Source organism: Gymnogyps californianus, chromosome 2 (assembly GCF_018139145.2).
Source record: "Gymnogyps californianus isolate 813 chromosome 2, ASM1813914v2, whole genome shotgun sequence".
NCBI classification, from domain to species: Eukaryota; Metazoa; Chordata; class Aves; order Accipitriformes; family Cathartidae; genus Gymnogyps; species Gymnogyps californianus.
The window spans coordinates 145,382,267-145,443,214 of record NC_059472.1 but is presented as its reverse complement, the minus strand read 5'-3'; the positions used below and the strand labels follow the sequence as shown (position 1 = coordinate 145,443,214).

Below are 60,948 nucleotides of genomic sequence, written 5' to 3'. Positions count from 1 at the left end.
AAACTAGACAAAACTATAAAACATGGTTGTCAGTTCATGATTAAAATAAAATAGTAAAGCAAATTATTTTTAAACATTGTGTTAAATATATTCACATGATCACCATAGCTATACGAAATGGCCACTATTGCAATCACACACTATATGTACATAACATATATGCCACAACAGTTTGCAAGTGTTGAGTTTTCACAGACTAGCCAATTTTACCAGACATAAATAATCTTGTACCAATTTTTAGGCATTTTAAAAGGAATTAAATGTCCTAAATATATCCGTTCCTCTGCGAAATTAAAAAAAAAAAAAAAAAAAAAAAATCCTAAAAAGTCAGTGCAAATTGAACTTGTTCACCAAGATAGATTCTTATTAAGCTGAGGATAAACAAAGTTTAAGAGATTAAAGGAAGAAACTCATAGAATTGCCAACTGCCTTTAGCAGAGGTTAAAGAAGATTAGGAATCAGCAGTCCTGGATCCTATAGCAGAGCCTTCTGTGAGTAACTATGCTGTGGTTGTTGAGGTGGCGGAGGCTGTGGTTGTTGTGGAGGTGCTTGTTGACTGCCTGCTGTCTGTGGCAGAGGTGTAGATGCTAAGTTATAGTTTGGCACCTGGGACATATTAGTTCCAGCGTTCTGATAAGCAGCAACATCAACAGTAGCAGGTGGTGGACTATACACTGAAGCCTGGTTAGAATAAGTATTTCCAGCAACAGAGCCAACCATTGCACTGGGAAAAAAAATAAAAAAAATAAAAATCGAAAGTTGAATTAACAAACAATTTACCAACAGAACAGCAACACTTTATTGCTTCTTCAGCTGTTCTATATATACACACACAAAAATCTCCTAACTCTGGACACCTTCCATATTTAAAACTGTAGCCAATGAATATTCCAATTAAAAAATCAACACACTCCTCTGATTTAAACACATCTAACACACCTTCCATGGATTTAACACTAGACTGTGAATCTATACTTTGGTTTATTTTAATGTGCAACATGGAATCCCATCTATCTTCCATTCTGCTCATGAAAAACAACAAAACCCAACCAACTGTTTTAAATAGCAAAACAAGTCAGGTGAACTATGCAGAAACTCACTTTATCAATATATGGCTTACCACCCCAAATAAGTAACTTTGAGGGACAGAGATTAACAAATACATTAATAACTCAAGACTGATGTCTCTCCCAACTTCATAAAATAAAATTACCTTATACAGAGAGTAAAAAAAAAAAAAAAAAAAAAAAAGCCACCACCAAAGCATCTAATCTTTTCCTAAGATCAATTCAAAACTTTTTCCCAATATAGGTAGCTTAGCCAAAGCTTAGCATCTTTGGGCATCTACCCAAAATAGAAAGCCACTTGTAGCTCCTTTGTACGGGGAAGCAGTATAAGCTTTAGTAAGTATTCATAGCCCATTCACTTCTTTCCCAAAAGGAGCAGAATTCTCCCCAGGCTTTCAGAGTAAGATATTTGAAAAAAGAACAATACAATATACACTGTCTTAGAAATTATGGAAAGCCAGCCAGAGCAGCAGATAATCTTCATCATTAAATGTTTATTAAAAGTTAACTTAAAAAAATAATAATAATTAAAAAACCCATCAGTCATGTCTATATCATTTTCTCTAATTTTTCTTTTATAAGAAAGAAATATATAGGTATAAATTATATATTTCTTACATATAAAATTAAAAACTAGAGAAAATTATAAAACCAACACAAAAGCTTGAAGTTTGTCAGGAATTTTTACCAAATACACGACACCAATAAAAAGCACACAGGAAATAATTGCACTGAAGTATCCTTCAGTTGTGTTTAAAATTATACTTCTGTAAGAAAAAAATAATCTCCTTTAAATATTATCTGTAGTCCTTTATGTTTAAATTGATTTAAACTTGAATAGGAAAATATTTAAAATTACTTTGTGTAAGATGTCTGTGCAGGCTGACCAGGCAGTACTGAGCTGGCAGATGGAGTAACTGTGCCTTGGCTGAGAGAAGAGAGTTGTTCAGGAGGAAGATTATAGCCTTGAACATGGCCCATCTGTGCACTCCCTGCCACCAAATATGCATTACTTTGAGGTTGCCCTGGAAAAACCTAGGAAGTTAAATAAAGGAATATTAAAAATAAAATACAAGAAAATTTGGTATTTAATATCTGACTTTAGAACTTAAAGACAACCTCTCAAACCTTTTATTACAGATGTTTTAATAGAAAGCAACTGATTGTCTTCTACTAAGTGTTGCAGTACGAAAAAATTACCAGATTTTCAAAGGACACTACATTTCTAACCTCAGGCTCCAGTACTAAAAAAGTCAAATAGTTTACTGGAAAACTTGTATTCCAAATTTTATTTTAATGACTATCACTCATGCTAATTAAGAGCTTCTACTTTTGAATGAAAATACTGAAGGATTTAAATCATGTAACAAATAGCAGTCCAAAGCAGAATACTTTTTGATGCCCAGATAACTTTCACTAAGTAGAATCGTTAAAATGGAAAGCCAGTCATGTATTATTTTTGTGTTGTTAGTTAACCTATCATTTCATGTAACTGTTGAGACTACCACTGTAAAGCTGTTTGAGTGAGGCAGAAGGGAAAAAGGGGTCTTAAGAAAACTTCACTTAAAAATAAGGCAATGTTTTACAACTAACTAGAGGAAAAGCTTGCTAGTAGATGTGTCAACTGTATTCTAAATCAAGACTAAATTTCTAAACCCTATGCTTTTGTTCAATCATTAATTATTTGGCTTAACACAAATTACTAGAAGAAATTATCAAGTCTCATGCACAACTGAGTTCATGTAAGTTTATGATATACAGCTCTTCTATCTTAAGATCCATGAATCTCAGATGACATATTCATAGAAGGCATATGAATATCGCAAAAGAATTTTAGAAGGCAGCAAAGGCACGAGATCTCCTAACTTTTCAGAACTTTATACTGGCTCATCTTCACCCCAAAGTCCAGTTTTTCCCTTTAAGAATCCCCAGAAACATGCCCATTTATAAAACATTAAAATTATTTGATAGGGTCACAACATGATTGCTTATCACATATGAACAGAAGACAATGTGCCTCTTAATGACACCACAAAAACATACATCCTCTTCTTTAAAAGACACTGAAAGAAAGTACATACTTGTAGGAAGCTAACAGAAATAAATCTGCTTCAGTGTTTATATAATACTGCATAGGTATGAATAAGCTGGCTTGAATTTTTTTTACTCACTCAAAAAGCAAGTAAATTATTGAAAAAACAGTTTGAAGTGATACATATTCCTATAAACAGGAAAAGAATACAGCAAGTGTGCATTAGGCTATGGAATTAAACACTTAAATGTTTAAAAGACCTTTTAAAAATACCATAGTACATGAATAAGCCAAAAGACCTACTCAGAGATAAATCAATTACATGGAAATGCTGCTGTGAAAGAATTATAATTTTTAACTTCATTAATTTAAATGCTAAATGCTCTCTACTGATATTTCAAAAAAAAGGCAACTAAAAGAAGAGATTGATTTTAGGGTGGGGAGGGCATAATCTTAAACAGGAATTGTACTCCTTTGGTTCTTTACTTTCTTTGACCCACTATGCAAAGACCTGGCAGCTTTAATTTTTAATTTTATGTGCAACTCAAAGCACAAGATGGGCTTTTTTCTTGATCAAAAAGAACTGAACAGAAAAGAATTAAAAGTGTTAGAACCTGCAAAAGGAGAATATCCAAAGCTTGCAGCTGAAAAACAAACAATATTTTTTTTTTTTTTTTTACATACTGTGTTGAGAGAAAACACTGCTCTTTCATTTGAGATTATCTCTGATGGAGAAAGATGATTTTAACCTAGCATTTAAGGTAACAAAGATCATAAAAAGAGGTTACCAACTCAGGGGGTGAGGGGAGTGGGAACAGAAGGGCAGAAATAGGAAATAAATTATTGCTTGCAATAGTAATGTAGAGAAGTATACTGTAAAAAAATATTTGAGCAAGTTTTGTAAAAAAGTTAGCTCATGTGAAAACTGCTTATCACTAATAATTTGTAAGAAATCAACCATAGCTCAGTATGTACTTGATAACGTCAATGGCTATTAAAGGTTACATACATACCTGAGAGCCAGAAACACCAGATGACTGCATATAATACTGTTGGTTTTGTAGTTTTGCATACATGGAATACATTGGGTCTTCATTCATCAATTTGTTATACAAGGAAAGAGCCTCCATTGCTTTAACATTGAGCTCTGAAAGTTCTGAATGTTTCCTAGAAAATATATTTTACAGCTTATTCTACTATTTAGATAACTTCAGTACAGAACAGACAATACAGGGAAACTTTCATGAGGTGTGATAAGCAACATATTCTTACTGCCTGTGAAGTGATGCCTGACAAGTGCCAGAATGTCAAACGGTACAATGCTATAAAATATTATGTGACTAGGGAAAAAACCCTTCAGACCTCCTCCCAGATGAGAAGCTACTAATAAATACACCTATTTTCTTTGCCAGTATTCACAGAAATGATTAAGATATCATGAAGTAACAACACTGGTATTTCTAAGAATGAATCTTAATTTGAGTCAAAACATTTGACTTTTTTTACCTGTCTATATCTTCCAACTTTTCATCTATGAGAGGTCCCATCTGGTGGCACATTGCTAGAATAGAAAGACATTAAAATATATCAGAGTAATAAAGATTTCCATACTGCAAGTCAGAAAGCAGCTTTAAAAAAAATTATCAGATAGAAATGTGTAGACGCTAGTCCAATTTTTTTTTTTAAATCATTACTATCATCTGTATGCCAAAAAAGTTATAGTAACAGAGGTAGTGTCATGAACAATTTAAGAATGAGATCCAGCTGAAGTTTTCAGTAGTGATACAGTTTTAAAAGTACATTTTAAAAAGAAAATAAAAATACAACGAAACAAAGCACATTTAACATCCAGGGAGTGTAAAGCTGAAACTATTTTGCATAAAAACGTTCAGGTAAATCTGAAAGGTGATCTCTTCTTCCAGGAAGAAAATTTGCCACTGCAACCTAGATCGTGTGCTCAACTAACATTACTACAAAAAGACTATCTATGAAGACAACGAAGGGGAAAACAGGTTGCAATGATTCAAATCATCTGCACATCAAAGACACTAATAGCACATTGCTACCTCACTAGAACCCTAATTGGGGGAAGGGGGCTTTTTCAAACAACTAACATGTGCAAAAACCAACACAAAAACTTATCAGAAGTAGAAAGGAAAAGCATTAAAATAAACAAAGATGCACTCTCCACTAACTTTCAGCACAATGGCACGGGGTTCATGTTAACTGCCAAGCAAACCAGTTAACTAACAGAAAGACGGAGTTTGTCAAATGTAAAATAAACAGACAAGGAAGCTGAAAGGGGACACTACAGTCTAACCCTACTCCAGAATGCAAAATGTGCCCACTTATCTGAGCAATGAACTATTTACTAATCAAGAGATGTGTTTAATCCCAAGAGCCACTCAACATTCAAACTGAGAGATGAGAGAAAAAGATTCAGGCATCAAAGATGACCTAAATGCATTATAAGCAGCTCTGGAACACTGTCTTCACTCCCAGTTTTCCCAAATTAGAGATGCAGGTCCTGAAAGCCTCTGGGCCATGATGGGTTAAAGGGCATCACTGATGTGTTCCTTGAAGGGAACTGCAAGTGAAAGAGGAGTTGCATGAAAGGCACCCATCTGCTTCTTTGAACCTGGGATCAGTAACACATTGGCAAAAATGCTGGGAAAAGATGTAAAACCTGGTGTAAGTTCTGCCTATTTTTATGTATAACACAAAGTGTGGTAAAAAGGCATGACAAGGATTGCTTAGATGTCTGTATGCTAACATGATGACTGCACTGCTGCCAACCACAAACCCTGGGCTCCTGAAAGTGTTGGGTTGAGCTCTCCAATTTAAAGACATTTGTGACTGGACATCTGGATAGCAGAAGAAAATGACGTGGTTTTTTGTCAAATGTTGATCAGCACCTGCCACCACTGGTAGGAACCCAAGATCCAACACACATCTATAACAAAATTCCCAGAACCTATGCCAAAAATAGTAGCTACCCAAGGCCTATCTGAGTGTAGAACAAGTACAGTCTTGAATATGGCATTGCGGAACTATAAGCAGCCATATGTTTGGCAAGCGCTTTTGTAGGTAGCTGGGGAGTGATCATCTGACTACGCTACAGCTTTCAAATTCTAGGAGCAGTCCCACGGTTTAATATAAAATTCAGCATTGTTCTAATGATCTCACAATGCATTTTGAAAGGAGATCCTAATGTAAGCCATATCTGGAGATTGGTTGACAAGCATACCTTTAATTTCTTTGCCTCTGCCCTGGACCAGATATAGGCAATCTGCTTCTTAGACAACAGCCTCTATAACTATATTTGGTACTTGAAAGAATAAAACCATTCATGTTTCTTTTTACCCCTCTTTAGCTTTAGTGGAACTAGAATACATGCAGACACGTCACTGATGTGCAGTTCCTAAAACAGGATTCATTTACAGGTATGATGAACCAGACGGGTGTGGAAAGATGGGAGATATCCAAAAGCTTACAAGCTTATGGGCTTTTTCCTGGTTAATGTCTAGATAGATCTGGAATCTGCTGTTTTCTTCAAGTCTGGTCCTATCCGAATTGTCAGTTTAAGCCAATGTTCTGTCTCGTAATGGTTAAGTTTCTTTACTTCCTTCTCCAAAGTTCCCTTCCAAAAATTTTGCTGCATCTATCAACCCAGGTAGAATGGTCTATAATGCCTCTTTGAAGAGGTAGTCTAAATAATTTGAGTCTGAAAGACTAGTCTAATTCGTAGCACTCTATAAGGTATTTGTTAATATTAAAGTCCTATAGAAATACACATGCAAGTGAAAAGCATGTGGGATACCCACAGGTCTATTCTAAGCCTCAGTAGTATTTCTGCTTCCTCTCATGGAATCTTCCTTACACTCCTTTTGCAACTCATGCTGTGCTACTCTATGAAGGAAAAAAATACGGATGAAGAAGATTGAATTAAGTATTCCTGGGTCTTGAAAAGGAAAAGAATATGGAATATAGTTTTCTTGAGAGAGGAGTGGGCTTGTTTTAAGTTAAAAATTTGCACTTTGGTCTCTTAGATGTGGGAAAGAGGAAGTGAAAAGATAATTACAGCTCAGGCACTTTCCTCAGGCATGCTTGTGGTGTGCACATGAAGCTGAAGTAGTTTCAGCTTAGTTTCAATTTGTTTTGATATAGGTAATTACTAGAGAGGAAAACAACAACAAAAATCCCATGAGATTTTCTTACCCTCAAGATGAAGCAATTCTGGGAGGTCTGGCTGGTCATCAGATGGATCTGCACTTTGTAACATCTGCAAGAGTTGGTCCATTTTATCCTAGAACATAAATTGTATAATTAGGGCATATGTGGGGGGGAGAATTAACACTTTCAGGATAGTAAATTAAAGCAGCTATTTACAACAGCCAGTTTGATCTCTTGGGACTTGGACATCATCTAGACTAACTTTAAGAAAATACAAATCATACATGCTACTTCAGAGGAATGAAGATGCTTGAATAAAGAAAAGCAAAATGATAAAAATTATTAGTAGTAAGAAGTGGAACGTGCAGAATAGTCCTTTATTCCTAAAAGTCCTTCTAAACAGTATTTTTTGAGCAGTTTCTATTTTTCAATTCTAGTTATTACATACGCAATACTACCACCTAGTGGGATTAGTGCAAATGTTTTGACAGAATACATTGAGACAGTACTTTAAAAAGAAATGGGTATTTAAAAACTAAATTCACTGAAAAACTACCCTGCATTTTGTAAGTGTATGAGGCCTGCCAGCACATAAGCAATGTCATTACTAACATATATGAAAGGGTTTTTTTAAGATGATGTTTGGACGGGTTGCATGGTTGACTTCAGAATAAACTGGTTAATCAAGGATGACTTACGTGTAACCCATTTATAAAAATACCAAAGGGTAGAAAATTAACAGGCATGTGTTGGAGTAAACTATATTGCTTAACCAAACATTACACGTAAATGATTAAAACCCACTCTTTAGCTGAGTGCTATCAAATAAATAGCCTTTAACAGGCTAGAGTTATATAGGTTGTATCAAAGTGGAAACCAAAACCATGTTTCTTCCTCCTTAATCCCAGGAAAGGCAGGAAGAAGCCAAATGAACGACTTCCTTAAAAACTATACTATAGTAATTTTAAAAACAAAACAACACACTAGAACATAAACCAACGTGGAATCACAGAAGACAAAAGCTGGAAAGCACCTCAACACAGGTCTGAGATAAACTAATTCGGCAGATTACAAACTAGTATCTCTTGGGAGGAAGAGTATTTGAGGCAGGAGTTAAATAGGACTTTAGGAAGGCAGTAACTGATTTTTCATTTCAAAAAACAATGACAGAACCCTAGTTGAGAAAGAAATGGAAGGTCATGAGAGAGAAAGGGAAAAATTCTGAAGAGAGCAATTCTAAGCCCCCTGGGAGGGAGAGAGGAAGGAAAGGGAGGGAAAAAAAAAAAAAAAAAAAAAAAAGAGGCAGGGGAAAAACATACTGGGCTGAGAGTTCCCGGGAACCTTGCAGAATCACTGTGGTGAGATTGTGCAAATCTCACTAAATATTACTTATAGAGCAACAAAAAGCTCACAGTTTTCAGAGAAGGAAAGAGATCTTTCACACTGGGGGAAGACAGTGGTGGTTATACTGGAAATAAATCTAAGACAGCATCCAAGACAGATATCTCTGAGGTATCCTGAAGTACTTAAAGCAAAACTTAAAAGCAAATGCATCACTCCACACCAAGCTTCTAGTCTGGAGGTGAACAGCTGTACAATCCTGGAGTAGGGCCCTAAATGGAACGCAGTTTCCAAATTCAGTTTCAGAAATTCCTAAGAACTTCAAAACACATGAACAAATTAGAATACTGCAGTGTTTGGTTTTTTTTAAAGTAAATCAACTTTCCCTTCCCATTCTCTTTTGATTATGTTCTCCTGATATTTCAAATTGTTTTTGAAGTACAGGATGAAAGGGTTAAACATCACATATTTAAATGTACCAGCAGTTGAAAATCAGTACTTTTATCATGCTTACTTCATCAATATAAACTGGTTCAGGCTCAGGTTCTATTGTCTCTACTTGAACTTCATCACTGAACTGCACTGTTTTCTTCTCAGCTTTCACTGCAAGATAAACAGGCAGATTTTATTTTGTAAAATAAAAATAAACAAAACAATTACATAAATGTTATACAGCTAGCATGTTGCCTAAGTTCTTTGCATGTGAAACATCTACTGTGAAAATTTAAAAAATTAATATTTTGGTTTTGGCCTTCAAATGTCAACATCTCCACAGACTTAAACAATTTTCTTAAAGCTGTAAATTGCGTAAAAAGAGACATCAGTTTACACAAGGTCAACAGAAACACATTTTAGCAAGTAAATGTCTTTAACGTAGTCTCCCTGCACATAACATACTTATTAATAAGTCATCAGGAAAACAGACGAAGAGAGAGTGATTGGAAGAAATAGGGCTAATGAGTCAGGTTTAAGAGAAAATTGGTAAAATCGTCTATGACAAACCAGAGCCTTCTTTTGTCCAGAGCAAAAGTATAGAACTGAAAGTTCTCAAATTTTGCTATTCCTTCTCCATCAAATAGTACCTGCAAAAGCATCTCACTCCTCTGTAGTGGAGGCCACAACAAAAAAGCTGCCAAATACTACTCTTATCATACTACTCTTACCAGTTAGTCTTAACATAGAACAGATGACTCCTACAGCATGTAATTCTGCTGACCTGCTCATACCTTTGGCACGCTCATATTGAGACCACGGGAGATTAATCTTGCAAACCCAGATTTACAGAAATCAGTTTTAGAATCTTAAAACCTTGTCTAATATTTAATATTTTTATTAAACATTTAGAGTAGGTTAGACTGATATAAATAGATACAAGAAGATAACCAGTATGCAGAAAAAAAACCTCCTTCCGTTATGCACACATACATACCTACAGTATGTAGGTTTCTTGAATTGTTTGAATAGTGGTAATCTGTCTCCAACTCCTATCTGCCCAGGGGCCTTCAGTTTTTCCTTGATTAGATATGTACCATTGCAACCAGGCAAAAAGACAATTTGCAAAAAAACTGCTGTTGCCACATAGGTGTCAATGGAGTTGTTAAATGAGTCTCAAGGAAGCTACTGACAAATCCAGCAGTAGACAGCATCATATTTTTCAGCAGATGCTAGCTTGGGCAACCTTGGTCTGACATATAAAGATATGACTGTTGTTTGTGAGAGCACAGCAAGGGCTCCTCAGTTTTACTTCGAGTATCACATTAACTTGCAACTGAACTCTATCATAAGGGAAAGGAAATAGGGAAAGTAAATCAATACAGAAATATCCCTTGGGCCATAGCAAGGCTTAACATATATACATAAATGTAACGTTACTTACTCATTTCTGGCTCAGCAGAAAGATCAGCTGTTACAAAATTAGATGGAAACAATCCTATACCCTGATGAGTTTCACCTTTCCACCAATTTGGATCACTAAAGATAAAAAAATAATTTTAAAACCCACACATTAAAAAACACACTCACATGGAATTTTCCTAAGAATTGCACTGTACAAGGCATTTATATTACTTGTACATAAATACAATTTGTATATACGCAGAAATCTTTATACAAGAATCTTTATGCAATTACATTTTTATGTAAAAAATCTAGGAGATAACTAAATACAGTATTTAATATGTAAATATATTTTATTGCAATTGTATTCCAATGTATGCTTCTACATAGAAGATATGATTATTCCCAACTGATTTTTACAGTCTAATACACTTCTAGTAGGCATTCTATATAAATTACCTGTCATCAAGGATAGTTATAAGTTCTCCAGCTTTAAAAGTTAATTCGTTGTCTTCAGCAGCCTCAAAATCATAGATTGCACGAACCTTTCGGCCCTCATGTTTGTGATTTGTTAAAAGGCTTGAGGTGCTCGGATACAAACTGGAAAGTGTTGTTTGCTGTTGCCTTTGTTCTTTCAGTGACAGTTCAATAGCTACAAAAGAAGAGTTATTCACATGAAAATTCACTGTAAAAATGGGTTGAATTATATGAAAATTTAACTCTGTGAAAACTTTTAGTATAATTCCATTCCTGTTGCATCATAATCTATTTCTGCCTTTCACTTAGAAATAATGGTAAAAAACAAAAAGATGTTTTACAACTAGGGAGCACAATTCTGCCCACAGATTTACTGAGGCTTTTGACATGGACAGGATGAATAGATAAGCACTTAAGCACAAACGGGATAACTCAGTGAAGTCATCCATTTTTTATTATTATATTATTATCTCAGACTGATGTAAAGTATTTACATTCTTACTAGCATATACACAATGTTCAACTTTTCCAGATGACTTGAAACATTAAAAAGACACAGCTGTTCAGGTACACATTGTTTCTCTGTTAGATCAGGAGTCTTTAGCCTGAACTCACAGAATGAGAGAATCACACAGATTGGTTGAGGTTGGAAGACACCTCTGGAGGTCATCTTGTCCAATCCCCTGCTCAAGCAGAGTCACCTAGAGCTGGCTGCCCAGGACTATGTCCAGGCAGCTTTTGAATATCTCCAAGGATGGAGACTCCACAACCTCCCTGGGCAACCTGTGCTAGTGCTCAGTCACGCTCACAGTGAAAAAAATGCCTCCTTAATTCACAATCAAGAAAAAGATTTTTGCTTAGACAAGCAAAATTTTGTCCATTCCTGTTCTCTCCCTATCGTTCCTTGAATAATTTTACATTTCTTGGTCATTTTCAATTAAATTTCAGCAGAAAGGTTTCACTCATATTCAACTCCTCCAAGTTTGTGAAAAAAAAGATGATGTTTAAGAAGGGACAGAGTGGGACACAAAAAACAAGAGAACAAACATTAGAGAACCCATGCAGAATCTGAACCTTTGAGACACAAATCCCTTGAAAAGCAGACTTTGGCAGGTCAACTGTTGAACAAACCATTAGTAACATATACAGATAGGCTAATGGCGATTTAAATAAATCAATGTTATATTAGATAATAGCTAAACAAAAAAATTTTCTATCAAAGATGAGAAACTGCAAACATCCACCAACTACTAGCGCAAGAACTTCACTCATTTAGTGAATAGCCATTGTTACAACTTTAAGCCCAAAACCATGCTATGTAAAAGGGCTAACATTTGATGCCTTTACATTGCTGAAGTTTGACCTCAAAAAACAGTATTTAGACCATAAAGATCAAACCACTCTAAGAATAACTCTTCACATGTCTGGTATAGGATCATTAAATGACCTTTAAATATACTTTAGTACAACAGTAAATCAAAAGAAACCATCCTAGTTTTGTGTACTGGGTCTGCAGTGAGACATTTAACAGCCACTTATGCTTACAGCAATCAAAACCTTAAAGTATACTACAGAAGCAGTATTCAAAGGAATAAAAGTTAAAGTAGTATACCCAAAATACTGAATCCAACTTTGTATACAACTTATACTGTAACCCGTGTTTACTCCTTCCATCAAATGTTTAAATTGCAAATGAACATGCTTCACTTGCCCCAGGAAGATGTAAAATCCAAGTGCAGAACTGTATCAAACATGTCCATAGTGGAGCATGTCCTTAACATGAGATTTTGCAGATTTTTTACCATGTTGTTTCAGTTTGGCAAGGGAAAAAAAGTAAAAATCAGGATTTTTTCACATTTTCTACCCATAGAATAGTTTTAATCTCTAACCCTCCAGGTTATCATAACCACAATCTATAAATAAACTATTGACGTAGAGGAAGGAAGAAAAACATTTGTTCCTGCTTTATTTGATATTTACCAATATATTCATCAGGTCAGCAAGTAAATGCACTCACCTTTAGCTAAATCCTCCTCTTCCTTTTTGTTGGCTACTGTACCAGGATCTTTGGCAACCAGAGCCGGACTTGCTTTTGCCTGTTCAGCAGCCTGGCCAAAAGTGAAAGATGTAAAAATGAATTCAACAAAAAACTGACAGTCTATTGAGTTCACTGTTTTGATTTGTATTCATCTGCAATATAAAAATCTAAAGTAAATCAGAGCATTTCACTCCTCAAAGGAATGTTTTATTAAGACAAGAGAGATATCATTTTGTTTGCCAAACACATTATAGAATTCAAGACTACAAACTAAGAAATACAGAACTGACGATAAAAAGAAATTGTGATACCCTTTAAGAACAACTACAAAATTTAATATACCTGTGAACCAATAGCTGGGAAAGTAACTCCTTGCTCCTTAAGATTTTTTATCATAGCAGATATTAAACTAAGCTGTGGGTCATTCTTGAATTCATCAGTCCATTCCACCATAAGAGCTTTCAGCTTTTCACAAACTTTTGGATGACCCTGCAAGAACAGTAGAAACTAGTTAAATAATGTAGGAATCTCTTCTTATTTCCTTAATTTCAAATAATTTCATGTTACTGTCAATATAAACTATATAGACATTTTATTTTGAAGTCAAGTGTACTGCTAAGAGATATCTTTATTAGAAAGGGAGAATAATACACCAGCATTGTGTTTGTACTAGTACAACACATATTAGGCCCAAAATAGAGTAAAACAAGGTTATATAAAAGCCCTGTATTATCTCCATTTCACCACATCTGTATTTAGCATTTCATTGCTGTTATTTAACATGAAAATGAATTTATATATTTATAAATTAACACACCACACCCCACCTCCCCCGAACAGAATACATAAGTAACTGTAGTGTGAAGTGGCATTCAGGAAGTTCTTTCTCATAGCCACAGTCTTCCTAGTAATCTCGTATCCTTCCCCCCTCCCCCAAATTTCCAGTCTTCCAAAAGTAGATTCCATTCCACTTTCAGATTACCCCAACTATCTGTCTGATTTAGCTTTTCTATGAATTGTATAAATCAATGCAATACATTACCTTATTCAACACATTGCTTACTTCACTGGCAAAATCTCTTGAACAGACTTCTAAATGAAAGATTTTACCGCAGTTTGATACACATGCTCCTAGAAGCTAAAGAAAGCAAGATTAAAACTCAGAGAAGATTTTTTGCAATATAACTTTTCAGGAAGGAAAAGCACTACATTAAAAAGAACCTACTGTTAATGCCTGCATAGCAACATGGGGATCTTTATGGTTCACTCTCTTCATAATAGAACGGAGACAGTCCTTAGGCCTAAAAAACACAAGACATTTAAAAAAATGTAATGGAATGAACATTTCCTATTGCACACATGACAATGCATGACAACGCTAACAGACAGCAAGCTCTCCCAAACATCATCAGTAAATTATTTAGTGGCTTATAAGTGCAACATTAAAAAAAATAAATTAACATCATTAACAGTTGTAGCCATTTCTATCTGTAGGATTGCTAGCTTTCTTAGTTATCAAAACCTCTCAGGAAGTTACATTACCTTTTGTAGTTAGAGAGAATTACTGTAAATACTCCAGAAACGCATAAAATCCCTTACAATTAGAGAACTGTAATTCTCTATAGTCCATGCACCTACTCCTCTGTATTTCACATATATATCTAAGAACATTTGCTTACATACTGATTACCAACACCCTTTTGCTACTTTTTTTTTAAATTACCACCACCATGTTCCTCAGAGTCTCTTTTAATCTACAGAATAACATTTATAAAGAAGATATGCAAAGAACCAACAAGTGCTAAAAAAAATTGTTAGACAGTCTACATCAAAGTTTCAAAACCGTTAAATACAGAATTCAGGTCTTACCTCTGTTGTGGTAGATAGAAATAATGAGAAAAGGAAATTTAAGAAAGAATTTGAATGGGAGTTCCAGACACAGTTTAGCATATTAAAATCTGTGTGACTTTCTGTTATTTTGTTCTGTCTTTAAAGGTGGTGGAAGGCTGAGCAAGGCTGGGGTAGGAATTATCATGGGTGTACAGAATAGCCCTGAAAATATAACCCTGAAAGAGGGTAAGTAGGAAAAGAGGAAAAGAGAAGGTAAATTTAAACTAAGAGATTTTATACATTTCTGGAGTATTTATATTAATTTTTTCTTTGAAGCAAAATTATTTTTCTATTGAACTGATATCCAAGAACTAACATGAAACTTAGGTATAAGTTACACCACTGCTTGGCTATACTATATTTGACAGTGTCTACATTTTACAGAAATGTCCACCTCATATTTAGTAGTACTAATTATAGAAAATGCTGTCACACAGCAAGACTACATATCACTCAGTGTATACCTTCATATAACCAATTATTACAAATGAAGGCTATAAGGCAAGTACTGCCTTTTATCTATTAATTATCCAAGAGTTCTCATATGTTCACTTTAATTGAGAGAGAATACATGCTAAAATTTTCAGAAATAACTGCTTTTTTTAACCATTAATTTATGAGTAGGACTATCAATGTGATATGAGTGCAAGCACAAAAAAGTACGTGTCCATTAATTGTTAAACCAGTATTTATAAAGGTAGGGTGCAGGATTAAGAGCTTAGGAGTTCAGGAACAGGACCATTAGCCTAAGATTTTTTTATTAAGGAATCCAAAGTCTTATTAAAAAGTAAGAAAGTAACAACAAAGCCTCAAAACCAAATGATCTTCCACATGTGTCAAGTACAATTTTGAAAAGGTAAAAAAAACAAGAAACCCCTCAGTAATTCACAAAAACGCCTTAAAAAAAAAAAAAAAATCTATTTGCTCATATATTTAACAGAAACGATCAATATTTGAGTGTTAATGTTTTAACATGCTCAAATGTTTAAAAAAAAAAAAATCTTTTCATTACATCTACACCAAAAAAAATAATCCACGTTTACCAATGGTTAGTCACACAGACTAAGGATCCCTGTTCTAGACAGAACTGTAATCCTTATTTTTACTTCCAATTAATTCATCATACAATTTAGTTTGTAAATTATGAGAAGCACTATGCAGAAATCAGAGGGAAGGCATGCACCCTGCAAGAACAGAATTCTATCTATTTATTAGGCATCTCTCCAGACGATGCTATACAAATATTGGGCCATAGTTCTGCTCCAATGATTCTACAATCAAAATTTCAGAGGCAGCACAGTGAGTGGGAATAACAAATCAGTAGGGGGACAACAGGGCAAGATACAATAGAAGCTATGGTATTATATACTAATATATCCAGAAAACATTCACAATAAATTTCAGTTTTAATTTTAGAGAGTAAAAAATAATGTATTTGATTATATTTTATTTAAGAAAGACAAAATTAACAGCAATTGAAATCTAAAATAATACTCTGCACAAAACATTTCATATATTTTCAGGAATTTATTGTTCATTTACAGTTTAAGGTAACTGACTGTGGGGCTCAAGACTACACAGGTGACTCAATTTTCCTCCTTCCTCCTTTAGAAAAAAGTTAGTCAAAGAGCTTCCTGGTCAGCCTGTTAGACATACACTGCAACGACTACGTAAAATGCTACTGAGATTGGGTAACTTGAGGGGGAAAAAAAAAAAAAAAATAGATGGTAGTTTGGAAGACTATCAAGTAAGCAATTTTACTGTTCTCTCTTGTGTGAACAGGCACAAAAACAACAAAAGAAGAATCAGCTAACCAGAATACTGACTCACTGAGGCAGTGATTAATCCATAAGGAATCAGGACAAAGTTACGCAAGCAGCAATATAGACAAACCATTTCTCAATGACAATTTTTCAATACCCACCCCCTGCCCCCAATAGAGAGTGCTGCAATGAACATTTCTATTTTCTCAGCCATTGGTGTATTCTCCCAGTCGCTGACTTCATTTTTTTTTTTTTCAGCCATCATTTTTATTAAGTAACTTTTCTGGAGAAAAACTGAAGTTGTGATAGTTTCCAACATAAAAACTGACATGTCTCATTAAGTTAATACAAAAGGTACAACCATCTCAAAGCCAAATGCAAACAATTAGACTTAGGAACCGGCTAGCACTGAACTGACTGAGGAAGGGGGAATGCTTCATGCTAAAATATACTATATGTGGCCTTTAATTTTCCCTTTTATTCTGCTTAATGAATCATTCAAATTTTATAACGTTATTTTACTCAGAGCTGATAAACTATAGATTCAGTTGTGTAAGCATTTTCATTGCAGAAAACCAACACTATGCAAAAATCTATAGCTTTCCTGTAGTCAGATGATTTAAAATGCCAGTCAAATGATAATTTTTTTTAAAAATAAACACATTTTCAACAATGCTGTATAAAGACAGACAAAAAGATTGCCTCTAATGGTAAAACCTTTGTTTTAATCATGTTTCCATGTTGAAAAGGTAACTTGCTCACTGAACTACCAATATTCCCAAAAAATCGGATGCAAACAATGCAATATGCAACTGCTGAGCTGTATGAGTTCCTAAAACAAATTCAGAGATTAATAAAATGTGTTGATTGTCTCATAGACAAATTTTAGATCATCTTAAGAACTTGATACTCAAAACACAGAAAGTATCAAGTTAATTCCACACTACATATGGCAATACTTTATATATGCTATTGTAAAGAAGGCATATGATTAAAAATATTACTGAATTTACTGTCTTTCCAGTGTTTTCTATGAAAATTCTGGCATCAACTCTAATCAATTAGATTTTGAAATTTACAAAAAATAGAGAAAATAGTCAAAGAGAGAGATTCAGTGGAATTCTAACTAGCTAAAATTTCTTTCAGTTGGTTGGATTAAGGGAAGAAAGATAAAATTTTTAGCTATTGGCAATTCTCTGTAGCGAGACATCTTCGTAGCATGGCAGGTTTCCAACAATTACTCTGGATGCAAACAAGTTGTTGGCAGACCTAAATGAGACAATGTGCCATGTAACACTGTGGGACAAAAAGTGCCACTTAATGAAGAATAGTCCTTCTAGTCTACTGTGGCTTCAGGTGTAAGACGACTACATCTAAAATGCTGCAGGCATGCAATGGAGCTTACAGACTGGTACAAAGAAAACCCGTAGAACAGAGATTTTTATAATCTAAACTTCTGCCAAGAACAGTAACAGACAGCTTGTATTGGACTAGAATTGGTTAAAAGATTAAAGCAGATCCCAGTTAAGAAGACTAGCATCCTTGCCACAAGAACTTGAACTGTAAGAGAATTTCAAACAGCGTAGCATATCTGATTTAAACTTCTTAATGGGGAACTTTGTCTTGCTTTACCTTGCTATGGCATGACATAATCCATCAAAACAAAGAAAACCCACTATCAGCAAGTTTTAACAGAATCTGAATTTAAGCAACAAGTCAGCTGGTAGCCTATTACAAGCAGGGTAAATGTTACAAAGGTTAAAGTCACAGCCAGGATAAAACCAGTTTTATTAAAAAAAATAACACACAAACACAAAAACCAAAACCAAACAAACAAAAACCACAAATCATAACAGAAATTCCAGCTGACCCAGAGAAATTTAGCTGTACATTACCAGAATCTCTAGCTTTGTCTGTACTCCCAAGCAGCTGTCTCTTGCAGCTACATACATTTGAGCACTGCTCAGGCTAAGTTGCTGTGAGACTAAATCTTGCCTGTGGAAATGCTTTCAGTGATTAAATAGAATACTGAAGCCTTCAATAATATAGTTATTGTTACAGGCTCAGCATCAACATGCACAAGGAGCAGAAATGCAGTTTTACATATACAGACTAATACGAAACATTATTAAGAACTTGCCAGCTGTTATCTTAACTACAGTTATACACAACAGCACAGAAGTCTCAATATGCCATGCTATTTTTAAGTACTCCTCTAGAGACCATCTCTAATCCCAAGGAACAAGCTTATTTGCAAACCTGTCCTTTGGAACAAAAGTCCCAGGTGGGAATTTGCTGTCTGGTACCCCATACTGTTTCCTGCAGTCTTACAAGGCAATCCAACTTGTTCTCAGAGAATCCTTTCACTAAACAGCAGCAATGGCATAACTCTCTTTTTGAGGCTATTCCTTACCTGAATTGTTACAGGGAATGCTTGGAGAAGATATATTTAAAACATATCCAAACCCTAATACTACACTGAATAAAAACAGTACAGATACAGTTTAAAGACATTATTTCAGTGTATTTTTTATTTGGTAACTCAAATTATACTTCAACTTCTCATGTCCAAAAAACTAGCGCATGGATAAAGTCTATGAGAGAGCTCAGTAAAGAATCAATAATGGAAGCATTAGTGGCCCATATTAAGATGTGTTTAATTTAATATCACATTTTCAAAACGTACATTTATCAAAGCCCTGATGTCAGAGAATAGCTTCTCAAAACAAGGGGAAGAAACACAGAACCTTGTTGCTTTCTGTGACAAAGACACTGGTGGTCTGGTGGTGAGGACAAGGGAAGGGCAGCAGATGCTTTATACCTTGGTTTTAGCAAAGTTTCGACATACAGTTGAAGCTCATATAGTCTCCTTATCACCCAACTGGTGAAATATGGGCTGGATAAAAGGATGATAAGGTGGGTGGAAAACTGGCTGGCCTCCTAAGCCCAAAGAGTTGTGACCAGTGGTGCAAATTCCAGCTAGTGGGCAGTAACTAGTGGGGTCCCTCAGGGATCTCTGCTGGGACCAACACTGCTAAATGTCTTCACTAATAACCTGAATGATGGGAGGCAGTGCACTCTCAGCAACTTCACTGACAACAGCAAATTGGGGAGGAGCAATCAATATACTGGAGGGAAGGCTAGTATTCAGAGGGACCTGGACAGGCTGGAGAAATGGGCAGACTGGAACTTCATCAAGTTCAACAAGAGCAAGAGCAAGGTGTTGCATTTCGGATAGTCTGCACCAGCAAAGGCCAGGAGCTGACCACCTAAAAAGCAGCTCCACAGGAAAGGATCTGCAGGTCCTATTGGGTGACAGGTGTCAGAAGTGCAGCCTGGCAGCAAAGACAACCAGCCACATCCTGGGTCAAACAAGTGGTCAGCACAGCCAACAGGGCCAGGGAAGTGATCTTTCCCCTCTGTTCTGCACTTGTAAGATTGCATCTGGAGTACTTTGTCCAGTTTGGGGCTCCCCAGTGCAAGAAGGATATTGATGCACTGCAGTAAGTCTAATGGAGGCTGCCAGGATGGTCAGAGGAGAGTCACATACAAGGAGAGATGGAGAGCTGCTTTCAGTTTTGAGAAGAGCGGGCTAAAAGGGGACCTTACTGCTTTCTACAACTAATTAATGAGAGAATACATAGAAGATGCAGCCAGACTCTTTCTTAGAGCTGCACAGTCACAGGACAAGATGCAACAGACAAGTTGGAACGGGGCAAATTGTAATCAGATTGCAGGATTATTTATTTACTTACTTACTTACTGTGAGGGTAGTTAAATACTGAAACATGTTGCCCATAGAGGTTGTGGAAACTCTGACCTTGGAGGCATTCAAGACTCGACACGGTCCTGAGCAACCTGATCTAATTAGACCTGTTTTGAGCTGGGGGGTTGGACTAGATGACCTCTGGAGGTCAATTCCAACCTAGATTATGATTCTGTAAGAAAAATCCCTCATGAAGTCTCCTGGGTTTACAGTGACACTGCTAAAACATATCAGTTTGTTTATTCTGTTACATTGGTGAAAAGCTGCTGTATGCAAGTCCTAATTTTAACGGATCAGCTAGTACCTCCAGAGGAAGAACTGCAAAATATTTGAGCAGAAAATCCATACATTTTCCTTTTACTTGTAATAAATTTAATTGAGCTGTTGCAAAAGTCTATAAAATATAACAAAAATTTCATTCCTCTCATCTGAGTATAAGACTGAAATAACAAAATTAACAAAGTTTGGGGAGGAAATTTCTGAAGTCACTTACCCTGTGCGTGACTGTCCAACTTTATCACAGATGTCTAAGATGAGGCCCCAGTCTTCTGCAGTGTTCATCTCACTGGTTGCTTTCTCTGATGAATAAAGTATAAGTAAGTAAAAAATTTCAAAATAAATGATAAAAGAACTTAACAAAATTGTCAACAAAGATGTTGCAATATTACCTCTTTGTATATTGCTAAATGTATGACAAATCCCTATACTTAATAAATTCATATATTAAAACTGTTATACCTAATTCTTTTTAATTTTTGAATGTTCACTTGTGGCCATGAATTTAAACTCATAAGCAAATATACATTTTGGGGTTGTTTTCCCACATAATAAAGATATACTCAGAATATAACAGCTACCAGCAGATTGTTTTTTTCCATTTGGAACTATGAAGTCTAATAGGATATGAACACCCAAAGCATTAGTTCACTGTTTGCAGAGTCAGATACAACTGCATTTACCACTTCCTCAGACACTAAACTGCTGCGTCTTGCATTTCCTTTCTATGTATTACAACTCAACATGGAGAATTCAATAATTCATTAATAATCACTAAACTTTTATCTCCCCATTCTCATCTCTGCTTTGGATGATATATTCCACTGTCTCTTTTCAGCTATAGAGACTGCTAAACAAAAGCTAATCTGATAGAAGCCATTGGGACTCTTTCTTCCAAATCTTCTGAATAGGACAAGAAGAGTTCCTGCTGAAGAGTGAAGAAATAGAGAAGGTAGGTGGAGAAGAAATAGATTCCACTTCAGAAAAAAAATAGAGACTCCCTCCCTATTTCTCCCGCAGAAAAGCTTAGGTACACAGAGGATAATAATAAATAAAAGTGTTAAAGGAAACTGAGCCTTACACTGCAGCTGAATGGAAGATGACCTAAACACTGATATATCAGATCAGGGCTGGAGAGCACAAGGGAATGCGCAAGCAGTTTCCGTTATTCAGTAAACAGAAGGAGAATGGGCACAGAATAGTACACAAACTCTGTTTCCTATCCCTGCTTCATCTGATATTCACCTCTTAATCTACAAAACACAAAATATGCCTCAGCAATGAGTACCATCCCTCAGGGAATGTCTCAGACTACTTAGTTTTGTGAAAGGAAGCAAAGATTTCCTATAAAAACTTATCTGCCAGGAAAGATTCATTATCCATATTAGCACTTACAAGACTGCAGAGAAGAGAAAGACAAAGCAAAACATCTAATCTCCAAAAGTTACAAGGAATTATTTATCCCAAAGTTGATGCCTTGTCTTTATGAATGAATTTCTCTGTCCTACAAACTCAAGTGAGGTTACAGTTAATTAGTTTCTTAATTCAGAACAAAAATGCAGAAAAGCAAAGCTCTATGGTTATGTGCTCTCAAAGTATTTCTGAGGAAAAAAAATCAAACACTGCCATATACAACTACAATGGTAACACATCAGTTGGTACTGCCTGATGCAAGGAAAACAGCAAAGCAGTACAGGGAAATCCTAAATGGCAGTTAGTTACAATTCTATGTGTTCTCTCAGATAAAGTAAAAGAGCACTGCCTCTTCTCTCTGAACTGAATCAGAAAACTTACTTCATTACAAAAAACGGTCATAATTAACAAAAATAGGAAAAATTTTGGGTAGACACCATGCTAACATCTAGCACTAAGATATACCAGCTGATCAACCAATGACTTTATTTTTTCTTTCAGTCTACTATTGTTCCAAATCATGCTTAGGACTAGTATAGCTAACAATCAGAGAAATTCTTGATTTTTAAATCTTGTTCATAAAGGAAACATGTCAACTGTGAAGCAAAAATTGAGAGGAACACCATAATGGCAGAATCCATTCAGCATGCCAACTAAAAATGCCAAAACATGAGAACAGAGCAATGAGACTGTACCCTGCTTGTATGAATGAACATTGTTTCATTACTCCAGAGTTTCGGTTCTTTAGTTGACGATACTTGAAAAATACAAGCAAATGAGATGGGGGGGGGGGGGGAAGGCAAGTAAAAACCCATAGCAGAACCATGCATTATATTTTTCCTGCTTGTTACTTATTGTTTTAATATAGCCAGCTCTCAGTCATCTGTAGGCAGAATACTTGTGCCACATGTGGTAAGACACCTAAACTGAATGCCTTGCATAGAGCCATCACAGGCCAAGACAGTCTTCTGTAATCGTAGTCCATGAGCACAGCAGCTTTACTGCTACCAAAGCCAGCCTCAAGTCTGATGCATCGTAACTGCTTTTTTGAAACACGGAGCCTAAGTGGAGTTGCACCTGAGCTGAAGGTGTGCCTACACAACATTCCCAAAACTGAAAACAGCTGATAAGCACAGTCCAGAGATACACAAACAGATCGCATGGAGGCAGTTTAGTTCCAGGACTCCACTGTTTCAGTTCATTATCAGTTCTGCTGGAGCTGGACCAGCTCCAGTCAAAGTGTGGTCTGCATGGTGCTCTCCACAGCCTTAAGTTCCCACCAGGCTCAGAGCTCACATGCAGCCTCGCAAACCCACACCGCTCACTCACGCCAAATGCCGAGCTTCAGTTAGCACATCCTTCAGCAGTCAGAGCTGAGAAATCCAATGGAACTGAAACTTTGACCTTTTCCATTATTCTATATAGCAGACGGTTGTCTGTACTTCTGGCAACAATTGATCCTTCTTTCCTCACAATGTCAGAGAGAAATAGCATGGCAATCGGTTATGTCTTTTACAAATAAAAAGTAAAATAATGCATGCTTAAGGTTTAAAAAAAACCAACAAACTGTCTTTTATGCTAATTTAAATAGTTTGGCTAAAACTAAAAATAAGATGGTGATTGACGAAATCCCTGATCCATATCAACCACACCGATTACAACTTTCATTTTAATTCTCAGTAAGAATATTTTGCAAATTTATCCACAAGTACAATTACAAGTTTTCTATCATGGCTACATTCCTTCTGGGAAGTTGAACTTAGTCTTGTATAAAAACCGCCATTTGCTTGCAACACCTTCCCCCTTGTTAGTCAGGATATTCCCTCCACCAAGGAACACTAGATAGTTTCTTACTAAATTTCAGTCTGAAACCCAGTTTCATTGTGTACATTCTGTCTTCTGTAGTACAAGCATCCATTAATTCCCTTGGATAATAAAATTAATTGTAAGACATGAGGAAAAAAAAATTGCCTCTAGAGTTTTAGTTAAATTCTGTCTCAAACAAGGGCAGTTAAAAGTTAATGGCATACTGTGAATGTTAGCAGTACACTATCTGACATTGACTGTCCACAAAAAAGGCCACTATCTCTGTCAGAGCATTAGCGAGTGACTAGTGGTGACTTTCACCACTCTGGGAACAGGAGCAACAAAGACACTTTGACAAAATTCCTACGTTGCATCAGTGTTTTATAGACAAAATTATGACTTAAAGCTACTTAAGTTAAATTACTTACACTACTACCACTTAAAATCCATGAATGCTCTCTCTTCTAACATGAGGCACACATTCATAGTCAAAAAAACCTTTATGTACATTCAGTATTTGCTTGCCCCGACTAAGAGCTGGCACCCTACCAGCCTTCAGGTACAGCTGACATATCACTGTTGGCCTCTATCTTAGTACCAAAATGGACTCTGATAGGGAGGGAAAAACAGACGTGTATTTAAAGTCTTAGGGTAGGTTAGCACAGGAGATGAAAGCTAACTTAAACTAGAAATGTTCTTCATCTTCCATCTCTGATCAAAAATAATTCTGCTACAGCAATATTAACGTTTACTTCAGGCCCTATCCCTACACCTCATCATTGCTACAAAATCTTATTCAACTTAGTGAATGCCAAGCCAGCGTTAGATAACATTTCAGATTTTACTAAAACAACTTTTAAAGACAGCACTGGCTCCTTCATGAAATCAGTGTTCTTTAAAACCTATTAATGCTATGTCAAACATAAAGGAAAACAGGACTACGTGACACAGAGGTATACATGATTGAACTTTGACTCTAGTTTTCCAAAACAGCTCTCTCCCATAAAGCTGTATCACTCAAATTTGAGGCATTGTTTTCCTAGTGCAAGCAAGGCCTACAAATTAATGTAGTAACTTTAACCAGTGCGAGACTATAACATCTTACATCACCTCAGACTGTAATAATTAGTAGTTTTTAAATTTTACGACTGCTTTTTTCTTTTTTTTTTTTCATTACAGGTTTTCAACTTTCACCTTTATTTTTCTAGGAGTTATTTAAAGACAGACACACAAAGTGGTAAGCAGCATTGTTTCAGAGGAAAAGAATACTTAGGACTATGGCTTCTTTGGACAACAACAATAACGATGATTCTGCGCAATATAAGAATACCTTTCTAAATAACTTCAACAATTTATTTAATTCCTAAAACAAAAGCAAGACACACAAAACCAATATATCACATTTTTCAGCCACTTTGCAAGGCACAGAGCATGGGATCATTAGGTTTCTCCCTTTATACTTCTTCTGTACTCATAACACTAATCATACCGAGCCAGACCAATTCCATCTTGCCCAACATTCAGTCTAATATATATTATACCTAAAGAAGCAGATGCCTAGGAAAACATAAAAAAGAATAAGGTAAGCGTTAGTTGTACTTCCCTACAACACACCTTTCAGCAACCAACAATTTACAGCTTCGTAACTCCTGAGTCAGAAACGGTGCTTCAACCGCACAAACATACTCATAAATCACGTATAAAACAAATAATTAAGTGTTCTGAAGCAAAATGCATCTCCTCTGATAGAAATCTCAGCTGTGTCTGTATCTTCAAAATTTCTCAATAAGTTCTAGAACATGATCTCCTTCAAATAAAATATCTAGATGCTGAAATCATACTTCCAAACATATCTTCTATCATCTTTTTTTTTTTTCAACTAAGCCTCTGAATAAAATTTATACAAACCTGAACATCATCCACCTTCTAAAGAAAACACCATTCCTCAATATAAATGCTGTCTAGTCTCACTGAAATACCGTACCAAAACCCCAGGAGACAGCATTACACCTTTTGATCAGAAGCCAGGACAGAAAGATCCAAATATATGAGTTACCTTACTTATACTTTGGTTGTGGTGAAAGTACACGGGCTTTTGCATGGGCTCTTTTGGGACACCTAAATAAACCAGCCTCTCTTTGTGTTGTAAAGTTCATTAATTTTGTTGAGGCCCCATTTCCCTCCGATTTACACAAACCTGAAAAGGCTTGGAGCATTGATAAAATTCTGTTTTCTCCTCTAGTTTTGTGTATTATTTAAAAATTATATCCAAAGCAAAAATATTTGCACTGTGATTCTGTTTGAAGTTCCCTATTACATACAAAACACAACTGCAGTTGACAATTTTAGGACAGAAGAAGCAAACTTTTCTCAGAAGAAAAAATAATAATTCATAACTGTCCTACAATAAATTTATCATCAGATTTATAAAGTACTAGTAGACAGAAGAAATGTAGTACCTGCTGAAAAAAGCCACTGCCAAACTTAGTGGTTGATTGTTTAGGTGCTGGTAAGAAAAATATAAATATTGCTGCACATTTTCCATGCTAATATGTGCTAGTCACTTGATTCCTCTGCCTTAGTTCTGCATCTTAACAATAGCATTTTATTGCCTTATTAGAATTTTGCAAGAGTAAATACTCTTATCAATGTTCGGATACCGCAGTGAATAGCATGATGCATTTCTTAAGGCAGCAAACTTAAAGACTACCCATTGCTAACAACACTTTTAGAGAGAAGTTTTGGCAGGTTTGAGCTTCCTAAGCTTTAGATTTTACTGATGTTTATTTTTAAAAAATTCCAATCTTAGGACTGAGCTATCTTTCTGCTACCAAGTCTCAAAGATGTTAAAACTACCCAGAATTTCAAGAAATAACAAAACAGATCAAAACACCCCCAAACCCAACACTTAAAACGCACATAATTTGAAGCAGTTAAATATGAGTAAAAACTATCAGAATATTCTACTAAACTAAGGTTTTTAACCATTCTAGTTGGTATTTGCTCTTACTCCATTCACGAACATAATTCCATTTCCCCAGTTGCACATCTCTAAAATGAAATACTGAAGTTTGTTGTAATTGAAGTTACAAAGAAAAGAATGGCCACAGAAAGTCTTCAAAGTATGGCTAAAGAAAGTCTTCGCTCACAGACTAAAATTACAACCAGTTTCTAGCATGATAAAAAATCCTCAAAAATCCATTATATCAATGTAAACACCACAGAATTAACAAAAAATTCAACACTTCTCTCAGCCTTCTCTCCCCCTCTCCCACTGAAAGTCTTGTTTTCTTCCCAAGGCTAAATAAATAACTTTACCACTCTCTATATAAATGCAAATACTAAAATTCCAAAGCATTGTAAAAACATAAATGTAAGTATTTCATCTCTTCAATATAGTTTAAATAGTCCTGAAAGACTGAAACTGATTGCAAATTTTTCTTTCTTTTTGCAGTCACTCGCCAAGAAATTCTGATTACATACCATTCCACATCACTGAAGTTAAAAGTAAATAATTTTGTTCTTTTTGTCTGTCAAATAAAATGAACAAATGCATTTGTTGGCCCATTCTACAAAAAACACCGCTTTAATATTAACCACTCTGCATTTCACTAGCATGCTCAGAACTGCACAGAAGAATACATCCAACCGGATGCCATTTAGACAAGATTGAAAATAACCTCTAACAGGCAATGCCACCACAGAAAGAAACTAGAATTCCCTGTTGAACCATTAACTACAGTAAAGCCATTAACCAACTTCTTCAGTTTAACTGTATCCCCATTTACAGTATTCCTAAAAAGTCCTTATGGGAGCACTTGTAGAAGGTGTCCTATGAAAGCACTGCTAGCTGATCCAAGGCAAAGCAAGCAGCAGTGACTGAGCTGACATGAGGCCACCTCAACTCATTCCTTCAGAAGACTATGTAGGATCCGCCATGCATAAGGCGGTCTAGCCAAGATAGATGTTGCTCAACTCAGTAAGCTGAGCGGAATGAAGACAAAAGGATTCAAGATCTGGTAAGACAATGCTGAAAACAGTAAGACAAGCCAGGCAAAAATTATTTAGATGTTTAGACGTCTTATGGCAAACTCTAACAAATCCATGGAACTCAAACTACCTTTCACTCAGAAATATTACAACAGAGCAGGAAGGTGAGCGCATTAGAGATATATGAGAACGATGATGATTACTCTGTAAACAAGGTGTATCACAGGCACATTATACTAATAAACTGTGCCAGGATCTATTTGCAGAGCCCTACAAACCAAGCCACAGTAGAAGCAGCATTTCAGAAGGAAGATCAGCAAGAGACTTAACTTTTCACATCAAATATACAGTGTTATTTTTATCAGCTAGAGGAACAGATTTTACATGCTGGATAACTACTTTGATTCTTCTGAATTTTGATATGCACACTGCCACGTCTGAAACGATGCGAAGCACTTAAAATGACAGCTTTTCCCTGGGAGGAAAGAAAAAGAATTACCAGGAAAGTACAGTCTACAAAAACTCCTTTGCCTATGGAACATACTATGTTGGCTTCAAATTGCCCAGCTGAACTCAGAGTCTGGCGATTCATTTTCAGAAAGGGATACTGAAAAAGACTTTTTTGTTAGCTATTATACAGAAAGGGTATTCCACTCATTTTTATCCTGTCAGCATTGCCATTTTTCACTGAGAACATACACCAAAGGTATCTTTAGTGAGAAGTTCTTGTTTTTCATAAACATTTATAAATAACTGAAAAGGGCGGTGGCTATAGCTCCTTTCCCACACATTTTCTACTCAGCCTCCCTGTTAGCTCACAGTTAATACCCTTCTCCCTAAAACAATGCTGAGAAAGCAGCAGGCCAACTTGGGCAAAAAAGTGCCAGCATCATGACAAGGTGAACCAATCCTTGGAATTCATCTTCCCTTGCAACCAGAAGTTAACTCACAGTCTGCAGTCTCCATAATTACCTGGGGTTAAGAATCTCCTCTGCAACAATTTTCCCTCCTTTTGGCAAACCTGGCCTAAACAGAGAAAAGCCTAGCTCAGAGAGACGTGTAATTGGATCATTTTGAAGATGTTGACTAACCAAGGGGATAAATCTAAAGAATAATGAGTTTAAATAGCAGGAGTATTTTATTACAAGAAACTGCACCACGGGAATCATGGTCAAAGCATTTCTTACATTCTAATACATCAAACTCTACAATGTGGTACCTTAACGTCCCCACTTACCTACAATCATATGTAATTCATGCATATTATTAAGTATCTAACGAGTTGTAAGCATAAAATGATCAATAACTGCTATAGTTAATAAAATGTGGGAAAAATCATTGCAAGTCGTATCAGGTTGACAATTCTATTACATTACTAAACTACCTACTTAATTTCCTATTACTGTAAATAGTAAGCCTGAATCTTTCCTGTCTTCCCACTCCTGTGATGCCTCAAACAATTACACTAGCTACACTGGAAACTAGACTAACATCCAAAGCAAATGCAAGAAGTGCCTTCGTCCCTTACTGTGCATAAGGGAGAAAAATCATGCAAAAAACCCTGTGTTTTTTAAACACCTCCTCTTAATATCATGTGTGATATCATTTATGACAACTCACACCAGAACCTATATTTATTGCAGCTTATAAAACTTCAGAAATAATAAGCTTAGAGCAGGGAGTATAAAGTTCTTCCAATTCTCTTCTTACAACATAGATTAAGTTTACAATGCTTAACATCAAGTTAGAATAAAGTATGCACTACATTAAGTCCAGAGTTACAGATTTTATTCTTGATATAACATCTAAATGACACTTCAGAACTGCCTCAGCAGTAAGTTCTTCATCAAACCTAGCCTAACCACCGCTACATTACTAATTAGCCTGACATGACAGATTAGCAGACAGTCTTTTGGTTCTTAAAGCACATTTCACCATTATTTTGCCTGCATCAAACTTACAGATAAACCTGCATTTCTCCGGAACAATTCTCTGAGAGTAATTTTATGATTAAGGTTGTGAAATATGGCAGAAACAGACTTCCCATCAAACTAGTAAGAACACCATTAATTCTAACCTCTTAAATGGAGGATTAGTCTCTTAATTATAACCTCAGCAGTCCAGTCTCTTGAAGGTTTTTTCTTTTGTTAAATTCCATTATTATGTTCCTTACTTGGACACACTGTCAAAGGTTCCCAGACTTGATTGTGAAAATCCACACCAACTTGTGTCACCACTGATTAGCATCCCTTCCTGTTGAAATATTCCTAAATATGGTATAAAGAAGGTTCAGAAAACAAAAAGTATCTGGACTTCATCCAGAGACCTGGACTCTTTGAGGATGACAGTGGCTTACCTCCTCAAATCTCTGGGCAGCTTAAAGCATTCTTTAATATTATTAGTTTAACAGTAGTCTTAAAAAACATTCTTTTGCCAACCACACCTAAAAAAGAGGTGCACCCCTCAAAATCTCTGTACAAAGTTGACACTAAATGGCAAGCCATTACAGATGACCAGGTTCCACAGCAGGAGCATGCTAACAGGACTAGCCAAATGCTGATGACTGGTCAGACAAACCAAGAAATTTCTCCTTCTGAACTTAGATACTTATGCTCCTCAAAACAATGGAAAACAATTCAGTTCCAGATGTGTTCTCTGCAATCCATCATTCTAAATGGTTCAAAATCATTTCCAACTATTACACAGTACTGATTAGCTGTCCAATACATGAGAACACACAGTTAGCACAGCAATACTGTCAACTACACCGATGTCCAAATTCATATGAATTAAGAACAGCTTTTGACTGCCTGCCTGCTTCAGGAATCTGATTTTCAAAAGAAAACTTCCTTGCTGAGCAAGAACAAAAGCAGAGAACTCAATTTTCATTCTGAGAAAAGAACTGAAAAATAACACTACTGTTTGACAACTTTTGGAAGTTTCCCGAGAACATGAGAGCTTACTTTACAGCTGACATTATCTTATGAAGCCTGCCAAGAAGTTCATCCAGATAACAGCATATTCCCAAGGGGCCTCGGGGAAGGAGGGCCCAGGGACACTTTCCGGGAGACTTCATCATTCCCATCTCCCTGGCACAAATCCAGTTAAGTGATGGATAAAGGCAGCAGGCTCCTGAAGGTAGCTGCCACCAACTGAACAGCCTGCTGCTCCTTCAGTCTCCCTCAGGACACCATGAAAGGGGCCAACGGAAAGAGGCTGTACTTACTGGTGAAAATTAGCCCATTGCCCGCTATCTGCTTTTCCAAGAACAATTTGGGATTGAGTGGCTATTTCCCTGTGCTCATACAGAATACAGAATAATGCTTTTGAAAAATATCTACTGGTGATCATACAAGGCAAGCACAGTAGGTAAGGTGTTGGCATCCTCTGCAGCTACAAAACAGCAAATAACGCACCGAAGCAACAGTAGGGTGCTACTAGCCTGCATTATGAAACTTACAGTGCTCACAAGCACATCTATCAGACTTAGCTCTAGAGAAACCCACTCAAGCAGTCAGATCTTCACTGCTAGACAGCGGCCTTAGGAAGTAAAAAAAGTGAACACTTGCCCAAACCTCAGCTACCACTTTTTAATCTTATTAGTTCAAATCATTCTCACAAATAATATTACCAATGTTTCAATCCTCTAATGGTCCATGGAAAATTGGCAAGCAGTGCAATCTCTTCCTCACTTTTAACTGCCAAATTACACTAGAAGACAGTGAAACCATTAGGAAAAATTATTTATTACTTTTCAAAATAAGTCATTGTCAACTTTGCCACCAAGAAAATCACAAATTGAAAGGCAGTCTTCAGCAGAAAAGTGTTCTTAACTGTTCAAAATGGGAAGAAAAGCGAGCTGTACTTTATTAAGATGCAACAGACTAAGAATTCATGATAACATACACACAGAATTTGTGTCACAGTCCTTCGTTTATGCACTAACCCTTCCCCCTGAAAAGATACATACTTTTCAAACAGTTTCGAGTTGTTTTTTGAAGAGCTGGAAGAATTAAATTGGAGCCCTGACTTCTGAAGTTGGATAAACATTAAGAAAGAAACGATGTATTTGTAGTTGAAAGCTACCGCAAGTATAAGGCTACTAAAGAAAGTCGTTCCAAGAAACATATACAGTGTTATACTGCTGTAAGAAAATAATCTAGTGTGGGTGTGGGGGGGACTTATCCAAATATGAGGAAAAGTCCCTTTATGTTATGCTCTTCCCTAGACAAAGCTTTTATCACCCAAAGTAAAACAGACATCAGCAGCAGGTAGGAGACAAGCCATATTACACAATCACAAGTCAGACGTGCAAAACGAATTTTTAACTGCCTATATGTTATTTTACCTTCAGTTTGGACACATCAGCATTAAGCACAATTTTTGTCAAGTGAAAGACATTTCCTCTCCATCTAGTTTGGCCTTGGAACAAGCAAGGTAGGGATGAAACCTGACCACAGCATGTCAAGTTTCACTTGAAAGGGAAAAGGAAAGCTCCCATAGGAATTCATTTTAAAACACTGAATACAAAACGCTTTGACAATTTTCTCATGCCCGTCTGTGAAGCAATTGCAGATTGTGCTTTTTACTTTTCATCCTTTCAGCAACACTCCAGCATAAGCATTTCTCACTACTTGTTTTGCTATGCTGTAGCGTTACCTCTGCTAAGCAGGCCAGCTTGTCTCCCACAAGCATCCCCGTGCTCGCCCCGCTCCCTCGCAGCCCCACGAAGCCAGGCAGGGCCCGCAGCAGCCCCCGCCGCCCCCGTGCTGTCACCGACCAGGCCGCAGCCACCGCCGCCCGCTGCTAAAAGGCTCCCCCGACCCGGCCGCTCCCCGCCGCACGGTGACCGCCAGCCCGGCCGGGCCGCGGTCTGCCCCCTGCTCCCCGCCACACGCGAGGCCGGGCGGGTGCCAGCGAGCCCAGCAGCAGAGGGCTGGGCGGGGGGGTTGGGGGGGAGCGGGCCGGGAGCCCGCGGGGGACTAGAGGCGGGAGCGGGGTCGGAGGGAGGGCCGGCTGCAGGGTTACCTCAGGGGGAGGCCGGGGCGGAGGGCCAGGCCGGGCCGGGCCGGGGCGCCGCGGGAGCCACTCACCCACATCCTGGTCGAAGGGGTTGGTGGCGAAGAGCGGCATCGCGGGGCGCGGGGGCACGGCGCGGCCACCCCTCCCCTCCCGGCAGCGCGGCGGCGGACCGAGAATTCCGCGGCGGCGGCGACTCCTCCTCCCGCCCGGGGTACCTCCGCCGCCGCCGCCGCCTCCTCCCAGGGCCGGGGAGCCAGCCCCCCGCGCGCAGCATGCTGGGAAACCGGGGCTGGCCCCGCCGCCGCCTGACGGCCCACCGCCCCGCCACCCGGCCCCGGCTCCAGCCCCCGGCCCGCCCCGCGGCGGCAGCGGCGCAGCGCCCGGGGAGCGGGGCCCGGCTGGCGGGAAGGCCCCTCAGGCTCTTTCCGCAGGCACCCGCGGCCCGAGCTGTGCCTGGCCCCCGCCGGGCTCGACAGGCAGGTGGGTGGGCGGGCGCCCCGCCCGGCCTGGCCTGGCCTGGCCTGGCCTGGCCTCCCCTGCCGCCCGGCTCCCGGCGGCACCGGCACCGCCCCTGCTGCCCTCCGGGCCGGCCCCAGCCTGCCCCGCCGCCCCCCGCCAGGCAGCTTAGGGCCGGTAGGGCGGCTCAAAGCGGAGGTTTATTTTATTTAGTTCTGCTGAGCTCTTTCGTGCCTCTCTAGTTAGGAGGTGAGTCGGTTTCGTGCCCAGACGTGTTTGCTCCCTATGGAAAACTTTCAGAGCTTCCCTGTACATCGGGCTGACGGAGTCTTTTCATGCTAATGCCATCATGCTTCTGAATTAGGTGGCCTGACAGCAAAGGTGCAGAGTGATGGTTAAGACAGTGTCTTTCACAGCATGGCATGGGAGCCTGACCACTTCACGGTTAGATCCTGTTGAGATCAGTAGCTGCAGTTGTTCACAGGACCTGGAATATGCCGTGGCCTTTGGTCGCGCAGTTGTATCTTGCTGCTTCACTTTGTACGAGTATCTCGTTGGCTTCGATGGGGTGTATCCCACAATAACACTTTGATTCATAGGATATGACATTCTGCCTCTTCCTGCTGTCTCACAAAACTCAAGTCATTATCCTTAAGGACTTGTAGTACTGTTTAATTACTCTGAACTAGTTGAATCACAAATTAAGCAAAAAAGGGGCACATGCACACACGTGAGGGAAGTCATAGACATCTAAAAGAGCAAATGGGCATGTCATGAGTGCAAACAAGAAATGAAAAAGATGTTACTGGTGTTTGCAGTGCAGAAACACTGGATGCAATCAATAGCACTAACCATGCTCAATAATGAATGTGATTGCATGCATTAGGCAGACTTCTGACACATCAGATGAAAACTGCACACCAAGCCTCTTCCCACAGGGATTTACAGTCACTAGGCACTTCCTTATTTTACTAAAATTTTTTCCAGGATCTCTAGTTCTGCTTCTTTCCCTATCCACAACAATTGTTTTCAGCAGCTGATGCAGGTCAGCATTGATCTACTGCTTAGGACTGACTACTTTTAAGGAATTGCATGTTTTCTTTGGATTCCGCCTCAATTCAACGACATCTGCTAGATATTGTCAGAGGATGCTTTACCTCCTCACCATTCATCATCCCCCATTATGTTCACAAAAGACATATGGTAGATGTTCTCAGAGCTTGTTTTATCCCCTCCTTTTTCATCCCTTCCTTCTGATGGGTTTCAAAATGGATTGTAAGAATCCTTTCAAAACAGGCAGAGCTTTTATGCAGTAGTCCTGCAGTAAGAGCAAACACGAGAGATGTGAGGAACTGGGGTTTTAGACTGTTTTCAGCCTGAAAGGATTCCAGCCCAACTTTACCTCCCAGGGAACACCCTACTCAACATTTTGAAAAAGGTAGTCTGTATTCAGGGAGCATCTTAAGGCTCTGTAGTCATGGCTCATGTTTTCTTTCTGTAACAATTTTTCTCTGTTGAACACAGTGTGAAGTACAAGAGTCCTCTGAATACTCTGTATTATATTGTATCTCCCTCTTTTCCCTGTTCCATGGCTCTAGCATTCTTCCATGGCACAGCAATGGGTGGTGGTTAGAGCACTCTTCCATGAAGTATGGGGTTTACCCTTTCAGACACAGATGGCTACGGAAACCAGCTTTTCCACCTTATGTGTGAGTAGTATAATGAGTATGCTATTAAAAAAAAGGTGTGTTAAGCTTCCTTTGTTGGATGTAGTTCAAAATGTTTGTATTAGCTATCTAAAAGTAAGAAGTCTAGTTCAAAGGTACAGTCTCAAATTGCATCTAATTTCAGGGTAACTACAGCTGATAGAGAATGTAGCAACACTGCACTCCCTGTGCCCACAACTATGTGCTGCCACCACATTTCTCGTATTGGATTTGGAATTTGATCCAATTCATTTGTGGCTGCACAATCAGCTGATCCAGCCGAAAACTGCATCACTGCAGAAAGTTCCCTGTTGGATCATGTCACTCATCTGACTCACCTTGCAATTAGATCCCAGGCAAGTGAAGAGGTGGGAAGGCACGGCTGGGGACTGTACTTCACCAGGCTGGGTCAAGAAAAACAGGCATGTCCAGGGGATTATTCATCTGTTCTATTTCAGACCTCGTTCACGAAGATGGTCTCTGCAACAGTCTGACTCTACTGATTTCATAGAGGAGCTTATCCACCCAACAGTTCTCTGAGTTAGGACTTGTCTCCAGACAGCCTAATAGCAAGTTTTAAGTAGGGTGTTTTTGAACAGTATGTGCTATTTTTGTCCAAAGTAAACAGTCTAAGATGATTGGTATGGACACTTCTTCTTTCTTTGCAAGCTTCATTTTTTATATAGTACTGCTGTTCAGATACTGCTAAGAGATAAAGGCATGTGTTCAGTGAATTGCCAGTGCAACTCACTTCCTGGATTTTAAAGATGTGACATACTTCTAAATTTGCTTAAGTAACTGTTTAATTTTGTTGTTTGTTTATATAATTTATTACTTATTTTTTAAATTATGACAAGGGTTTATCCATACCAAGGTTAGTTCCAGATTCTGATGATATACAATGATTCATTTCCCTATAGTCTTCTGGTAGGAAAGGGTACTTAGGAACAGCAACTTATAAATGACAATATCTGCTAGGGAAGTTCTAATATTTTTTACAATCACTCAACTGACACACATCTGCATTAGACAAGTGTATTTCTTAGAGGAAGACAAAAACATTAGGGCCATGGAGGGGAAGTCCACTGCAGTTTCAGTTTACTGGAGGAGTATTATAGTTGGCATGCCCATTTATTTTAGCACATATTAGTTTGCTAGCTGCTTCACTGTAAAGATAAGGTGTATAACTCCAGGAAAAAGTCAGGCCAGTACACTTTTAGCAAGGAGACAGATATGAAGACCAACAGTTGTCTCAGGGATCAGTCACACTGACCTCTATTTTAACTGCATTTTCATTATAGTCCACTGTGTATGTTGCTTTCAGAACTGGAAGCTGGGCAGAAAAGAAAATCAAAGGAAAAGAGGAAGGTTCAGAATAGAGAAAGTGCCAGCAGTCCATTTAATCACAGCTTTTGTCTTTGACAGGGCAAGTACAAGATGTTTTGGATGGCATACAAGATGCTGTAATGCATAACAATACAATGATATGACTAAGACAAAATTTATCCCAGTCACAGGCCACATGTAAATATTCTAAGTACTGGACTACAGTGATTTACTTCACATCTATAATTTTATTGTACATGTCCTAATATTTTGCAGGTGTCCAATTTGCATGGTTTATTATGGTATTCTTATCTATTTCTTTATATAAAGGGAATATATGAAACATATCAATACAGTAAGTCTGGTGTCCTCTGTTATTGTTGTGGTTTAACCCCAGCCAGCAACTAAACACCACACAGCCGCTCACTCACTCCTCCCTGGTGGGATGGGGGAGAGAATCAGAAGGGTAAAAGTGAGAAAACTCATGGGTTGAGATAAAGACAGTTTAATAGGGAAAGCAAAAGCCATGCATGCAAGCAAAGCAAGGTGTTCAGCCATCTCCGGCAAAAGCAGGGCTCCATCACGCCTAACGGTTACTTGGGAAGACAAACACCATCACTCCAAACGTCCCCCAGCTTTATATGCTGAGCATGACGTCCTATGGTATGGAATATCGCTTTGGTCAGTTGGGGTCAGCTGTCCCAGCTGTGTCCCCTCCCAACTTCTTGTGCACCCCCAGCCTACTCGCTGGTGGGGTGGTGTGAGAAGCAGAAAAGGCCTTGACTCTGTGTAAGCACCGCTCAGCAATAAGGAAAATAAGGAAAACATCTGTGTATTATCAACATTGTTTTCAGCACAAATCCAAAGCATAGCCCCCTACTAGATACTATGAAGAAAATTAACTCTATCCCAGCCAAAACCAGCACAGTTATACAAGAAGTCAGGCTAAAATTATTTAATTGTCTTTTTTGGCCTTAATATTTATGAAGTGTGCAAGTAGGATTATATGAAGCATATAGCTGGAGTTCCCTCAAATCCATGTAACTTTAGAACTAGGCAAGCATTCAAATAATAAACTTTATAAAACAATTCAGTTTGCCCTGACCACATTAAAAATGGTAACATGCAAATTTCTAGTTAATATTTGCACATATATATGCCAGAAACAAGTGTCTATATCTTCCTCAATCTTTCTGTATTCAAAGCAGTACTTGTAAACCAACTCACATGAAGTAGTATTTCATATGTTTATGCTGCAGTTTTGTTAAATTATTTTGGATAACAAGTTCACCAGAGTCAAACACAAAAATGTGTTTATACTATTTGCTTTAGTAAGCTTATAGTGATGTATTGTGATATACCTGTAAGAAGCAGATAATCTGGAAGCTGCGAGGACCTCTGGGTGCCTGGCCTTCCCTGGGGATGCTGGCGGGAGCATCACTCTGTGCCAGCTTCCTGACGCTGCCATGAGGAACCACTTGTCCTAGTGCTTTTTTTGGCATGAACACCTGTTCTCAGTGTGGCCAAACTGACTACACCCAATATGGTCACTTTTTCTTGCTGATAACTCAGACCAGTTTTCAACCAATGATGAGGTTAAAATTAATCTTTTCATTCTCCACCACTCTTCTAAGAAGGAAAATAGAAATACTTCCACTGACCATAATGGGAGTTAGATTGGAACACTACTCCCTTGATAAAGAGCCCTTTTTAACTCAAGTCCTTGAAATAAAACTAAATAACAAGCAAAGATTGTGTGTGCTCTCAAACTAATAATGGAAGCAGTCTCCTCTATAGAGATTGTAGTGCTCACACAAGCAAGCTACCATTGAAATATACCGAAAATCAGAAGGTATTTTTAATATTATTGAAGTGTGTTTTGTGAAACCCTGTGAAAAATCTGCCTGATACCTGTTGGCAAGGTAGCAAAGCTTCTTTATTTAAGAAAAATATTATATTTATTGCATAATATAGGGAAGGGAATTTAAGAATATCTTACTTATGCTAGCAGTTAATTTTCAACATGTACTTTATTTTACTCACGTGAACAGTACCATTGAAGTTAACGGTACTAATTTTAGGTTTTGAGCATTTTATATGTATATCTATATAATTAGAACATTAGAGTGGAATTAGCTTCCTGACACAGCCAGTCTGCGTAGTGTGCAAAGGTGCCGACTGCACAGATTACAGTCTGTGCAACTGATCTATGCATAAATCTATCCAAGCCTAGCAATGCAACAAAATGTCAGGATAGTTAAACAGTGGTACATTCCACAATATCGCATAAAGAAAGTAATTATTGTACAGAGTCCAATTAGTCTATTATAGCAAAAAGTACACTGAGTTTGGATAAACCAAACTCAAGCGAGCAGGATAGTCATCTCCCTTTAACATGTGTGTGTGTCCTTCAGCATTGCAGTTTGGATTATAGTTTTGCTTCTGAAGAGGATTAAATACAACAATACACAAGGGCATCTCAAACTGGTGCTTTTCAGAACATAAAATAAATATACCACTGCTTTTCAGATATATAGAATCAATAGTTTTCATACAAAGACTTCTAAACATTCACACCAGAATTTTTGTATTTTTATAACAGAAATATAAACTTCCGCTTCAGCCTGTGTTCGTGACACCTGTTTTCCTTCGCTGACTACTGAACTGTACAGTCAGAGGCTTAATATGAATCATTTATCTTGCAGTAGCAGTGCAAAACTCCCACTGCTTCAGATGTGCCAAATACAAAGACATCTTCTAGTTCTTCCCACAAGACTTACGTAATCCATTCTACACCATGTCTTTTGAAATCATCTTCTGTCCTATTCCTAGCGTAGTAAATAAAATAATAGATATACACATCCAGATGAATGCACAAAAAGTGCATAAACACTGTGTTGTTCAATTTAGACATAGCTAAATTCTGTTTACTTGCATTTATCCTTCAATACCTCACTGATTACTACATATCATAAACCTAAAATAGTGTGCAAGTACTATACGTAAGTCTGTTGTCTAAACACTTTGTTCATGCAAAGTGTGTTGGGAACGTTAAGTGAAGACAGGGCAGAAGGACAAACAGAATTTAAGTTGTCAACTTTTTTAACAAATTCTCCTTCCTCAGGATTTTAAGTTATCATCTGGCATTTAACTATGCTGAAGTATAAAGGTAATCTCATGATTCTGCAGGGCTCATACTAAGTAACTCGTGCAGCGTTTCATAGCAGATGACCTTCCCCTGTGATAGTGGAGCTGATAAGTCATTATATTATTTTCAGAGCACTACAACTTTTATTTCATAGAATGTTCCCATATTGGATAGGTAAATTTTGTAACAAAAAAAATCATTATAGAACACTGCATGAGAAAATAATTCTTATAAAAGCTTTACCTTGTACTTCTGGAAACAAAATAAAACCCGTTCAGCTTTATAAGGTATTGAATATCTACTTGTGCAATAGGAACCTAGAAGATAAATATACATTGATAATATCAATCATGAAGAAGGCCAGGAAAACCACTCATTTTTGACATAACAGTATAGCAATGTTGATGGTTTGGAACCAGAGTGAATAAAGGAGAACCGCCTGTGAAGGTTGAGAATGAATATGAAACATAATGATATGCTCACCTACAATACAAAAGACCTTGATCTGACTATCTTAAAATTTATTAGGAAGGTTAATTTCAGACTGTAGTTGAATAACAGCAAAGTTGAGCTAAATTGATAAGCCAGCCATAATTGATTAAAAAAGCTGATTTGGATAATGCAATTAATGTATAAGCCTATTCAGTTCCATTGATTACATTTCTGTATGTAGATAAAATCTGTCTTATGAATCACTTTTGAGATTTTTTGGGTCAAAAAGTGCTAGCCAAAGTTGAAATATTAAATGAAATAATTTTGCCACTCTAAAAGTACGGTATTTCTAATTAAGCACAGATACTGTACTTAATGCTTTGAAAATAACTGACATTTTATCAAATTTAAATAAAGGATCTTATAGTGATTCAGAAAATACAGACTAGTAAACCACAAATATATACATGGTAAATCAACAGAAATCATGATTAAAAAAGTAACAATAGAAAACTTATGAAAAGGAAATTACATTTCAACTAATTTATTGCAATTCCTGGAACATGTAATTACAAAAACAGATAAAAAAACTTATTAACACAAGAAACACATTTTGAAAACACTGCTGAAAAATTGTCACACAAGAACTACCAAGGATATGAACTAGTTATAGATTAAGGAACAAAATATCTCCATGGATCAAAGCATGGGAAACAGAAACAAAGAGCAAGTTTTCCTTGTTATGGCAAAAAGAAATCAGTGGGGTGTTTATGAAAGTTCTGTAATAAGTTTTGTGCTTAATAGATTCATAAATGGTTGGGAAACACAAGCAAGTGTGGGATGGCAAAACCTGCAAATGACACAAAATGTTTAGTTTATTCAAATTCAGAAAGGATTATGAGGATACTCAGAAATTTCTCATCAATTGGTTGAATGGGTAGTGTGATAGCAAGAGAAATTGTATGCTCATAAATAAAACCCACAATATTAGAGCAAAAACATTGAGCTACTTATCCTCACTAAGAAGTTCTTAATTGACTAAATCAACCGAAGACAAACCTGGTCATCGTTACAGATAATTTGTGCATCCAAAATCAGTAAGTTTGAGCAAATAAATAGTGGGAAGGAAAGTAATATAGACTTCTAATAAGAATATATCAAACATCGCTTATCAAATTTCAAAAGATTCTGTGCAAAAGCATGGAAAACATCCAAGGAGGGATTTAAAAATGGAAAACATTTACTTCAGAAAGCAAATAGGATTTGTTCCCTCAAATCTGCTGTGGAAAAATCTCAAGAGAAAAATGGCAAAGGATAGCTAAAAGTATTAAAAAATCACAACTAATATTAAGAATTGGGATCAGGTCATGCCTTCCTCCATGTATCATAATTTAAAATTAGAAAGTCTTCATCAGTTAATGAAGTCCTAAGTTGGCAAATTCAAATGAGACAAAAAACACTTTACACATAGTATGTGGTTAATTTGTGATACCCATTTCAACACTGCATTGACAAAGCCAAGAAGCTAGAAAGGTTTGAAGAGAGAAGTGAAATTTGAGTGGAAAAAAGGTGTAAGTAAGATAGCAGGAATACCCAGAACTAAAATAGTAAATACAGAAAATATTTTTGAAAGCTACAGAGTTTAAACTAACTTATAATTGTTACACTGAGATGAAATTTAGGCTCAGATGATCCCATATTTGCCCACTACATAGTTTCTTGCACTTACCTCTGAAGCCCAAGGTTGGCAAAAACTTCTGAATTAGGTTGTTCAGTCCTGTGTGTAAATTCTTTTGTCTAGATTTTTTAACTATAGGATTCCCAAATTGGGTTATATTTGTCACTACTTGAACACGAAAAGCGTTTGTGTATATATAACATCAGTACTTACTATAATCTTACTAGCATATACATGGTGCTGTTTTGCCAACTACTCATTTCGGTTGCACGTATTATACATTTGCTGTTGCCAGTGGGTGTGTATTTTGAGGCTGGAAGCTGAACATCTGCTTGTGTGCTTTGGTGAGGAGAGGGAGAGAGACCAAGTTTTTGTAGGGCACATCTACTTATCTTTTACCCGAAGGCCCATGAACAGAGACCATCTAGGTGTTTTCAACATTGAGATGACCTACCCCATCCTAAAGGCGGTACACTTGGACTCTTGAAATCTTTTAGGACTGAAAAAGTAGCATTTCAAAGATATATCCTGACCCACTTTTGGAATTCTTCTGTCTGTATGTGCCTGTGTTCGAGGTGTTTGGGCTGAGTGGCCATGGTCACCATGCTTAGCTGTGGAAACGAGGAGCCCGAGGCCACATGTACGCTGCCCAAAGTAGTGAACAGCATCCCCAGGCTAGCATAGACTGAGCCAGGTGTCAGGATGGCGGGTGCCACCTGCACCTTTGAAGGGCCATGTCACACCAGTGTAGATCAGGCTGAGGCTGCCCCCCCTTCCGGAGCTAGTCCCAGCAACGCTCCCTGTGCTGGCTTTGCTTCCCTGTGCGTGTGCGCAGGGAGCAGACTTACAAGACAACACACATATTCAAATGTCATCCTTCAGTCTGCCAGCTGGGTTCTCTTCAGGCTCTAGGAAGAAATTTCCCCCCTTCTCAGGCGTGGGCCTTAGTCTTCCCTGTGCATTGAGGGTGGTATTTATTGAGACCTCCCAGACGGGAACGTCTCCTCTCCCCGAGGTCACCCTGGCAGGTGGCTCTGGGGCCTCTGAGGTGGGGGTCTGGCCGTGTTCCCACCAGTTGGCCTCTGACCAGACTCCCAGACGCTCAACCTCGGACACACGTTTCTGTGTTTTCAAGAACTGTGGTATTTTCTGTCTCTTTTGTGGGGGTGGGCTATGCCCGGCGCTTTTGCCTGACGGTCACCAGCAAGGCTGGAGACGCGGTACCAGCCCACAGGGAGCTTCCTCACGCGGGAGGGGACAGCGGCGTGACGCCCGGGGGCCGCGTGTGAGGGGAAGGCTGGGGCCCTGCCCGCCCGCGGACCCCTGTGAGGCCCGCCGCCAACCTCACCCGCCCCGCCCGGGGGCCGCGGCTCTGCCCGCCCGGGGGCCGCGCCGCGCCGCCCCCGGAGGGTCTGGCGTGCCCCGGGGAGCCCCTGCGAGGAGGAGGGAGGAGCGCTCAGCGCCATGTGAGCAGCTGGCGGCGGGCAGCGGCCCTCGAGGAAGACAGATGGGGTGAGAGACAGCGCGAGGTCCGGCTGTCAGCGCGGCCTCGGCCCCGCCGCGGAGGGAGCCCCTCCTCCCCGCGGGTGTGCGCCTCTCGCTCCCTGGCCGGGGGGAACCATGGCGTCCAGCGAGGAGGACGGAGGCGGCAACGGCGCGGTGGAGGAGAAGGAGAATGGCAAGAAGAGGAGGCTGGGCGCCCTGGCCACGGCGTGGCTCATCTTCTACAACGTCGCCATGACCGCGGGGTAAGCGGGCGCGGGCACGCCGTGGGCCGGCAGCGCGGCGCTTCAGCGGGGCGCGGGGTCGCGGCGCGGAGCGGCGGGAGCCGGGTGCAGCGCGGCCGAGGCGAGGCGGGGTCCCGGGGACCCGGCAGGCTGGCGTAGCCGTGGGGCAGCCGGGTGTGAGAGCCGGGAGCGCAGGGGAGCCGCCGGGTGCGGGGCTAGCCCTGGCCTGCCGGGCATTGCCTAATACGGTGCAGCGCTGCCAGCCGCCAGCGCGTCACCCCGAGCCCGCCGCGGAGGTTAAGTATAGCCGGGACAGGAATGCCGGGCGGGGGTGCCGCGCAGGCCGCGTCCCTCGGCACAGCCGCCCCTCCACCGCCGCCCGCCTCCGGGCCGGCCCCCGCGCCGCCGCGGCCCCCCGCACCTCGCCGGGCGGGGGCTGCTGGCGGGCCGCGGGGAGGCGAAAGCGCCCCGCGGTGCCGCCGGGGGTTTCGGGGCGGCGGTCTCGGGCGCTGAGGGGGCGCTGGGGGCTCGGGGCGAGCTGTCCCGGGCGGCGGTTCCCGCCTGCGGCTGGCTGTGTGAGCTCACGCCCCGGGTTACCGTGTGGGGTAGCTCGTTCGGGTCCGTGAGCCCTGGCTCGAAGCGAGCAGAGCTCGCACCGGCTTTCTGCGAGGTAGAAATTTCCAAAGCCGAGCGTGGTCCTCAGCGCCAGCGGGCATTTAGTGATGAGCAGGGCGTGGGTGGAGGGGGAAAGAGCTGTAAGAACCCAATGGGCTCGTTTGAGCTAGTGCTCCATACTGCAGTGCTTTGCTTTGAGGAAAGTGGGTATTTATTTTGAATAACAGATCGTAACAGCACTCAGGTTTATGTTGTTAGTGCTTGAAGCACATATTTTCACTTCTTGAAAATGTGTCCTGTTCACTAACTCTTGGGGAAAAAAACCAACAACCTATTAATTTCCACATGCTTAAGAGAAAACTAAGAAAGAACAATTTTATAACTTTTAGGCTGACATTCATCATGGGAACAATTTTACCTTGGTTACCAGTGAGTGAACTCTGCCATTTGAATGCCGTAGAGCAAAACTGATATGCTGTAGTTGAAGCAGGAGTTCAAGCACTGATGCAGAAAGCCAGGAATATGATCGTAATGGCTTTCTTCTCACTAGCATCTGTGAATCTTGAACACGTATTCGTCTGTTCATATATTGCAGCAGCGCCTTTTGAAAAGTGCTTTTACTCAATGTAATTTTTTTCTAGCTGGCAGGTTAATGTTACCTCATTGAATTCCCAGCCTCGTGCTACATGTGTGAATTTGCTAATGAACACTGACTCTTGCCACTGACTTTTATATGCTGTAGAAGATTATCGAACCATATTAGTTTTGACCTTAGGTGCTGATTCAGTGTCTGCCACTTCCTTCTCTCCCATCTTCCATTAGTATCAAAAGGGATTAAGACATGCAAAATTGCCTATTTTATGTGGAAACAGAGAAGTAAGAGATAGGAACAAATTCTTATAATTTTGTATGGATACAATTTAAGAGAAAAATAATCATTTGGAATAGAGCAGTACTTAACAGGGGCATTACACAGGATAAATAAGTAACAAGAACGGTCTATTTGTCCATTTGTCCAGACAGTGCGCTATAGCAAAGTGTTTCTAGAGTTTTAACAAACTAATACATAATTGCATGTTAACAACCATTCTAACAAAAAACTGCGGCTTATCTTCCTTTCTAACAAAGGTTTAAGGGACTAAAATGACAGATCAGTACCCAATCTTACTGAACGTCCCAAATGGAAATGCTACCTTTATTACGGAAAGTGTTTTCCATTTCCTGGTAATTTGCAGTACTCAGTACAAAGGCTTTCCTGAGATCCAAAGTCAAAGCCACTGACAACTAAATAAATTGATCTACAGAAATTCATGTCCAAATAAAAATTTATTTAAGAAAAACACATTTGCAGTCTTTGCTTCTGAGCGTAGTCCAAGATTACTTCTCTCTGCAACCCTTTTGTTACAGAATGAGGTGCAGAAAATGCCGTGTTAGATTAGATGTATTATGACTTCTCAGTCTAGGGCTAGGACAGAGCTGTTGCTGTCACCATTCGTGCTGCCAGCTGGATGTAAACTCAGTCACCTTCTTGTTGTCAAACACTTCACTATAAAACAGAGCAGCTTTACTGTGAAGGACTACCAGTGACATTCCTGTAATTCCTCATTTCCACAGTGGTGGGAGACAACCTCAAATGAATGCACTCAGATTTAAAATCCGTTATAAAATCTAAGTAACGCTTGTTGGGGCAAATTTTGGAGCTCTGGCAGATCAGATTCATGGGCTTAAAGTAGAAGGGATCAAGGAGGGGAATCATTCCTACCATGTGGGGAAGCCTGACTGACTCTATGTGAGTTTGAAATGCCATCATGAAGTGCTGGAATGGGCCATGCCAAGTGACTGCATAGCAGTAGCCACCGTGTGTAAGAGTTGTTAACTGGCTGATACTGAAGTACGTGTCATCCGAGGGGAACAGAGAGCTGTCACGATCCATGCGACTCTCATGCCGTTACAGCATAACGGGTCTGACCAAAGATCGGTATTTCCTGGTACCCTGTTTCCAATGTTAGCCAATAACTTATGCTTAGGGAAGAGTATAAGAACAGGAGATGTGTTAAATATTTATCCAAATGTTTATATAAATATTTCTCTGAATGTTTGTATGCTCTCTGAATCTGCCTCTGAGTATTTCTCAGACCCCTCTGCTTCGTCACTTGGGCCCTTCGTTAGCCAGAGCTCATGTCGCTGTACAGCATGCTTGCTATGACTTTATGAATGGACTAAGAATGAAAGGACTGGGTAATTTTTCCCAGTATCATCAGACAAGAAGTTAAGCTAAAGTTATTGTAATTTTTTGTATTTTTATTTTTAACTCTCAAAATAGCCATCCATAGCTCTGGTTATGCCTATAAGTCTATATTAAAGAATTTTTGTACTTTCTTAGTCTTTTTGGATTGACACCTGAAGTTTCAAGGCATCTCGCTAGTATGATGTTTGTAACAATGTGGTATAGCTCTGCATTAAGGATGGAACATATAGTACACTGTTTCAAAAATCTTAATTATATAAAATGGGTTCATTATGTGGAAGGAATTGTGCATGCCTTGGGTTATTGTACTGGGTCTGGGCTGGGTGGTGGGGCTCAACCCATCACAATTTAGAAGTTTATTTTTTTTAGTCTCAATTTCCGTTTGAGATCTCAATTTAAGTTTTATGTCAAATTCCAGTTTGATTAAAAGATACTGTTACTGTCTTTCTTTTACATTGGAAAGGTTATCAGTTGGTGTCATTGTTCAGTTTCCTTAAAAAAAATTTAAAAATTAGCCAACACCATCAAATGTGCTAGTTAAATATACCTGCCTCTGGAAGCCAGGAGCATAGATCAACTATCTTTCAGCACTTTGGAGTCTGATTTTCAAAGATCACTTCTCAACACTTTTGAAAACTGAATCGTAATGGTAACTTCGGTTGGACAATCACAAACAGAAGCATTCAGATCACTAGTCAGTTCTGAAAATGATGAGTTGAGGGGCCACGAAAAATGTAAAAATGATGTGCATAGGTTCCGGTCCTTTACTTATACAAACCTGCGACCTAAAACAGTGGTTTCAGTGCTGAGTTCATCATGTGTTTTCAAATAACAGTAATTCACAGTAAAGATGCATGAGCATTTAAAAGTAAAAATATGTAGTCACTGCTAGTGAAAAGTCTGATGGAGCTGTGGTTTTGGGGGGTCCCCTCAAGTCAAGTCAATCCTCTGAAGGTAAACAAGTCATTCTCTATCCTTTTCCAAGTAAAGAGATAAAAGAATGTAATGTTTACATAACATTATATAATATTTATGTCTAAAGATATTTTTAATAATCTCCTAAGAACACTGACAAGTGAAGAAGTGAAGATATTCTGTGAAGAAAATATTCTACTAAATTATTTATGGTGGATGGATATTTTTAGAATTCTAATTTGAAATGTATCCATTCTCTTTCTTTTGTAGGTGGCTGGTATTAGGTATTGCCATGGTGCGGTTTTATATACAGAAAGGAACACATAGAGGCTTATTCAGAAGTGTTCAAAAGACGCTTAAATTTTTCCAGACATTTGCTTTGCTTGAGGTAAATTTTAAATGTTAGTTTGCTTTACTGGATGCTGCATATTATAGGCAAAACACATTATTAACCTGGATTTAATATCAAAATATTATATTAGTAAAGTCCTTTTAACTTTATTATTTAATGGAGGTTTCTCGGGGGGCAAGGTGATTAGTTGAAACAAATGGGCACATTTTTTCAAACTTAATTCTAATATTTCTTTAAATCAAATACTGCTTGGGAACTGCTTTGATTTGAGAGTCTTTAACTCAAAAGGCAAAATCTCTGAAGGCATTCCAGCCAGCAGATCAACCCTCTAGCATAGTAGATACCTCATCTCTGTCTCCAGAGGTGATAGCTTCCCTCTTATTCCTTATACTGGACTCATTATCCTTCTGTGCCTTTCCTGCTTCTGCTTATTTCCAGACTGGATTCATATGCCCCATGTAATCCATTACAACAGGGTGTGTGCAAGTTGTGCAAAGTATTCTTTAAATAATACGACTTTTGCCAACTATGCACTAGTGATCTCAGTTTATGGTACATCTATGGAATGAAACTCTTGGGTGTATTGAGCACTTACGGTTCTTTCCCAGGCACAACAAAGAGTGCCTATCTACATTTTAACTTTTTTTTCTCAGTCTGCCTACAACATCTGTAGTTCAAGCAACTATTAAAATCATGTGGCCAGCTGTATATAGGCTTTTATGCTATTAAACTTTCACAATAAGTAATTCTACTCAAATCTGTCAAAATAATGAAGAGCACTCTATTTGCTAAACATTAGTGACCAGAAAATACAATAAATCTGAAGCTTCATAGCTGTCATTGGCAAAATTATAATAATGTTATTAATCCATAATGAATACAGAACATTTTAAAATTGCTATGCATTTAGCATCCCTTATGTGACTCTCTCCACACTGTCCTGTAAAATTCTTCTTTGAATAAGATAATGGAAGGGAAGCTTACTAGTTCAAAAAATAAATGCTTTGTAAGTATCTAAATATGTAATATATACAACTAATTAGGAAAATAAATCTCTTTCATGTGTTTGCACAGATCAGATACTGAGCCCATCACAGCATTGGTTGCCAGGGCTCTGACGTGTATTTCTTTTAAAGACTGTTAGTTGGAAACAAAAAAACTGTTCTCCTTCAGAAATAAGCCTAGGTTTATATTAATATCAAAAGGCCATGTTTATAGCATAGATAGTAACATACTGTACGTCAGTAACCTCTAACTTATTTTTATTTACAGGTAGTCCACTGTGCAGTTGGTGAGTTCTTTGTTTTAGTTTCTCCTGTAACTAATTAAAACATGAATTATGGAACAGAGATAACATGTTTCTCTTTTTAAGGAATAGTTCGCACATCTGTGCTTGTGACTGGGGTCCAAGTGAGTTCAAGAATCTTCATGGTGTGGTTCATTGCACATAGTATAAAACAGGTATGTGCGTGAGCAAGTTGTGTTTTGATTCTTTTTAAGGAGAAGCTATTAATACAGTTCTCATTTCACAAGTAAGAACAATTTAAAAATTAATGACATTCCTACAGAGAATACTTGCATACTTGAGCACAATTTTGGAAGTTGGGATTACAGGATGGAATTTATGTGCTTCTACCCAGGGCACTGAGTCTGGATCTTAGCTGTGAATCAGCACTGTCTTCGGCATCGTGCCGACTGTGATCTGCCTAAGTGAGATCAATGACTACTGCTGTTATTTACCAGCAAATCTTCCACAGTGTTACTGGTTCCCTTTCAAAAACTGAAATTAGCACTTACTGAATTAATCTAAATGAAAATATGTCTTAAATTGAATTTACCTGGATAAACATGGTTGTGATTTTGCAATTTATTTTAGGAAGCTTCTTAAGATTTGACTGTTATGGTAATCTTAACATTTGACGGCATGCATACTGCATTGTTTTCATTAAAAATATATCAAGTCATCCAGCGTGCCACAGTGACACTTAAGGTCCTGTATAAATGACAATAGTTTATTTGCCTGGCTGTAGGTGGTTGTAAGTCTAGCGATTCGTTAGCAGAATGAAACAAGCAGCCTGCTTTACAGCTAGTAGATAGGACATTCAGTTCAGTTTCTGAGATCTGCTTTCTGTGAAGGGCGTGTAAGAATTAAGTGATGGATTTTGAGTCTGTGCTCCTGAATTCCTTTAAACTTAAAAAGCTGAGCCATTAAACTGTCTCACCGGCAGATGGCATATGCCTTTCTGCTGATGGGATGTCATAGCACCTGCCTCAGTTGTCGAATCCCTTTGTTTCAGTTCACAGAGGACTTGTTTTCCACACTTCATCTTTTCCTTTACTGTCGCTTTTCTAAGCATGGACTAGGCTTTTCATAGCTTTTTTGGGGTTTGGTTTTTTTTTTGGTAAGCTAAGTGTTTTCATTTTTTCCTTTAGGGAAAATGTCTCAAAGATTAATAAGTTTTTTATATGGAATGTTTACATGAATGCTGGAATATAGCACTGCATTTTGCCATTTTGTTATTATCTGCGGTGGATTAAATCTTTAGCATATCCAGTCATTTTTTTTGTTTCCTCTATCTTCAGTACAGTAGGTCAAGCTATGTCCAAGAAAAAATACATCTGAATGTATGTCTGATTGTATTTCACGCTGTTATTGCTTAGCAGGCATGAATGTTCAGGGTCACTTTAGGTGGTGAGAGGCATGTTAGTGATAATAGCCAGACCCAGATCTCTCGACTGGAGATTTGCAAGGCAACAGACAGGAATTCTCTGCATACTTATTTAAAGCTCTTCTGCTTGGATTTAGCACTGTGACATGAATCCAAGTTTGGGTTATCAACGTTTGTCTCTAATCGCATGAAGCTAAGAACGGCCTAATTCTGTCTTTACCTTTGCTTATTTGTTTGGATGTCTTTGCACTTCAGTTGTTGCTATTTGTTTGTGAGTTTGGCAGTATTTTTATATCTCCTTTTCTTTTGTCATGTTGGTGAGATCCTTTCCCTAAAAGTGCACCTTCTTTGACTGACACATTGAGGGCGCAAATTTATGGGATGATGAGCACTTACAATTCTTCTTGACTTTTGACAGAGTTGTGGATTTTCAGCATCTTTGAGCTGTAGTAAGCTTTGTCACCGTGTTGCATTTTATTTAAAAAAATCATTTCCCTTTTTTGTAATTTTAACAAAACTTATGTTACTTTATTTTATTTCACAGACATCCCTGGAGCTTTTCAGCCTTCAGGCATGGAAGTGTATTACAAAATTCCTCCCCTTTTAAAGAAAAGAAAATTACTTGCGTGTAATTCTTCTTCTCAGAAGGTAGTGTTTGTAATAGATCCCCACGTGCCTTCTTTGTATTTGGGGACTTTTGTTTATTTGTTCACTTAGAGTGAAAAAGAACTGATGTTTTGAAACAGCAGAGAGATGTGCTACCTACCGATGAGGCAGTTTAATGACTCAGAACTTAAATCTTAACTGGGATTGTTGAGTGGGTTTACCCAAAGCTCCTCATCTACCAACTACTCTTCATTTAGTGATCCGTCTGTGTTCCAGCTCCTTAACTATCTTACGGTTCCCTGAAGTCTGCCAAATTTGATCTTCTGCGACCAAGTTCCAGTTAGTAGATTATACTAAGCAATTCCTTTTGTCTAAAGTTTCATGGGGACATGCATTATACGGTGAGGAAGAAACGAGATAAAAAGTAAGAGAAAGTCTAGGAGACAGAGTGGTGAAATGCAGAATGGGTAAAAACTGATTATGAAAGGAACATATCTTCTGTAGCGTTGTTTTCTTCTTGCTGTTTTAAGGAGTAAGAAAATAAACAAGTAAATCAACCACAAATAAAAAGAGGGAGACAGTTAGATAGCATAGTGAAAATGCAGGTAGAGAATAAAGTGGAGGAATAAGCTTAATTATAGGGTTTTATATTTTGATATTTGCATAATGGATAAAGATTGCTCAGTTTGCAAAATGTCTGTATGTTAGTAAATACATATGATAAAGAACTGTATGTGGTAATGGTTTCAGCATATCACTTTTATGCCAACATTTTCTTTCTTTACAAGATGTTAGTTCTGTTCCATATATCTTAAACAGAAGTCTGTTGCAGTTTGCACAGAAAGAAGCTTAAGGATGAAGAAAGTGTTGGTTCTTTATACTTCTGCAGATCCAGAATGAGGAGAGCGTTATTCTTTTTCTGGTCGTATGGACTGTGACAGAGATTACTCGATATTCCTTCTACACATTCAACCTGCTCAACCATTTGCCATACTTCATTAAATGGGCCAGGTGGAGATGTCTTGCACTTCAGTTTCTCATGATTCTGTGCATGTTAGTTTCACGCATGCTGAGCTAACACACAGGAGAGCAGACGTTTGAGCTTTGGTTATGTGTCAGCAGAGTGTGAGTCGGTTGCTTTCTGTACGTGGGATCATTGTTACTTGGTTTAAAATGTTAAAAATATTTTAGCTGAGATTTTGGGGTGTGATTTGTTCTTTGCTTTCTGTGTCTCATGGTTTGAACTCTGCTTTAATTTAATTTTTTTTCTTTATCTTTGGAGTCATCTTTTAACTTACAGTATGACTCCTTAAGATGCTTTTGAATACAATGCCCAAAATTAAGCACCTGTGCTAGTCGTTGTGGATTTCAGGTCTTTGAAAATGTGGGACTTGTTGTCACTCAATCTGTATGCATATTATTACTTTATGAGAAGTTCTGCTTTATCAGAGCTTTTGTAAGGTTATATCCATGTAGTGAAGCTAAATATTGACTTAGTTTAGCCCACATAAAAAGTGTGTTCCATATCAAAACTGCTTTGATTTTGAAGCATACTTAGGGTTGGCCACTAGATCACATGTATTACAGAGACTGCATGTTTATCAGGAGAGTTGACTGGAAGAGTAGTATTCTCCATAGTCATTATTTGAAAAATACGTGTAAGACAGACAGACTTGCACTGTTAGAAGGAAAATATCTAACCTACATTCAGCGCAGGCAACTCTTATTTAAAAGAGTGTGTTTGTTTATTTTCCTTTATTTTTGTTTTATAGATAATGCAGTTCTGATGCTTCTAATGCACTTTGATATGTCTGATATTTATGTCCATTCTTATAATACATTATCTTTTTTCTAATACCTAAGGTGGTAGACTTGGTTATGTTTAAGCACTAAATGGCAAACTCAAAAATAATCAGGTCTGGTTTCGTTAATAATTTTTTTATGTAGACTTCAGAAAGAGAAGTGCATTCAGAAAGTACTACACTGACAGATACACTTTTTGCCATCAAGTCAGTGTGTCTGGAATGACAGAATTTTTGTTTCCTTATAATAGACAATAGGGAAAACTGACATTCTCACAGCAGAGATATATGGTGAAATATACTATAAACAAAACATTTGAAAATGTATTATCTTTTCATAGAGTCCAAAATATCGCATCAAGATTTATGGATGATCAAACAGCACAACTGGGCATAAATTCAGTACTCCAAGGGAGCTGGAAATTTCTGATCTTTAGCTTATAATTGTAAAAGATTTGTCTGTCCATTGTTAATGGAATAGGTATGCTCTAAATTTTACTTCAGAATTTTTACTTCGGGTTTTTTTTCACTGCATAGAGACAAACTGTGTGTAGGTCATGGCATCAGTTCCTTCTTCTGCCTCCCCTAATCTGTTCTCTGACCTGTGAGTCCTCTAAGCCCATTTGGGCCTAGGAGGGTTTCATGTTTGGTTGCTGCTGGTTTGGATCTCATCTCTTTTCGTCGTGGAGTGCACACTGTACCTTTCTCTCTATGCAACAGCTCTCATTGCTGCTCCCTGCATGAACTCGAGAGCTGTTCCTTAGGAGAAACTGTATCTCCATGGTGCACTGTGCGTAAGGATAGCACAAACCCTGTTGATTACGTTTTTTATTTTGTCACCACCTATGTGGCCTGTGGCATTCAAACCACATTTTCTTTAAACTGAATGCCTTCGCCTTTTATTTGAACATCTTCTTCCCATTTTAAAATGGATCTGATAAGTTTCTGGCACTCTCATTTTCTTTTATTTTTTAGTTCTATTTCCATTAGTGGTAAATGTAGTATTATTTGGATTTCCCATGTGGCAGTGGGTAAAACAGGCTTCTGATGTTTCTCAAAGTTTTCATTGTCTTCAAAGAAATTATAATACATAGCGTTGACCCAGTGTGCATGCACTGTGACAAAGATACGTAGGATCATCTGAGTTTGGGATCCGGTCCTGGTCTGAATCCTGTCAGTGACAACAGGAGCAAGATCAGTAAATTTTAAAAAAAGTCATTATAGGAGACTACAGATTTGCGGATTTTTTTACTCTTTAATATTAGAAAGACACACAAACATTCTGATACTTCATTGTTTTTAAATAAAAGGATTGAGGAATGCATTCTCTGTAAACCTAAGCAATGCTATCCAAAGTAACTGAAACTGGTGTTCTGTGCCAAGTTAGGAAGTGGTCCTTGATTTTGGTGCAGGAACTACTGTAATATATTGCTATGCCACTAATAATAGCAAGAGGAAATTTTAAATTCATGGGGTGTTTCTCACAAGGGTTTTTTTTTTAATGCAGATACAACTTTTTTATCATTTTGTATCCTGCTGGAGTTGCAGGTGAACTGCTAACCATATATGCTGCTTTACCCTATGTGAAGAAAACAGGAATGTTTTCACTGAGACTTCCCAACAAATATAATGTCTCCTTTGACTACTATTACTTCCTTATTATTGTCATGTTCTCCTATGTGCCCTGTAAGTATTACTTAACTGTAGTAACGCTAACAACATAATTATCAGCAATGCCGGAAACACTGCCTGTAGTTAAATTTGCTGAACGCTTTCTACTATAAAGGCCTGCTTTCTGTTGTTCCAAGCTTTGCTGTGCTTTAATTAGACTGAAATTTTCTGTCCTGTTATCTGCCTCAGAACATAAGCTGTCTTAAAAATTTCAGTGAAAATGCTAAAAACATTTCTAAGACTTGGACAAAGTAAAAAACCTTTTTGCTTACACACAGAAATGTCTGTAACTGTGTTGCTGAGAATTTCTAGTGCCTCTGCCACTTCAAAGCAATGGCTTAAAAATTGTCCTGCAAGTTGTGCCAGAGATTTGCCTTGTTTTTATTGCTATTAATATCCATTTACATGTCAGCCCTGAAAATCACCATTTGAGCATGCTCAGGAAAAACTTGAAGCAATATTCTCCAAGATTTCATTTTCACAGGAATCCACCCCCCAAACCTCTCTGAACATACTTCAGTCCCTGGTTTAATCAGATTGTCCTTGTACTTCTGGATACCAGAAGCAACAGATCAATTGGCTAAGCAGAGCTAAGATTAGAGAGACTATCTGTCTTTCACTTCCAGTGTTGCTTCCACTGGTACCTAAGCAGTGTAGACAAGGAGAAAGCAACCTGATTCAGATACAGTGAATGGGGCTAGACCAAACTAGACAAATAGAATATTTTAGATAGTCTGGACAATGAGGCTGGAAACAAGGCAAGAGATTAGAGAGAGGCATTGAGAAGCAGGAAAATTGAAGTTAAAAGGGTCTGTGATCTGCATCCATAAAAGGTATTCATTTAAGAAGTTGACCTTAAACATGGATTTACACAGTATGCACACACACTGTGAAATTTTTTGTCACAAGAAATCATGAAGGCCAACAAGAGAGATTTATACAAGTAAAAAATGTCCTAAGCTCTCATAACTTACTAACAGTTTTACAATTGTTTATATAACTTCATGCTTCAGGAATAAATCCGATTTTCTATCCATTAAATATAAGGATCAAATGTATCAGCAGGACAGTAATATAATAGATTGCAGAGGGCCAGGAGAGAGGGAGCTCCTCACTTCAGACTTGAACAAATAGGGTAGATTTGTATCCTCCTCAAAGTGTTAATTCAAACATGCTTACCTTAGCACAGAATTGAAGACTTCAGGCACTGCTGGAAAGTGGTTAAGTCCTGTTTAGACAAAGGAAGTGTTGGAGGGAAGTTCCTTGAACACAGGGTATACATTCAGGGGGCCTTGTCTGACTTTTTATTGTTTTGTAATTCACTGCAATATTCATGACTTGCTATTATATACCTTAACCAGCTGCAGCACTGTGTGCCATAATTTTTCTTCAGTTCATCATTCTGCAAAATTGTATTTTTCCGTTATGTGATCTGTTGAATTTTTTCGTCTAATTTGCTTTCTTTTATGCTTTGATCAAGTATTTCCACAACTCTACTTCCACATGCTGCGGCAGAGAAGAAGGGTGCTTCATGGAGAAGTGATTGTAGAAAAGGACGATTGAATCAAGCCGTGTAACTATGGTGCTTTTAATGGAAAAAAAGAGGGTAAAAAACCAAAACTTCCTGTGATTTTTCTGAGTCCAAGTTTTAAAACATGGAACAAGAATAAACAACTGTGCATAAAATAGCATGGACTGTATTATTTTTACAATTAATATATCTTCAGACTTACCTTTTCATCCTTGGTTTCACTTTGATTTTTAATTGTTAATTTCTTCAGACAACTTATTTTCTTATTTTCAATAGGTTGACAAATAGCTTTAAGAATTGGAATAGTTGGCTACTGTGCTTTCTGTTCTGAAAGTTCTGTTATGACCTGTAGTCATCATCAAGAACAGAAGGAGAGTTGATAAGTTGTACTGAAAGTGAGTCTTCTGCAAAACAGAGCATAAATTAGGTAATGATGTTTTTCATAGACTAGGTGGCTTAAATGTTATTTAAGCTTTATATTAAATAATACCTTTCCAGTTATAAGTACTGTTAGCATGTTGTTCAACATTCTTTGAATTACAGGATCACACTGTAGGATTCCAGGATGACTTTTGATAGGAGCTGAATTCTTGATTTTCAGTGCAAATGTAGATCTCTCTATATTTTCATTTGTATTTTTAAAGATACGTAGAATAATAGATATAATATTAACTGGTTAAAAGTTTGTGCTGAGGAGTAGACTTGATGTGCCTACCTTTCTCTGATCAGTGGCTGGAATGGGACTCGGTTGCAGAGGAAGACTGGTTGTCAGCATGTTTCGTATTCTACGTTTAATTATGTATGCAGAAAAAATATGGTATTGCATTTAGAAACTGTAGCTATAGTGAGATATTTAACTTCTTATAAATAGCTAAGTGGGATAAAATATATTTGAAATAGTGTCTTAAAATATAAATTGTGCTTTGAATCATCCCATTGTGCAATTTTAATTGCTCCCTCTCCATTAGTTGTTTATACTGTGTTGACCTAATTCTATTTAATGTCTTCAATAATCTGCAAGAGGGATCTACAGTACATTAATAAAAGTTACAGATGATGCTACACTATATGATACCTGAGTGGGAGAGATCCAACGAATTAGACACAGCCTAAGAGATTCAGAGAAAAGGTAATGCATTTGAGGAAACTTGGATACTTAGTGAGAGAGAGAGAAGATCAAAATGTAATAATGTAGTAAGAAGCCTTGGTAATGTAGGCAACAAAGTTGTTTCTGGCATCACTATGTCAAAAGAAGAGTATGCAGAAGAGCTGCATCAGGCAGATGCAAATCAGAATACTTGTGATTGCTGAGGTAATTTCTGGAGCACACTCTTATATTTTGGGTGCCTTAGGGGTGAGGAATTGAGTCAATCTTCTGAAAAGTCAAAGAGCAGTAACAAAATTAGTTGAAGTGAGAAAGAAGTCGGAAAGATTGAGTCATTAAGTATGTATAATTTTTTGTTATATGACAAACACATGTAAAGGAAGAGGCTTTCTAAGTATGAAGGTGTAATTAGAACTGATTATATAAATTTGAAACAAGGTAAATATCCAATGAATATCAGGAGAAAGATCCTACCAATGAGATCAGTTAGGTTATGGAATGACACATTACTGCTTATCAATGTATACAATTTCTTGGAAGGTTTTAAGTTAGATGTAATGCAATAGTGGAAAGTAATCGTGCTTTGGCAAGAGTTTGAACTATATACTTGAATAGGCGGTTTCCATTTTTAGCTTCAATGATTCTATGATAATACAGCTTTTTTGAAAATTGTAGCTATACCTTTTTCTGGTGTATCAGGTAATGATGAAAAAGCAAGGATTTACTACATCCCTAACTTTCAAATTCCATTTTGTGCCTTAAATTTGTGATATTTATGCATGTCTTCATTGCATGTAAATTAGTTTCCTTTTAAATGACAGGTGCATAGTGGACTTGAGATAGAATAGTTGTATTTCTTAGAATTTTAAAAGGTGTAATCTTTGTATTTTTTAGAACAAATTTCATGCAAGGTGCTATAATTTAACTTATTACTTCTGTGTTTTATATGCAGCTAAAATTATTAAAAGTTTAAAATATAAGTTACATTTACAACACTGAATCACAAAATAATTGTGTTACAGATGTTCAGACTAGCAGTTGTATTTGTCCAAAGTTCTTACAGTACTGTTTTATAAACTTCACTTGCTTTTTGATCCATGAGGAACATCATGGCAGTTTTCAGAAATATTTCTCAGTTAGCAAGCAGAAGAGTGTGATGAAATATGAGTAACTAAGATTAAATTAAGTTCTGTGTCTCTTTTTTTACTGTCAGGGCAGCTCACTGAAGACCATAGCTATCAGTTCATTGAAAATGCATTGGATACTTTAAGGATGTGATTTTGAAATCCTTGATTGGATGAGTGTATCCCACAGATACTATTCCTGTAATAAAAGGAATACCTGTACTATAATCCTGTATTATATTTGTTTTCATTGTGGCCTAAGGATATTATCATATGTCAATCAAGGAGCTATTTTTATATCCGTTTGTACATGTGACATGAAAAAAATACAGCACTGTTTGCTAAAATCTTGGGTTTGCACTTTCATAAAGCAACAGTGTACAAAGTAATGATACAATTTTAAAAGTGATTTACAGCTACAGAAGAGTCTTGCTAAATGATAAATGAATAAAAATAAAGCTAAAAGTTACTTACAGTATTGCATTCAATGTTTCATAGACCAGAGAGGTTGCCATGTAGATTAGTTTACATGGCATGTAGTTTAAAAAAAACAAGCAACATATTCTTTTCTTCCTCCTCTTTTTTTGGTTGAAGCCTTTCACTGAAGCCTCCATGTATACCTTTTGTTTTAATATCTTCTCAAAGATAGCGAGAACTGCAGGTAAAATCCTCTTACCATTGACTTCAGATGGGCCAGGATTTTATCCTAGGTAGCTTACAAGTGTAACATCGCGAAACATTTAATTAACTCAATAAATGGACATAAAAAGTTAAGTATGATTTTCATATGGTGCTCTCTTTCCAACTTCTGTTTGACACCTTTTTTGTCTTCCTCTCTGCAATATTCCTAGTTTTCTAAAGCATTGAAATCCTCCGTGTATGAAAGATTAGGAATGTATTCAAACATCAGCATCTTTAATGTTTTGATGTAGTCTTTAACAAATTGTTCGTATAAGGGTGTTTTCTTACTTGTGCTATATATGCCTTCTGGAATGGATTAATATAGAGTATGACCTTATGAAGCTTTTTTAATGACAATACATACGAATAGGCATTTGGAAGGAGATTCCTATTCATCAGGTGACATTTCCTACTATTGGTAGTAACATAAACACACCATCCTTTTTATAGACTCCAGATGAAAGCAGTTGGATTTCTTGAGGTTCCCCCCAACACTCACACACTTCCCACTGGGAAAGGCTGTTCTGGGACAGATTGGGTGAATCACCTTGTTTCACAGCTCTGCCCAGAAGTGTCTAGAGGACCCTGGCCTCAGGGCATGGGCAGTACAAAGGAATATGACGCTGAGAAATTGCATCTTACACATTAGCTGCCAAGAGGGTCACTGAGGCCGTTGTGAACAGTAGTTGATAGACGTCATTTCTCTCACCTCTCACTACGCAGGATGTGAGAAGAGAGGAAGCTCAACGTGCTCTCATACCTTCTGCCTATGGAGCTCATGAGATCAGCTGGAAGGATCTCTGTGCACAAAGGATGTGTTACAGAAAGGGCTTTTCTGCTCCACTCAGCTATCTTATTACTATCTATAAGCCTATATTTCTTGAAATACTGGTATGCCGAGATAGCTATGCCACACTGCTCTCAGTAGTATAGTTCAAAATTAACAGCCTTGGAGAAATGGTGCGGTGTGCTGCTTCTAATTTGCATTGGACATAACATTTAGCCAGATTCATGTTAATGGACAGATTGCAATGACTAGTTAACAGGGAGGTGCATGGAGACCCTTTCTGTGACCAGAGGGAACCTACCTTTTCTTATCCAGAAAGAAATATGTGTATTTTAAATCTAGGTCTAGCTACTGCTCTGACTGTGGTACTTGCAGTCTTCACAGTAGCTTACTTTAGTGGATATTTGGATATTTATATGATTACTAAATAAACTAGAATGAAAACAAATTACAACCATTACAATAAATTATAATTTAAGGTAGTTGCTACATTAACAGGTTTTGTGAATTCAGCTCTTACTTAATCTGCCTTAGGAAAAAAAAAAGGAAGTTAATACAAATAAGTGTTCTGCACTAGGCAGGAGGGCTTCATAAATCAAAATTTTCAGGCACGCAAACTAGCTGCAGTTGTTTATAAAGGATTGGTTAAATGTGTTTTTGAACAAAAAGGTTGAAAGCTTTTCTGAAAATTAAATTTTATTTCATAAAGTATATTTTAAAATGTGCCTAGAGATACTGTATTATTTATTACCAGTTTACAATTTAAATTCATGCTGAACATACACTTTTTATAGATGATTAACTTTAGCCTATTAAAGTATTTTATTCTATGTTTGTTACAATGACTGTTTAAGAAACAAACACCTCATATTTCTGCACAGCTCTGTGTTCTCTTGCTCAAGTGAGTTGCAGTATTGTTAGTGCCTACTAAGCTTTGCAAGGCTGTTAAAGTGGCAGGTTAATATTTGGCAAGGATAGCTCCTTAAACTTGCCTTCGTGACGGCACACCTTAATAGTGGGTGGTACTCTTGGTTCAGTGTCTGGTACTGTACGCCACTGATGCCGTTTTAGGGGTCTTGAGTGCCTTCAGTAGGACTGAAGGCTTTACAGATGTCAGTAAGTGATTCATCCTTATGAATTACCAGATTGAGAAGACCTGTCTTGTGAACTCTTAGGTCACAAAAGTGAGTAAGTCTGACAAGTGAACTTAAGACTGTACCAAGACAAACTGTGGAGAACCTGGATGTTGGGTAACTCTAGCCCTCTCATAGGAACTTGCTGTCAAGATCAGGCCTGCAACTGGTAGTGGCTTTCGAGTTTTAAAATGTACAATACTTTCTGTGTCATGTTGTATCAACTGAAACATGTTGTCTTTTTATTCACAGCTCTCTTGCTTCTCTGTTCAGTCTTGAATGTATTTTATGTCCTTTCAGTTGATGGCTTTGTAAAAGTGTAAGTACAGAAATACTTACCTAAGCG

The 60,948-nt window shown here is 38.1% G+C and overlaps 2 protein-coding genes across 3 annotated transcripts; one reads left to right on the top strand and one right to left on the bottom strand.

Annotated features, from left to right (window-relative positions):
• Nucleotides 1-336: 336 nt before the first annotated feature.
• STAM (signal transducing adaptor molecule) lies at nt 337-33,001 on the bottom strand. The gene is made up of 14 exons (XM_050891792.1): nt 32,962-33,001; nt 20,877-20,961; nt 14,190-14,265; nt 14,007-14,102; nt 13,307-13,453; nt 12,944-13,034; nt 10,909-11,101; nt 10,490-10,584; nt 9,128-9,216; nt 7,318-7,405; nt 4,606-4,660; nt 4,113-4,266; nt 1,927-2,102; nt 337-724 (listed from the first exon to the last, which is right to left on the bottom strand). Exons 1-14 carry the CDS (start codon nt 32,999-33,001, stop codon nt 475-477), a joined length of 1,635 nt encoding a protein of 544 aa, XP_050747749.1. The 3' UTR covers nt 337-474.
• Nucleotides 33,002-43,090: 10,089 nt separating this feature from the next.
• Nucleotides 43,091-56,343, top strand: HACD1 (3-hydroxyacyl-CoA dehydratase 1). Of its 2 annotated transcripts, XM_050891175.1 has the most exons (8): nt 43,091-43,384; nt 47,412-47,529; nt 48,766-48,784; nt 48,866-48,954; nt 51,658-51,779; nt 54,078-54,256; nt 55,722-55,847; nt 56,049-56,343. In XM_050891175.1, exons 1-7 carry the CDS (start codon nt 43,257-43,259, stop codon nt 55,802-55,804), a joined length of 738 nt encoding a protein of 245 aa, XP_050747132.1. In that variant the 5' UTR covers nt 43,091-43,256; the 3' UTR covers nt 55,805-55,847; nt 56,049-56,343. The 2 variants fall into 2 exon arrangements, with proteins under 2 accessions (XP_050747132.1, XP_050747131.1); XM_050891174.1 differs by lacking the exon at nt 56,049-56,343 and having other exon boundaries at nt 55,722-56,039.
• The last annotated feature ends 4,605 nt before the right edge of the window (nt 56,344-60,948 follow it).

What these genes read in the sequence shown, in the direction of transcription:
- HACD1 (XM_050891175.1), top strand. Translation starts at nt 43,257, where the DNA reads ATGGCGTCCAGCGAGGAGGACGGAGGCGGCAACGGCGCGGTGGAGGAG. An exon ending in TTGCACATAGTATAAAACAG is followed by an intron (nt 48,955 to 51,657) that starts GTATGTGCGTGA and finishes ATACTTCTGCAG; the next exon opens with ATCCAGAATGAGGAGAGCGT. An exon ending in CATGTTCTCCTATGTGCCCT is followed by an intron (nt 54,257 to 55,721) that starts GTAAGTATTACT and finishes GCTTTGATCAAG; the next exon opens with TATTTCCACAACTCTACTTC.
- STAM (XM_050891792.1), bottom strand. Translation starts at nt 33,001, where the DNA reads ATGCCGCTCTTCGCCACCAACCCCTTCGACCAGGATGTGG. An exon ending in GTTGGACAGTCACGCACAGG is followed by an intron (nt 14,266 to 20,876) that starts GTAAGTGACTTC and finishes TGTGTTTTTTAG; the next exon opens with GCCTAAGGACTGTCTCCGTT. An exon ending in TAAGCAATGTGTTGAATAAG is followed by an intron (nt 13,454 to 14,006) that starts GTAATGTATTGC and finishes CTGTTCTTGCAG; the next exon opens with GGTCATCCAAAAGTTTGTGA.